The sequence below is a fragment of the Salvia miltiorrhiza genome, unplaced genomic scaffold (assembly GCF_028751815.1).
Source record: "Salvia miltiorrhiza cultivar Shanhuang (shh) unplaced genomic scaffold, IMPLAD_Smil_shh original_scaffold_188, whole genome shotgun sequence".
In the NCBI taxonomy this organism is placed as follows: domain Eukaryota; kingdom Viridiplantae; phylum Streptophyta; class Magnoliopsida; order Lamiales; family Lamiaceae; genus Salvia; species Salvia miltiorrhiza.
In genome coordinates this window covers 59,073-130,780 of record NW_026651497.1, presented here as the reverse complement: position 1 = coordinate 130,780, position 71,708 = coordinate 59,073, and the positions used below count along the sequence as shown (strand labels likewise).

At 38.4% G+C, this 71,708-nt stretch overlaps 6 protein-coding genes and 2 long non-coding RNA genes across 10 annotated transcripts; 4 read left to right on the top strand and 4 right to left on the bottom strand.

Moving 5' to 3' along the window:
- Positions 1–11,064: 11,064 nt before the first annotated feature.
- LOC131003299 (uncharacterized) lies at positions 11,065–14,364 on the bottom strand. The gene is made up of 4 exons (XR_009094601.1): positions 13,614–14,364; positions 13,265–13,338; positions 13,007–13,107; positions 11,065–11,620 (listed from the first exon to the last, which is right to left on the bottom strand). It is a non-coding gene; the product is annotated as an uncharacterized LOC131003299 (long non-coding RNA).
- An 8,133-nt stretch (positions 14,365–22,497) lies between these two features.
- Positions 22,498–23,652, top strand: LOC131003295 (uncharacterized). The gene has a single exon (XM_057929800.1). The coding sequence runs from the start codon at positions 22,498–22,500 to the stop codon at positions 23,650–23,652; it is 1,155 nt and encodes a 384-aa protein (XP_057785783.1).
- On the top strand, positions 23,649–24,419 carry LOC131003294 (uncharacterized). Its single transcript, XM_057929799.1, has one exon. The coding sequence runs from the start codon at positions 23,649–23,651 to the stop codon at positions 24,417–24,419; it is 771 nt and encodes a 256-aa protein (XP_057785782.1).
- Positions 24,420–28,617: 4,198 nt separating this feature from the next.
- LOC131003288 (transcription factor bHLH68-like) lies at positions 28,618–32,720 on the top strand. Its single transcript, XM_057929793.1, has 10 exons — positions 28,618–28,707; positions 28,930–29,496; positions 29,698–29,962; positions 30,111–30,188; positions 30,461–30,526; positions 31,220–31,285; positions 31,373–31,429; positions 32,051–32,098; positions 32,193–32,237; positions 32,316–32,720. The coding sequence occupies exons 2-10, from the start codon at positions 29,306–29,308 to the stop codon at positions 32,448–32,450; spliced, it is 951 nt and encodes a 316-aa protein (XP_057785776.1). The 5' UTR covers positions 28,618–28,707; positions 28,930–29,305; the 3' UTR covers positions 32,451–32,720.
- A 1,518-nt stretch (positions 32,721–34,238) lies between these two features.
- LOC131003287 (polyprotein of EF-Ts, chloroplastic) lies at positions 34,239–39,618 on the bottom strand. 3 transcript variants are annotated; one of them, XM_057929792.1, is made up of 5 exons: positions 39,325–39,618; positions 36,909–38,740; positions 36,662–36,814; positions 35,561–36,275; positions 34,239–35,169 (listed from the first exon to the last, which is right to left on the bottom strand). In XM_057929792.1, the coding sequence occupies exons 2-5, from the start codon at positions 38,695–38,697 to the stop codon at positions 34,536–34,538; spliced, it is 3,291 nt and encodes a 1,096-aa protein (XP_057785775.1). In that variant the 5' UTR covers positions 38,698–38,740; positions 39,325–39,618; the 3' UTR covers positions 34,239–34,535. The 3 variants fall into 3 exon arrangements, with proteins under 3 accessions (XP_057785775.1, XP_057785774.1, XP_057785773.1); XM_057929791.1 differs by having other exon boundaries at positions 36,909–38,713; positions 39,325–39,586; XM_057929790.1 differs by having other exon boundaries at positions 36,909–38,735; positions 39,325–39,544.
- Positions 39,619–43,364: 3,746 nt separating this feature from the next.
- Positions 43,365–46,930, bottom strand: LOC131003300 (uncharacterized). Its single transcript, XR_009094602.1, has 4 exons — positions 46,633–46,930; positions 46,508–46,543; positions 44,184–44,248; positions 43,365–43,598 (listed from the first exon to the last, which is right to left on the bottom strand). It is a non-coding gene; the product is annotated as an uncharacterized LOC131003300 (long non-coding RNA).
- A 3,451-nt stretch (positions 46,931–50,381) lies between these two features.
- On the bottom strand, positions 50,382–56,752 carry LOC131003293 (uncharacterized). Its single transcript, XM_057929797.1, has 4 exons — positions 56,525–56,752; positions 56,399–56,434; positions 50,796–51,886; positions 50,382–50,428 (listed from the first exon to the last, which is right to left on the bottom strand). The coding sequence occupies exons 3-4, from the start codon at positions 51,883–51,885 to the stop codon at positions 50,382–50,384; spliced, it is 1,137 nt and encodes a 378-aa protein (XP_057785780.1). The 5' UTR covers position 51,886; positions 56,399–56,434; positions 56,525–56,752.
- Positions 56,753–70,936: 14,184 nt separating this feature from the next.
- On the top strand, positions 70,937–71,467 carry LOC131003292 (uncharacterized). The gene has a single exon (XM_057929796.1). It carries the CDS (start codon positions 70,937–70,939, stop codon positions 71,465–71,467), a length of 531 nt encoding a protein of 176 aa, XP_057785779.1.
- The last annotated feature ends 241 nt before the right edge of the window (positions 71,468–71,708 follow it).

Below are 71,708 nucleotides of genomic sequence, written 5' to 3'. Positions count from 1 at the left end.
CAATGCTGTGATAATTGGATCCATTAATCCTGCTAGTCAAGACAAATTTGACCGAATCCAACTCTATCTATAAACTATATATGATTTTAATTTCTAATGATGTGATCGATATAGTAATATATTTCTACAAGATGTTTAAGTATTGGTGGTTTTCCTAATAGAAGACAAATCTCGAAATAATGAACGAACATTCTTTTAATGGAATAACTTAAACGTAGAGTCGGAAAAATTGTGATCAGAATTAAGAAAATTAGTATTTGGAGATGTGTTAGAAAATTAGAAGCCCGAAATGGAATTAAGAAAAGCACACCTAGATGCAGTTGGGCTTTCAAGCCGAATAGAAAATTGTCCAAATCTATTTTTTGGTCCACAAAATTGTGATGCGGCTTACCATATAATTATGGGAGATTCTATTCATAGCCCTCTTTTTGCTCTTTATAGCCTCCTATATAACAAAGAATAAAAAATATTTATATATGTACTCTTTTACCCTAAAATTAAAATACCAATTTCTACATAGCCTCCGAAAAAAAAACTGAAGAGAGAAGAACAAATACAACTCCATTAATTTGCCGTCATTGTTTTTGCAGCAGGTGATAATTCTAAGAGTGTCGTTGCACTATAGATTGGGAAACGACGTCGTCGCCGTTCCTAGAATCGCGCCCTTCTTGCTCTTGGCCTTCCTAAAAACGGAGAGAAACGAAGCCTTGTGACGTGGGTGTAACTGGAGCGGAGGAAGAAGGGGATGGAGAGGGAGCGGGAGCGAGAGCGAGAGCGGGCGGAAGGAGGGCTCAACGGCGGTGTAAGAGGAGGAGGCGGAGGAGAGCGCGGAGGAGGCGTTGAAGGGCAGGGGTAGGGGCGGACGTTTCCGCAATTGGGGCAGAGGCTGGTGAGGCGGTCGCAGAGGCAGGTGGGGTAGACGCCACGATGCCGCTACTTGCATTTCCAGAGCTGTTTTTCCTCCACGCTATACGCAGCAGTCACCGCCATTGATGATATCTGTAAAGGAAATGAATTATTGTTTGTTTTTTTGATTTTTTATTTGTTTATTTAAGGTGAATGTGGTGTTGTATTTTGATCTATTGAGAGGGGAGGTGGGGGTGTTAACTGTTAAGGTCACGAAGGCAAGTGAAAAAAAAAATCTGCTGAAGAAGGAGGGTTATGAAATCTATTGAAGAAGGGGGTTAAGTCACGTCAGAAAATAAAAAAGAGTTGGGGGCTAAGGGGGTAAAATAGTCTCTTTATAAATATTGTAAATATTTTATTAAATAAATGGCTACAAAGAGTAAAATGGGGGCTATACATAGAATTACCCTATAATTATTGTATAATTTTGTTTTAAATGACATGTCACAAAACAACTTCATTTATGCATTTATGCATCAAATTTGAGGAAGGACAATGAATGTCGCTTGTGCTAACATTGGATCCGAAAATAATGTTATTTTGTAACATATCGTTTAAAAAAATAAAATAAAGTTATATCAAGATTTCGGGTGCTGAAAAATAGACGTTATACATTTTTATTAGAAACTTCATAGGTTGGGGTTTTAAGAAATATTTTTTATAATTTGAATTTTTTTCAATAAAATGAATATAATTTATGGTTTAATGTAATATTTACTTTTATTTAAACGTTTAAATTAGAGATGCATTGAACAAGGCAGGCAAAGTTCATTTTTTATTGTTAGAATACTTATCATATTCATATCGGCCTCAATTTTTCGCTCGTATTGGGCTGACTTTAACCTAACCGCTAATGCCCTAATTCTACCCACCTAGAGGTGGCCAAAAAAATCGGAACCGGGAATCGAATCGGAAAACCAGGCCGTCCGGGACGGTTCTGGAACCGAAACCGTGATACACGGTTCCGAACCGGAACCGAAACCGTGCTCGGCCGGTTCGGTTACGGTTCCGATTTCTCAAACCGTCGGTTCCCGGTTCCGAACCGGAACCGGAACCGAGAACCGAGAACCGGGATGGAACCGTGCCAGAACCGCCATGGAACCGTGAACCGAAGGTTCCACGGTTAGAACCGTGGAACCGTGGACCCGTGCCTAGAACCGCCTTTTAATTTTAGTTATTTGGTCAAATAATTATTGTTGTAAGAAAAAAATAACAATTGATATGAATAAATGTAATATTTTTAGAAAAGATGAAATAATTGAAAAAAAAGAAAAAAATATAAAAAATGTGAAAATAAAAAATTAACGAAAAAATAAAGAAAATAAAGAAAATCCTTTACTAAAATAAAATAAAGAAAATATTTGGTCAAATAATTATTGTCGTAAGAAAATCCTTTACTATTAATATGATGAAAGGTAATCTATAAAAAATATTACTACAATTTTTCATATTGATATTATTTTTTATCATAATAATAATTGCTTTGAAATAAATAAAATAAAATAAATATTGTAAAAAAAGGAGAACAGAAATAAATAAAAAATGAAATAGAAAAAAATGAAAAAGACTTCATGATTATGCGGTGTCACCAAAGGTAAGACGAAGGTAAGAGAACTACGTGGACTTTGATTCCTTCGGGATACGTATGCAACTCAATTATAACTTAAATGTTATAATTAAGCTCAAGTTCTATTTCCTTTATTTCTTTTTTTCCCCAATTAAAAGTTGTAAACTAAATTGCCTTAATTTTATTTTAGCATTCAAATGTTGTAATTTGTAAATTTTATTTACAAGAGAGTTGTAAGGTATAACTTTGAATTATAAGTTCAATTTAGAAAATAATGTATATGAACTTTATATTTTCTTGTGTCATTTATTTTATTAAAGCAAATTTCATTAAATTTTACACAACAATACATAAAATAATAAAAATTACATTAAAAAAAAAAAAAGCGGACGGTTCTAACGTTTCGAACCGGAACCGCCGGTTCACGGTTCGGAACCGAAACCGTGAGGATTATTTTTCGGTTCGGTTCCGGTTCCAGTTTTTGGAACCGGGAACCGGCGGTTCAGGTTCCGGTTCGAACCGGGAACCGAACCGTGGCCACCTCTATACCCACCTGTTTTTGGGCAATTTTTTCATTTTTTTTTCTTTCTATTTTTAATCCCATTTATTTAATTTAATATTTCTTGGATACTCTCCTTTGTCCTTACATATAATCGCCCGTATTAGTAAATTCCTGAATAAATAAATAAAACTCAACCCGCTCCCTTTTCATTCACTATGTATAAGAAAATATAATTCTAGGTTGCCAATTGAAAATTGCCAACGGGTAATTCTAGTAGGAATATCCCATTCCAATTTTTATGAACGTTTCCTTTTAACTTTTTTGTTTTTTTCAATTCCAGCAGGCTTCACGACCCATTCAAGCAGATAAAAAAACCCGCTGAATTTCTTAAAATTCCAAAGGAATTTGCAATTTTTTATTTCTTCAATTTTCTACCTTTTTTTTATGTAAGTTAGAAATATTTTGTTGGAAATAATTTTTAGCACTATTTTATATTAAGTATTAATACTCATGTCACATAAAAAATTTTAAAAAAGAAAAAAAAGAATTGCCTCCCGTTTCCTTTGCGAGGCGGATTAGCGCGTGATGGGCTTTTAGCCCATTTTGAGACCGTTAACAATTAGTGGACATTTGCTTCAAGTGGAGGAATGAAAATGGAATGAAATCGAATAAAGGAGTGGAATGGTAATAATAATTATTACTTTTATTGAGTGTTTGGTTTAACAATAGAAATGAATAATTAGTAAGAGATTTCCTTTCTTTTGTTTCCCCTCTATTTTGAGGGGTAACAAATTGGATGATTAGATTACCCTCAAGTAAGGGTAATGGTTATCTCATTATCCAAACCAAACAACAAGTAATGGATTCGAATCCCTTTTCAACCTCTAAAAATACCCAATCAAACGTGGGCTTAGTATAACATGAAAAAATCTATAGAGATTTGGTCACAGAGAGAGTTGCTCTTGGACGGAGAGAGTTGCTCTTGGTCTTGTAATATGTAGGAATGTAATCGAATCAACTCGAATCGAATATCGTTATGCTTAAATTTAGTTTGTTTAATATCGAATTGAATTTTGAATTTTGTTTATCGAATATTTTGAAACTCATGAACTTTTCTAAATTTCTATTTATATTCAAAATATTAATTATTTTCTTTTGAAAATAAATTATTTCATTCAAATATTAATATAATAATTATTTTCTTATAACAAACAAAGTTAATTAGAGATTTAATAAAATGGTTAGTAATTTTAGTAGATAAATATAAGTTGTACCTGCTAGTAATGTATATTTTTTCAAATTGAATCACTTAACGAATTTGTTCACGAGCTAAAGAACTAAATACTAGCAAGTTCAAGTTTAATTTATTTATTTATCAAACTTTACTAAACGAACTTGTTCACTTTATGTCTCGAAATTAAATCCCATGGTTCCAGATCTAGTCTGACGGAGTGGGTTCAAGTGGGGGCACTTTACGCGATGAATATTGTTTGTTTTAGTTTCTCTTTTACGATATATTTTAATTATTATTCGATTTTTATTTATGTGTATTGTTAAATATTATTGTTAATATAATCTGAGTAAATTTACCTAGTTCCTATTAGTTACTAGTTATTAGCTCAAACCACTATAGTGGAATAGATTCATTTCTTTGTTTTAATTAATACTGTATTAATGGTCCACGGTTCTAATAATAACTAGAAATATTCCCGTTATGTTTAGCACAGCGCTGGTGAGCAAACCCGAACCGGACCCGCCGAACCCGCCCGAACCGACGGGTTCGGTCCGGACCGGATCGACCCATTGTATATGTATGGTCCGGGTCGGGTCTAATTCTTAGGACCGATTTTTTTTCGGGTCGGTCCGGGTCGAGACCCGGTCGAACCCGCCGAACCCGGACCGACCCATATCATTAAAAATTAATTATTTCTTTTATATATTTAATATTTATAATAATATTAATAATATTAAATTTCAAAAATTTCTAAAACCTAAAGGAGGAATGATTTTGATTTATATTTTTTGTTGTGATTGTGGATTGCGAATGGCGAAACTATGATATTGATATGTGTTTGTATCGTATTTATTATGTTTTATGTATGAAAATTAATTAAGTGCGAAAACAGGAAAAAAAAAATTGGCCTCGGCGGGTCGGACTCGGACCGAACCGGACCCGTTGCTCGGGTTCGGTCCGGGTTCGGGTCGGCCCGCACACATTTTTCGGTCCTGGTCGGTCCTTCATTTTAAAATTTTCGGTCCAACAAACCCGGCGGGTCGGTCCGGGTCCGACCCGCTGCACACCCCTAATGTTGACTTAAAAAGTTAAAATCTTTAAGTAAATTTCTAATCAATTTAATATGCAATTAAATCTATGAATTATAATAAATATATTATTAATCGAGTATATATGTATACCCATTAGTTAATTTTTGGGTATACATGACACCCAATTATTACAAAACGCATTATCGTTAATCGACTCGTTAATCATAATTATCGATTAGCGGATAACTGAATAACCGATACTATTTAATTACCCCTAAATGCACATGATTGCATGTGATTGAGTAATGGAGAGTAACAACAAATATAAGGACAACAAATTATGTGTATTGGTCTATAGTAGAAATACTTAAGGTCAAAAGTCTCAAGTTCGAATATAATTTACAAATACTATGGGTGTATATCTATAGTCCACAATTTACAAATTTAAAATTGCTGCTTAGCAAGTCAAGGGAAAACAAAGGCAAAATTGCTTCTTAGCAAGTCAAAGGAAAAGCAAACATGAAGGGCAGATCAGAGGGTTACACTTAACCGTAAGCCACGAAAGTTGGTTGCACCCCCCGGGTCTTCCATGCTCCGTGCAGGGTATAATTTCGTTCAACCGTAAGCCACGAAAGTTGGTTGCACCCCTCGGGTCTTCCATGCTCCGTGCAGGGTATAATTTCTGTTCAACCGTAAGCCACGAAAGTTGGTTGCACCCCCCGGGTCTTCCATGCTCCGTGCAGGGTATAATTTCTGTTCAACCGTAAGCCACGAAAGTTGGTTGCACCCCTCGGGTCTTCCATGCTCCGTGCAGGGTATAATTTCTGTTCAACCGTAAGCCACGAAAGTTGGTTGCACCCCCCGGGTCTTCCATGCTCCGTGCAGGGTATAATTTCATTCAACCGTAAGCCACGAAAGTTGGTTGCACCCCTCGGGTCTTCCATGCTCCGTGCAGGGTATAATTTCTGTTCAACCGTAAGCCACGAAAGTTGGTTGCACCCCCCGGGTCTTCCATGCTCCGTGCAGGGTATAATTTCTGTTCAACCGTAAGCCACGAAAGTTGGTTGCACCCCCCGGGTCTTCCATGCTCCGTGCAGGGTATAATTTCTGTTCAACCGTAAGCCACGAAAGTTGGTTGCACCCCCCGGGTCTTCCATGCTCCGTGCAGGGTATAATTTCTGTTCAACCGTAAGCCACGAAAGTTGGTTGCACCCCCGGGTATTCCATGCTCCGTGCAGGGTATTATTTCTGTTTAATCGTAAGCCGCGAAAGTTGGTTGCACCCCCCGGGTCCTCCATGCTCCGCGCACAGGTCACTACTTAATCGTAAGCCGCGAAAGTTGGTCGCACTCCCCGGGTCCTCCATGCTCCGCGCAGAGTGTTCAAGCTTGGATGGGAAGCAGCAAAGGAATGCTTGGATGGGAAGCAGCAAAGGAATGCACACAAAGGAGGGAAGCAGCAGAGGAATGCTCTACCACCGTCCGTGATCCCAATGCTCTACCACCGTTCGTGACCCCAATGCTCTGCCACCGTCCGTGATTCCTATGCTCTGCCACCGTCCGTGATCCCAATGCTCTTCCGCCGTCCGTGATTTCAATCCCCTGCCGGGATTTCAATGCTCTGCCGAGATTTCAATCCCCTGTCGGGATTTCAATGCTCTGCCGGGATTTCAATCCCCTGTCGGGATTTCAATGCTCTGCCGAGATTTCAATGCGCTGCCGGGATTTCAATCCCTTGCCGGGATTTCAATGCTCTGCCGCGATTTCAATCCCCTGTCGGGATTTCAATCCCCTGTCGGGATTTCAATCCCCTGCCGGGATTTCAAAGCTCTGCCGGGATTTCAGTCCCCTGTCGGGATTTCAATGCTCTGCCGAGATTTCAATGCGCAGCCGGGATTTCAATCCCCTGCCAGGATTTCAATGCTCTACCGGGATTTCAATCCCCTGTCGGGATTTCAATGCGTTGACGGGATTTCAATCCCCTGCCGGGATTTCAATCCCCTGCCGGGATTTCAATCCCCTGTCGGGATTTCAATGCCCTGCCGGGATTTTAATCCCCTGCCGGGATTTCAATCCCCTGTCGGGATTTCAATCCTCTGCCGGGATTTCAATCCTCTGCCGCTGGTTTTCTTACACGCGGATTATCTATTGGTATTCTCACGCGCTGGATTTCTTACGCGCTCAACAACAGGGTATATTGTTCAGACTCGACAAATATTTATGATGGGTTTCCTCACATGATCAGAGTATCATATCTCTCAACTTCGACATGGGTCCTCTTATGTTATTCGGGTATTCTTGCAACGGTCTTCTGATTCATCCAACACAAAGCATTTATATCGCTTATCTATGCAAAGTATTCAATATGGGGTATTCTCAGCGCTGGTCTTCTTATGCGCCTAAAGAAATGGAAATTATTTATCTTTGTCAACATTCAACAAACAAGAAGGAAATCTAACTTGGAACTACAATTCCAAAGTCAAGGGGAAAATGCTTATCTTTGCTTTCTTACAGTACTAAAACTCTTATGTCTTCATGATTTGCAGGGATTAAGGAAAACAGCACAGCGCTGGCTTTAACAATACTTCGCTGGCTGAACACGAAGAATACCCGGTTCAACCAGACCCGGGGGGGAGTAGCTGATGAGGACTGAAATATGCACCAGCGCTGTGCTAAACATAACGGGAATATTTCTAGTTATTATTATTATTGTGGCTATTTCTAATATTTGATACAGGATTGCCCTGACTCTCGGCTTGGCTCAGCTCGGCTCCGCTTTCCAGCTTTGATGGTTCAATTTCAAGATGTAGATTAGAATAACGGGGTTTGGGCTTGATTCATTGGGCTAATGGGCTTTAGGGGTCTGGTGGGCCCAATGGCCTTAGGTTTATGTTCATGCTTATAAATAGGGCTTTGATGCATAGATTAGGGGATAGTCATTTTTCTAGCCTTAACTTGTAAACTGTAAAACACTCTCTCGATTATAGTGGAAAACCCCAAAACCCCCGTGGACGTAGGTCTTCTCGACCGAACCACGTAAATCCGGTGTCGTTTACTGCTTTCTAGTTTAGGTGTTGGTTTCTCGTTTCACCAGGTTCAAAGTTCAAACCCCACCGCTCTCCCTTCCCCAAAAGTAAAAAAAAATTAAGACTGTATTAACTCATTAATGAGTACTATTTACTATTTTTTTGTATGTGAAAAAAACTAGTGTGTGTTAGGGAATAATAAAGTTATTATCAATTACTATTTTGTACTCACTACATATATCTCCTAAAAATATGCATCACCAAAAGTTATTGTCAATTATTTAGTAATCACTACATATATATCCTAAAAATATGCATCATGGTGGCATGAGTTTTGAGAAATGTTAAGTGAGTATTTTGTAAGTAAAGAAGAATCCATTTATTGTGAGTGGAATGCACTCCAAAAAAAAGAAAGTAAATATGTTTTAGAAATGTACTAAAATAACAAATTGTGCATAGTTTTAGGGGACAAGAGAATATGTTATTATTTAAATTATTAGGATATGAGTGTGATTAATCTTAGTATCTCGTGTTGAAAGAGATTTATTTGTAATTGTTACCAATGAGTTATTATGCAACAATTTTAGAATATGAAAAAAAATACATAGAGAAATGTTTAACTAGTCATTATTTTTTTAATGATACTCTATATATAAAATATTTTTTTCACTTTTTTATTAGAAATTTATTTTTACATAATATTAGGGTCGGGAGGGTAGAGTGAAACTCCACTTTATCTTAAAAAATAAAATGACTTATATACCATAAAATTGTTATATCTAGGACCCAGATCTAACAATTACTAAATCTACAAAAAAAAAAGAGAAGCAATGTAATGAACAAAGTTAATAAAATATATGAACAAGTCAATAAAAATTTACGAACAAATCAATATAACGCACAAACAACTACATTAAATTGATATGGGTAAAATTTCGCTCTTTGAACTCAGGTGAGAATGTTGTTCAGCATTACATTGTTTTGTTCGTAGATCTTATTAACTTGTTAGTTAATCTCATTTCACATGATGTCACTTATAGATCTTATATATCATGGAGATTATTTGAGTGAGTTTCTAGCACACTACCGATGCCACTTGACTCCTGCTCATGCCCATGGAATTTTTTATGATGAGGGGGTGAAACATTTGATTGATTTGCTACCAATGGAAGGGTAAGGCTAAGCGACGAAGATCACGACAGGATATGTATGGGGGGATATGTCATTACATGATATAAAGACAGATCTACCAAAGTTTGTGGATGCTATTGGGCACCATTTTGTTGTGTTTGGTCATGTGCCACATGTATTTATAAATGTGCAGGTTAAGCAGGATGATAATGATGCTGTGTCGAGCGATTTTTTTTAGAATATTGTAAATACCGAGATGCATGTGCTGGACATGCCTCTCAAGTCAGTTCTTCCACTGCGATCACTTGTTTAATTTGTTTAGAAGTCACAATATCTTTCTCATTGAGATCTTCATATGTAAATTAGACCTTGTAGTTCGTCTTGATCCTTTCAAGTTTATTAAGAGTGACTCTTTTATATGTGTTTAAGTTTTCTTTTGGTTCAGAGCAAACATTCGAACCACTTTTATATATTGATCTCCTTTCTTTATTCCCGCTTCTTAATCCCTCACTTGATCATGGTTTCTCGGATTAGCTATTCTTAGTTAAGCCTAATCATAATACATAATTAATTTGAATAAATATAAATCACATGATTTGAATATCTAACATTCCAAATTCATTCTCATTTGAATAACGTTAACACCTCCTGAAGCAATATCATAGCTAGTCATTGACTATACTTTTGATCGATCTATGTAATCGACAACAACAATTGCTATTGTAATATTTTTAGGCTCATCATGAGCAGCATCACACTTTGTACTTTTTTTTAGGAACCAAAAAGAGCATCACATTTTGTACAAGACCCATTAACACACAAAGTTCTCCATGTAATTTAGTACTTATTCAATCTTTAAATTGATCATATGTACATATGATAAAATTAAGGGTTAAATGCATGTAATATCACAAACTTTGTCCGAAATACATTTTATCTATGATTTTTTTTAAAAAAATTACTTTTATCACAAACTTTGGCATTTGTTCAATTTTTCCTCCGATGACCATAAAATTGACGTGACATTAATGTGGATTTTAATTTTACACGTAACACTGACATGGATTTAATATAATTTAGGGTTAAATACATGTAAAATTACAAACTTTGGTCAAAATACGTGACTCAACCCAATACACCTAAGGGATTGACTCGCAATCGTACGAGGTCATCCTAGTGTAGTAAGCTAACCCAAGTCATCTCTCAAGGAAGGCTAAACATGGCTCTAATCATGCTACGCACAGAAAAATAGGAAATAAACCTAAACACTCTAATCAAAAGTTTGGAGCTGACACTCTCTCTCCGATTAACTAATGCGTAATTAAAATAAAGCATATAAATTTATCTAGGCAAAAGATAGGAAGCATGCAAAGAAACAATAAGAAAGCATATAGAACTAGGGTTCTAATCTAGCTAGCACTCTAGAAAGCAGTAATTAAATCAACAATAATAAAGCAACGATTATCTAGGCAAGATAGAAGAACAAGCATCCAAATTCATAAGAACACCAATCACCATTAATCCTAAAGAACGTGTTGATGAAATCTAATAACTACCAACGGAGAATTCAAGAATGGATTAAACAACGATCTAACTACGTTAACTAAGCGATGGAATTGTCAATAGCATAAATAAACATCAAATATCATTATCTAATATGCTCATTTATCTAGGAAAATAAACAACCAAGAAATCTTGTAGAAACTAGTAAATCAAAAGAGAGTACTTATAACCAATTCAAGAAAACGACGATCGAGCGTAATCCAATAGTTCCTAATGTGTTTCTCTCTATCAAAAATCTAAGTAAACATAGTAAAAATAACCGCAGCTGGGGGCTGGCTGGGTCCAGAATGGGAAGAAAACCCTAGAAAAAGGGTTTTAAACCCCAAAAAACGTAACTGCCAGAAATACGCGGGCGGCGCGAGGCGGCGCCGCCGCCTATGCCCTTCGCCAAAAAGGACACGGCGGGTGACGTGGGTAGCGAGCGCCGGAGGCGACGGTGGGCGCGGAGGCGATGGTGGCTGCAGCTTTCGTTCAAAAAACGTCCAAAACGCTGGGTAGGGGGCGGCTCCGCCCCCCCGGACCCCCAGGCAAGGGAGACTTCGCCGCCCTCGACCCCCCGACTCGCTGACCTGGCAACGAGACCCCCGTACAACTCTGCGAAGCGGGAGATCCAAGACGTATCAACAAAAAACTTCGCGAAACGCCAAAAACACCACAATACCCTACAAAACAACATGAACACACACAAAGCCATTGAGCAAGTATAAAATAACACAAATATGCGCAGAGCATGCTCAAACTTGCGTCCCAAGAACCGCAAATCTCAACCAAAAATGAGGTAAACAATACGTTTTGCTCACGAACTCTTAAAAATTTTCATATTTTATCCACTACAAGAATTTAGCACATAGACAACATATATTTAGTGTTGTCTATGTGGGAAATGTCTGTTGTAGAGGCCAGTGTTGTCTATTTTGGGGTGCTCAGAGACAACAAATATTATATGTTGTCTATTTAAAGATAGACAACAGATGGAAGGTAATAGACAACAAATAATTAATAGACAACATATATTATTTGTTGTCTATTTAAACATAGACAACAAATGGAAGCTAATAGACAACAAAGATGATATGTTGTCTAAAATAATATAGACAACAAACCTAGTGGTTATAGACAAGAGATATTAACCGTTGTCTATATAATGATAGACAACGTGAAATATTTGTTGTCTATTATATGGTAAAATTTTAAAAAAATATATCTAATATATTTGCATCCTTGATTTATAATACCAATATATATAACAAAATTAAAATACTTAAACATCAAATAATCAAACAATACTCATAAACCAGTAACAAATAATAAAAAAATACTTATAAACCACTAAAATTCATAATTGTATCGTCTCTAGTTACGCCTTTATTTATCTACTAAAAAATTTCTAATAAAATCTCCAACTAATTACATCTTCATTCACGAACAATCATCCAACAATCAACCATCTAACTAGCTTGAACCTACATGAACAAAATCAAATAGGATAATTTTGTAATCAAAACACGATTTCTGAGAACACATTAGAAACAAAAGTTAAACAATACTTAGTAATCTTGTGGCCTGTGACTTGAAAATTTTTTGTTCATAGCTCGAACACGATTTCAAGCTCGAGCTTAGTAATCGTGTGGCAAACTGAGCTCGGCCACAAAATAGAAGCTCAAGATGAGATTGAACAGCTGAATATATAAATAGCCAAGCTCGAATCGGCTAGTATTCAGCTTGTTGTTTACTAGCCACTTCTACACGTGAAGTAATCGAAGGAGACAAGGATGGAAGATGGCCGTGGCACATTTTAATCTTCACTAAGTATATGTTCTAACCTGAAACCGAAGAGAGAAACAGAACGCAAGAATTTCTATAGAAGAAGAAGAAAAATCAGATAATTAGCTAGTTTCCCCCATTTAACTTCTTGTATAACTTGTTAGTTGCAATAACTGATATGACTATTCCTCGACCCTATTTAAAAAACTTTAGCCAATTATAGAATTCAAAATAGAGTTAATCAGCACTCAATGATCTCAAGCAATTGATGATTAACTACTCACCTTTTCTTGTTTGTGAGCAAAACAAAGTAGATAGGATCTAAGAGTGATTCTTGAGGAGTCAGTTATAAGAACCGCATAACGATGTAGGCACAATGGTGATGCTGCAAAGGCAAAAACTAAACCTTAGCACTGTCGGCTAACATTTGAGGCGAAGGAAAACAGGATGTGCAAGTGATCAGAATACCAACACCTTCCAAAACATATAAGCAAATAGAGCAAGAAAAATATGGAACCGGAACGAGCAAGATCAAACCATACCTTCCAAAACATATGATCAAAACTATCCAGATTACTGACAAAATCCAGTTAGATTCCTTGTAGATTATCCACACCTGACATCATAAGGCAGCATATACATAATATGAGAGGCTGCACAAACATCTGATTTTCTATATACCCTGATTTTTGCGAAGTTTTCGAAAAAACAGAATGATATGCAGTCTTAAGAAAGTCGAGAGCAGAAACAACATACATAAATATATTTAACAAACACTAATTATAAGCATCGCAATATTATTTGTGTTCTTCAACTGCTATAATTAAAAATAGTATTTTGGGATGTATTCAAATAATCACAAAATTTTATCAACAGAAAAATCAAATTTACCTTGAAGTTCATTAATTAATCCATGGTGCTATATTTTGACCAAATCCTTGTAAATGAAATCATGAGCCCCCGGAACTCCGACCCTGAGCTGAGTATTTTCTTCATCAGGCTGGGATGAGCAAGCGTGTTCAGATCATGTTTCCAATCTGTATATAGTTGAGTGGCTTTCGAAGTAGAAACATAAAGGGTTATTTCTTAAAAATCTCATCAAAAGATTCAGACAAATAACCCCATAGTTAAGAAACGAAAATCATCATAAATAAGAGCAGTATAATATTCTCAAGCCAGACTACAACAAAGCCGGAAACACACACAAACACAGACATCTACTTCTCAAGCGAAATTGAAATGAAGAACTTCATTCTTCCAATCATCCATACTCTCAAATCTAACAGAGAAAGAGGTAATAAAATAAATTGCAAAGGCTGAGGGATGAGTGGCACCGGGGAAGAATTGGCGACAGCATGACGACCACCTACAGACTGAGGGACGACCGGCTCCGGGAAAAAAACGGCAACAGCGTGAGGGACGGAGCAGCACCGCGGTGAGGAACTATAGCAACAACGCCGTGGTGAGGAATTGTAGCAGTAGCGCCGGGGAAGGATTGGCGATGACGTGGACGAGCGAGGCCTCACGCCGCCGTGGTGAAGGCTGTAGCAGCAGCGATATTTCACTGTAGCATTAGGGCTTTTTATTTTTTGTTTCACTCTACCGTATAATCTTAGTGTTAGGGGCATTGTTTTGTTTCACTGTAGCATTAGGGCTTTTTATTATTATTATTTTTTTCCGCTGTATAATCTCAATTTTCATTGTTTATATAAAAAAATTACACTATTGTTTTAAGAATATATTCTCTTGTGATATAATAGACAACATATTCTTAAAACACTTGTTTATCAGCGTGAATAAAGACAACGAAGTAGAAATACCTATTGTCTATTATATTAATAGACAACATAAATTAATATATGTTGTCTAAGAGAGGTCATAGACAACAAATTTAACAAATGTGTTGTCTATATAATATTGACAACATATTCATTAAATATGATGAGACATAAGAGGGTGGATATCTAACTAATCGGTGAATTATGAATGGATCGTGAGTTATACCTAGTTGCGATTGACCGGAGAAGATAAAGGGAGTAAACGGAATGCTAGAACGAGAGAAAAGCTGTTGTTGTATTGAGTGTAGAAGATAGCGTAAGTTACATATGAGCACGTATGCTAATATTTATATATTACATATGGAGGGTAAAAAAGTAAAATCGGCACCGGAGCATGCATCTGGCGTGGTCGGGGGCATAATGGTAAAATCGCCTTTACGCCGGGAGATTTCCCTGCGTCTCGGTGATTCCGCTGGTGAAAACCATTCCTCTGGCGAGAACGATTCCTCTGGCGGGTGTAATTTCTCTGGCGAATACGATTCCTCTGCTAAGTGTGATTCCTCTGGCGAGAGTGATTCCTCTGGCGAGTGTGATTCCTCTGGCGAGGGTGATTCCTCTGGCGAGGGTGATTCCTCTGCCGAGTGCGATTCCTCTGGCGAGGATGATTCCCCTGACGAAAGCTACCTTGCTGCTCCCTGTGATCCTACTGGTAAAGACATTCCTCTATTCCGCATATATTACTCCTCATCAAAATATGTTGTCTATGTGTCCGATTCTTGTAATGATCACAAACTTTTTGTTCAATTTTTCCACCGTTTCCATCTCCGCATTCTTTCTCCCACCGACGTCTTTTTGCATTGGAATAGGTGGTTGACTCTCGCCCATCGCTTAATATGGTTGACAAGCACTTGGCTTAATATTGGTTTCAATATTTTGTACCAATTTGCATAAACTCAGCCTCTATACCATTTTTCTTTTTCTTTTTTTCAAATAAACACTAGGACAAAATACAACAAATGTCATCATATGCATTCTGAAGTTGATTGTAGTTTGAACCCTGGACCTTTTTACACCCACAAACAATAAACTCTGGATTCGAACTTAAAGAGAAGAAAGAGAAAGAATAAGACATCTTGTTATCTTCTCGCTTGGACAAAGAAAGAGAAAGAAGAAGGCGAAAAACATTGCAAGACGCGAGGAGAAAATGAGAAAGAAGGAGAAGAACCATTTATGGTAACAAATGCAACAATGAAATATATAATTTATGGTTTTGATTTTCAATTCTAGAGATTTAACCACAAATGAGTACAAAACGACGCAGTTTCGTACAAGAATGATACGCTGCGTTTAAAGTATCGGACGATAATAAATATGGCGCGTGTCGGCGAGCCACATCACCGCCACTTCGATTTCGAATTGGGGAAAAATGAAAGCGGTTGAAAATTTGAACAAATTAACATCAAAGTTTGTGATAAAAAAATAGAAAATTTTAAGATAGTGAGCAAAACATATTTCAGGTAAAGTTTGTAATATTACAACCATTTAACCCTAAAACTAACATCAATCTGTTATAAAACTATTATAACAATTAGTTTACTCAGTTGATTAGTTATGAACCGGCGAAATGGTCCAACCAACGCCTAATCGGTATTAATTAAATACAAACCAAAATAACGCATAGAAACCAAATGAACTTAAAAGCAAAACCTAAATAGCAACAACACAAATCACAATAATACAAACAAGGTTACTAAAAAACAGAAATATGATTAACATGTGGGGAATATAGGGAGAGAAAAATGACAAGCAACAAAACGTTGGATACATGGCATGGGATTAACTGAAGATGAGATATAATTATTCTTTTTCTCTTAAATATTACGAGTTTAAAGAAAGGGAGAGAGGGAATAAAAAAGATGTGGTTAGTAAAAAGACAAGAAGCCCCCGACAAAGATTTTGGCAGTACGGACCAGACATCCCATTCCTTATTATTCTCCAAATCAGCTCCACACATTTTTTTTTCGTATTAATTAATTAATTAATAAGTTCTCCCTAGTTTTAAGGGCTATTTCGTTTGCTTGCTGTTAGTAATTAAAAATTGGTTGTCAGAGAATGTTGGGAATAATTAATTCAAAGGAAAATTCATACGTTAAAAGTGTGAACAAAGATCTCGAAATCTTGATTGCATTTTCATTTTATGTAGTCATTTCATAATACTGTGGTGCGTGTGGGGGTGTGTTTATTATATGGAGTATATGAAAAAAAAGGCTTCTTACAAATCATAGTCTTATAACGTTTGGATTAATTAAAAGAATAACTGAGGTTCGTTTACAATTAAAAAAATTAAACAAATGATTCAAATAGGGGTTGACAACGTTATGTTAAAGTTTCTTGATTTTCAGTTATTTAAGACAAGTAAAAAATATTTTAAATGCGAAGGTAACAGAAATTTCGTCGTTAGTAAATTAAGGTGAGTTTGGTTGGATTTAGATACCAAAATAATGCTAGTATTAAATTAAGGCGAAGGCAGGCGTAGTTATCATAAATTAATGGTGAAAACATTCTTGTGATGTTCGACTTATATATGAAATATTCTTGGCGCGTGAATATCGATAGGCATCTAGAAAGACCAAATTTACTGTCATTACATGAAGAGAGAGGTTAATTTTTGTGGATGAAATGAAAATGATCTAAAATTAATAGTGATCACAAGCAAACAAAAAGCTTTGATGCTTGTGATCATTTCATTCCCTAGCTTGGATATGTGGGTTTTGGGATTCCCAATTAAGCCCCAAGTTTTGACCACTTTAAAACTTGTGTGGCGCCGTCCTAGTTTGTCTATTGTTGCTACTTCTTTTTTTAAGTCATTTGGCTAAATTAGTATCTTCACATGATCACTGCCTCACTATTTCTAATACCATGCATGTATATATACATACAAATTAATATGGGTATGAAGGAATGTCTTGAATTCTCATCAGATTATAGTCTAGCTATATATATATATAGGTCTGTCAGCTAATTGTTAAAATATAATATAACCCTAATTTTTAGTATTTTTAAAAAAAAGACTATATGTTATAGAATTTAAAAATAGAGACTATAAATTACGAAATTTGAAACTGAGGACTATAACTTCCATTTTTTATATTTACACTTCTATTTCGGGCCATAATGGAAGCTATAGTCCTCATTTTGATATGTTAAATAGGAGTGTAAATGCAAAAAATGGAAGTTGTAGTCCTCATTTTCAAATTTCGTAACATATAGTCTCCACTTTCAAATTCCGTAACATATAATCCTCTTTTTCAAAAATACTAAAATTAAAGTTAAGGTCCTGTTTTAACAATATTAGCTCGTCTGTTTTGGAATAGTACGTACTTCTGAACTCCCTAATAAGATTCATAATCTTGATAATAACTTTAACTTCCCACAAATTTCGAAAATAAAATTGGTGTTAATTTTAAAAGGGATTGAGAGCTAGACAACACAAATGTTATTAGGAATTATTGGGTATCAAAATTGGTAAGAAGGTACTAAAATCACATACAATATTCCCCGATTTTTTAAAGATCAATTATGTACTAAATTGATATATCTAAAATTAAAGGTGGGTATAGTTATGAGGGCATAAAGAAATTAAAATTTTCAATCTGATGAATTTATTAAACAAACAACAAACTCAAACATACGATTTTGGACTTAAAGCTGTAGACAAACAACAAACTCAAACATTAAGTTTAAACTGCTGTTTAATCCCAATGCCAAACAACAAATATTCCTTTCGACAAGAGAACATCACCATTTTAAGTCACTTATGTATGCATGTATAAAGTCTCTCTAGCTGAACTATTCTTACCGCGCGATTTGCCTATATATATAATTAATATCTTTTGTGTGTATAGATAACTATAGATATTGCGTTACCCGATGAACCAATACAAACAATGCAGCTCTAACGATCACCTGATAGGATTCAGCGGAGACAGAGATGTAGAATCCATGTTAATTTCAAATCATATTTTGGATGTTTTACAAAAATATTCTGTATTAGGGTAGTTATCACTTTTTAATTCAAAATATTCACGTATCTATATATATATGAAACATCAGTTTCTAACGGCTCTTTTTTTGCGCCAATTTTTCTCTCTCATCTATCACCTATTTTATCACACTTTCTCTCTCCTATCACACATTCTCACTCATCTATACGTTCTCTCACCCATTTTAACATCCATATTAGTATTTGATTAAATATGATTTCCATGAATTTTTCTCTCACTTCTCCTTTTTTTGTTCTTTTCTAAAAATCGTCAAATTCGATTAATAAAAAATATTCAATATGGATCTTAAACTAAAGATCATGACAAGATCTTTAATTTGATGTAAAATTTATATATATAAAAAATTAACTCGAAAAAGTAAAATCGTTTGAAATCATAAAAATTACTCCCTCCGTCCCATTATTTATGGGACAACACTGTTGGGCACGGAGATTAAGAAGAGTAGAATGAAGGGAATTGTTATTGTTAATTAACACACACACATACACTTACACACTCTCACGCACACTCACTCTCTCTCGGCCTCTCTCTCGCCGGACCGGTACACGGCGGCGGGGCCGCCGGCGAGCGCCGCCTCGTCGGCCCCTCTCCATCCCCCTCGTCGGCCCCTCTCCGGCCACTGTCCAAATCGACAAGCAAAATTCCAACAACCAAATTTTCAGAATTTTAGAGAACCAAATTAACAACCAAATTTCAGAGAACCAAATTTCCAGAAATTCCAAGAACCAAATCGACAAGCAAGATTCCAAATCAACAATTAAAATCAACAACCAAGATCGAAATTAAAATTTCAAACAAGATCGAAATTAAAAATTTCTAGAATCAAATCAACACAATAATTTTGAAGAGAGAAGGCATGGTGCGCAGATCGACGCGGGTGGACGGCGGACGTGGACGACGCGAGTAAATCCCCCAAATCGTTGGAAGCACGACGGCGGTGGAAGGACGATGGCAGTGGGAGATGGTGGAGCCCCAAATCGGAGCCCTAAATCCCCAAACTCACCGTCGACTTCCCTTCGTCCCTAAATCCACGAGGCTTCTTCTCCGCGAGGCCGACCATGTCGACGACGATGGAGGCGGCGCTGGAGGAAAGCGGCGTGTTAGAGGAGGGCGGCGCGCTGGAGGAAGGAGTGAGGCCAAAGGTGTCGGCTACTGGTAGCAGCGAGCAAGCTTCTTCTTGTCGGCGACGCCCCCTCCTTCGCAAGCTTGAAGCTTTCTCGGCCGCCGGTCATTTCTTCGCCGCGGGCTTCTTCTCCGGAGGCGGCGGCGTGAAGCTGGCGAAAGATGAGAGACGAAGAGAGAGAGCGTAAGATGAGAGACGAAGAGAGAGAGCGTAAGATGAGAGACGAAGAGAGAGAGAGAGAGCTAAAATTGAAATGAGTATAATTAGAGAGAAATGTAATTAGGTAGTAATTAGCAAATATTTTAATACTTAAATGACCCCTGATTTTTTCCAAAAAAGGAAATGTGTCATGTAGGTTGGGACAACCCAAAAAGGAATACGTGTCATGAATAATGGGACGGAGGGTGTATTTTTTTTTCTCTCATCTCTCCTCTCTACTCTCTCCACTCTTCTTTTTTCTTTCTTTCAATAAAATGTTACGACTTTTTATCTTTATTCTTTTTTTATAGTAATTTTGTTTTATTTTCTTTTTTATAGTAATTTTGTTTTATTTTTATTATATTAGCTCAATTTAAAGTTCTTTAATTTACGTAATTAATTGGCAATTGTTATTTATGAAAATAAATCCTATCTCTTTTTGAAAAATCAATTTTTTGGAAACTTTATTTATAAAATTTGTATTTAAACGGATAAATTTACATATTTGTACTCATTATTAATTAAAATTAAATATTTCAAATATTGAAAATTAAAAATTCATATGCTTTCATATTCATATTTTTTATTAAGTAATTGATGTGAATTATTTCACTTTTAAACAAATGATTTACATTTACTTATATTTTAATTATATTTATTTATTTTAAATATCATTTAATTTTGATGTTAACCATGCATCGCACGGGCGCGCATACTAGTATTATTAATGTTCGACATATTAGAACCAATTAATTAAATTCGTTTTTAAACATAGGATGCATCCACTTAATAAAAGCACAAGAAAATTTACTTGAGAAGTGACAACCCAAAGCTTGTGTGTAATTTGTATGCCAAATAAGTCAAGACGTTGCCCAAGCCGAGCTGCAACATTGTTCGTGGGCACATTCAATATTTGAAAACAAACTCAATTTAAATGTGTTAATATGTCATTATTAGAAGTGTAAGACATCTATATATATTAAAAGAGAAATAAATGTCAATAAAATCAATTTTAAGGGTATAATTGGAATTAGAAAAAATCTTAATAATTAACTACTTATTAATTAGTGGTTAATATTGTTAATTTATCAAAAAAGAAGGTGCAACTTTAAAAATGTCCATTTTTTAAGTTGTATGTAAAAAATATCCATTTTAATAAAAATGTTATGTTTATGCTCAAATTGACTAAATTACTTCTAATGTATCACAATTATACTTATAAGAGAGAAGTCTTACACATACGTTTTTTAAATTTTTTCAGCAGATAATTTGAAAAAAAATTGATATTGATTGAGAATCATAAAGATTTTTGAATTTAATGCCTACAATATGCGACAAATATGTGCAGCACACACTTGAAGGTAACGGGCAACTCACATTTCAATGGGCGTCACCTCACAATTCATGGATAAATGATTAAATTAAATTAGTTTCGAAGTATTATTGAAACTAAAATAATCCACCAGTAATAGCCTTAAATTCAATTAATTAACTGCTGATTAGCATGTTTGTATATTTTTTGAATAAATTAACTTGAAAGTTCCTATGTAAAAATTGTAAAATAAATAGTCACACATAGGTAGTCGGTTGGGGCTGGGGCAACTAGTTATTTGAGGGCGAGAAAACCGATCGATTACCTATATTTTTTGGTGAAAAATTAAATTTCATTCTAAAAAAATGGTTTTAAATATTTTATTTATTTAGGGATTAATTCACATTTTAATAGAGGGCATAATACATTATTTTATAATTAAATTAAAATGAATCTCACTTTTTTAAATAACCATTGACCGTAAAATATAATAGTTCTGCCATGATTATATTTTTTTTTTTTACATTTTTCTTACACAATTACTATTCAATAAGAAAAGTGCACGATTTTTTGCAAACAACAAATCGATCCATAAACATCAAGGATATATTAATTCATTCACTTTAGTTTGAGTATAAACACAATTAATGTTTTTTTATTTAAAAATACACATTTTTCATATACCACTTTAGCTTTTTTTTAAAGACTATTAACACTATATTAAAATATATAATTTCTACCCATTATGATTAAAGGCCATTTTATGATTAATTAAAGGGACAAAACTATCCTTAATAACATCTCCGCCACACAGCCTCGCGGCGGCCCTCCACCTCCGCCCGCTCTCGACCCCTCCCGTCGCTGTCACAATGAAATAACGACATTCTTTCGAATCTTTTTCTTGCTGTACGTTATATATATATTTATATATATATATATATATATATATATATATATATATATATATATATATATATATATAGGAAGAGGTTCAAATAAGAACCACTAAATAAAATTAGAACGGAGAACCATTTTAAGCCATTCGATCATCAAGATCTACGGTGGATGCATCATCTTGGTGGATGAATGCAGATCCTGGGTTCGAATCCTGAAGGGAGCAAAATTTTTATTATTTTCGGATGCATTAAATTTAATAGCGAATGCATTAAATTAATATGTCACACCTATGACCAACTTTAATAACATTCTCTCCCTCGTTGAGAGCCGTCGTCCCTCTCTCCTTCGTTGAGAGCCTTCGTTTTTCATTCAAGTTTCTACCAGTTTATCAACCCTTCCACTCATGGAGGAGCGCATGGCCGGACTAAAACTATCTGCTGAAGAGGACGAACTCCTCATTGATGATGATATCGTTGACGACACCACGGTAGCGGTTGAACTATGCTTGGTGGGCCGGTTTCTCACTGAGCAGCCGATAAACTTCAATCTCATGCGAAGCAGACTGGCAAGCATCTGGCGACCCGGGAAAGGAGTCTTCATGAAAGATATTGGGGACAGCAGATTCATATTCCAATTCTTTCATGAACTGGATCTTCAGCGTATCTTGGATAATGGCCCTTGGTCTTATGGAAATTTCCCTCTCATTCTTCACAAACTAAAGAAGGGAGACTTACCATCGAAAGTCCCCCTTGACACCTTACCTTTCTGGATACAAATCCATGATCTTTCGGCAGGCTTCCTAACTGAGAAAGTAGGGAGACTCCTTGGGAACTTCATCGGAAACTTTCTTGAATATGACAGTACCAACTCTTTTGGAGTCTGGAGGCAATACATGCGAATCAGAGTTGGCATAAATGTCGCAGAACCCCTCAAAAGATTCAAGAGATTGAAGAACACAGACGGAACCTCCTTCCAGGTTTCTTTCAAGTATGAACGACTCAACATCTTCTGTTTTCTCTGCGGAAGACTTGGACATTCTGAAAACTTTTGCAATCTCCGCTTCACGCTCGAGGTCAAAGAGGTCGAGAGGGAATGGGGTGCTTGGCTTAAAGCAGCTGATCGGCGGAGTGTGTCTCTGGCCGGTGACAAATGGCTCCGAACTGACGATGGAGGCTCCAACCCTAGCGGGGCGGCGGCGGAAGCTAGGGTTTCAAGCGAGCCGTTACAATCCGACCCGAAACGGAAAGCACGTGATTTCGGGAGCAAATCTCTCCCCATAATGGGATCACGTCATACCAGCGATCCAATCCCTCAAATCACGCACAGCCTGGTGCTGCGGGATATCAGTAACGTTCCAACTGATCGGGAGTTAATGCAATTAGATGACTCATCAATTATCAATTTTGAAGAAAGGAAAAGACGACGTGGCACTAACACTCATGCCATGATTACCTCCACATCATCTGAGATTTTCCCTGCTGGAATCCACGTGGATGTCTCTGATGAATCAGACCTTGTATCGGCGGGCTCCAATGGTGGAGTCGGCCGGGCCCAATGAATTGCATCAGCTGGAATTGCAAGGGATTGGGCCATCCCCTTGCGATTCCGACGCTCATCGAACTCGTTCGAGTTCACAAGCCCAATTTTATCTTTCTCTGCGAAACATTATCCCAACGTCAACGAATCGAGGAGATCAGAATTCGACTCAACTTTGAAGGCTGTTTCTCTGTGGACTGTGCAGGCAGGAGCGGGGGTCTATGCATGCTTTGGAAAACCACTTCTTCTTGCAAACTCACTGGCTACTCTCGGAATCACATCGATATGCAGATCAATGATGCTATTGGAAACTGGAGACTTACCGGCTACTACGACTTCCCCGATAGGCAAAACCGTCGAGACTCCTGGAATTTATTGCGAAGGCTCTCAGGCTTGAACACTCTCCCTTGGATCATCATAGGAGATTTTAACGACCTCCTCGATCCCGGAGATAAACGTGGACGAGTCGACCATCCAAATTGGCTCATGCAAGGCTTTCGAGCTGCTATTATGGAGTGCGAACTTTCAGACATACCTCTCAGCGGATACCAGTTCACCTGGTCTCGTGGATTGGGGACAAACCATTTTGTTGAGGAACGGCTTGATAGGGGTATGGCTACGAACAATTGGAAAAATCTCTTTCCAGAGGCGGTGCTGCTCCCGGTCTCGGCCACTATCTCAGATCATGTTCCACTCCTGCTAAAGTGCAAAGGCTCTGCTCATCCTAGGCATACTCGCAGGTTTCACTTCGAGAACAAATGGTGCTATGAACTTGACTCCCCGTTGTGATCCGCGACTGTTGGACCAACCTCTATGATATCAATATACTTGAACGGTTGATGGCGGTCTCTGAATCTATTTCTGTATGGGCGAAGCATCTGGACAGCAACCAAAGAATGCAAAAGAAGAATCTTGAGCGACAGATCTCCTTCTACCAAGGGAAATTTGATGCGCATTCCATTGAGAAGCTCAAGAAGGCGAGAAAAGAGATGGCTGAACTCCTCCTCAGAGAGGAAACACACTGGAAACAACGGGCAAAACAACACTGGTTGAGGGAGGGAGATTCAAACACAAAATTCTTCCATAATATGGCTTCGGCGAGACGCAAGGTTAACACCATTACCAGGCTTCAAAGAGACGATGGTAGCTGGGCGACAAACACCAGTGATATAGGCCAAGAGGCTAAGAAGTATTTTGAAAACCTTTTCGATGATTCCACCAGCCATATCAACTTCGCCCAGGTCCTTGATCAGCTTAGCCCGACCATTGATGACTCCATGAATGATGAGCTTACTGCCCCTTTTCGGATGGAGGAGTTCAAAAAGGCAGTGACCCAGATGCACCCCGATAAATCGCCCGGCCCCGACGGCTTCAACCCGAAGTTTTTTCAAAAGTTTTGGAATGTGATTGGAAACGAGGTGTTCCGCAGCTGCTGCGACTGGCTTACAACAGATGAGTTCCCTCCCACCCTCAATAACACTCTGATTACTCTCATTCCAAAAGTCGAGACCCCAACTAACATGAAAGAGCTTAGACCAATAGCTCTTTGTAATGTAGTTTACAAGATTGTCTCGAAGGTTTTATGCAACAGGTTAAAGAAAGTCCTCCCCTACCTCATTGATCGCTCTCAATCGGCCTTCGTGGAAGGGAGAGTCATCCAAGACAACATTCTCATTGCCTTTGAAGCCATCCACACGATGAAGAGGAGAACTAGAGGGAAGAATGGCAATCTAGCTCTCAAGATTGACATTAGCAAAGCATACGATCGCGTCGATTGGAACTACTTGGACGCTGTCCTACAGAGGTTGGGCTTCGGTGAGAAATGAAGAAGATGGATGAAACTGTGTGTTCGCACCGTTTCGTATGAGATCCTTGTGAATGGCGCTTCTGTCGGCCCTGTCATTCCGGGTAGGGGTCTTCGTCAAGGGGACCCCCTATCCCCTTACTTGTTTATCTTGTGCACCGAGGGACTTTCGGCCATGATCAACCATGAGATAGCAAGAGGGGATATTCATGGCATTCAACTTGGGCGTCGCGGTCCCGCTGTCTCCCACCTCATGTTTGCAGATGACTGCATTTTCTTTTGCCGCGCCTCGAAGATGGAATGTACGAACCTGAAGAGAGTGTTGGGAATCTATGAACTAGCTTCTGGCCAGGCCATCAACTTCCAAAAATCTGGAGTGTTCTACAGCTCCAATGTTAGTGAAGCTGGGAAAGCTGCGATCTCCTCTATCCTAGGCGTCACTTCGCCACTTGACACCGAAAGATACTTGGGCTTACCATCGCTTATTGGGAGGAAGAAAAATGAGATATTTCAGTACCTCCGGGATAGATTATGGCAGCGTATACAAGGGTGGAACGGCAAGAAATTATCGAAAGCTGGAAAAGAGATTCTGCTCAAGGGTATCGCCCAAGCAATACCCTCGTACTGCATGGGTATTTTCCTTCTCCCCACCAGCCTTACGAGTGAGATGGAAAGGCTTATGAACAGCTTTTGGTGGAGTAACAAGGGCGGGTCGGATCGGAGCATCAACTGGATGTCGTGGGAACGAATGTCTGTTGACAAGAAACTCGGTGGCATGGGTTTTCGTAGTATGCAGCTGTACAATCTTGCTATGCTGGAAAAACCGGATGGAGATTAATCGAGGAACCAAACGCACTTGTCTGCCAGATTCTCAAAGCCAAATACTTTCCCAACGACAACTTCTTAAACGCAAAAGTGGGGAACAGCCCTAGCTTTACTTGGCGTAGCATCTGCGCTGCCCAAGATCTGGTGAGGAGCGGAGTAAGATGGAGAGTTGGCGATGGCGCCAGCATTAGAGTTTATAAGGATCCTTGGCTCCGCCGACAAGGAAGTTTCCATGTCTCCTCGAGCTGCCCGCCGGAACTCTCTGATCTCACCGTGCAAGACATCATCATTCCTGGACTTAGAGATTGGGATGTGGAGTTCATTGAATCCATTATGGATGAAGCTGAAGCTCGTGAGATTATTAACATTCCGCTGCTGTCGATGCCCAACCAAGACAAGCTCATTTGGCACTACTCAACCACCGGGCGCTTCACCGTGAAGTCAGCCTACCGGCTGGCCAGTTCACTCACGCTTGACTCTACTTATGCTGCGGAGGGCCAATGGGACCGTCTTTGGAAGATCAGAATCCCACCGAAAGTGAAAAACTTCCTCTGGCGAGCTGCTAGAAACAACCTTCCCACAAAGGAGAGACTTTTATCTAGAGGAATCGCAGTTGGGGGCGAGTGCGGCACTTGTAGGACGGGCTACGAAAACCTCTGGCATGTGTTCTTCCATTGCATTTTTGCGGAGGACTGCTGGAGATCAAGCGATATGGCGCCTTACATTGAAGCCGTCATGAATCGATGCGACTCCTTTCTGCAGGCTCTCTTTGAGATCATTAATGACAAAGATGAAGTTCGCAAGGTCAGAATCTGCATGCTTCTCTGGCAGATGTGGAAAGATCGCAATGCAGCGGTTTGGAGAGGCGTGAATCCATCCCCCGCAAGCTCTATTCTCCTGGCTGTGAGCGCCTATGAGGACTGGTCCACGGCTCAGTCGACAGTCAACAACCACTGCGCCGCGCCTCCTCCCGACGCTGACTGCAAAGGATGGCACCATCTCCCTACCGAGAGGTTCTGCTGCAACGTCGATGCAGCGTTCTTTCGTGAGTCCAATTCCATGGGATTGGGGCTGGTGATTCGGGACCACGAGGGGAACTTCATGGCCGGCAAATCCATCAATGTTCCAGGCTTGCGCGCTGTTGAGGAGGGTGAACTGATGGGAATCAAGGAGGCACTCTCTTGGATTAAAGAGAAGGGACTAACTCAAGGAAGGGTGGAATCCGACAGCAAACGGGCTTGCGACGCGATCAGCTCTCAAGAGGAGAACATTTCTGAAATTGGGGCTCTGGCGTCCCATTGTAGAGAAGAGTTGCTGCAGTTACCAAATGTCCGGGTCCATCATATCAGGAGAAATAGAAACGCTATAGCTCATTGCTTAGCGAAGGAGGCGAGAGATATCACTGCACCTCATGTTTGGAATGAACCCCCGTCTCTTGTGGTGGGTCATCTCCACGTCCCATGTTCGTGTGCTCAATAAAATCCTCGTTTTTATCTAAAAAAAAAAAAAAGTTAAGTGAAGAGAGATGTTTCCGATATAAATTGATTAAGGAAGACTGAGTGAAAATGGTGCCATCTACAGTGTGATCAACAAATTGGGAGATTGACCCCACCCCGCCACGTGTCCAAAATTTCCTCATTTTTTTCCTAGAAAAAGTTGTGGGGATCAAGAAGATGATAAGGGTAATTGGGTCAATATTTCAGTAGTTTTTAGTTTAAAGTTTTTGTCTTTTAAAACTGAAAGTGGGTAAAAAAAAAATTTGCCTTTTCTTATATTACACTGTTGAATAAAAAATTTAAAAAATTATGCGACAATAAACTCGAACTTAAACATTGAAAATTAAACTTTAATTACACTACACTAAAATAATACACGCATATAATTAATTTTTTTATATAAACAAAAAAATTACATGCACACAAATACACAATAATTTAACCTCTTCTTACCATCGCGGCCTATCTTTAAGCAGGGTACACCAATAATATGAGAATACTATATACTTACTACCGCATTTATTGATATGTGAAAATAATTGTTTGTAAACATAAAAATAGCATGAATTTAATTACGTGGTAGTGTAAGACACTACAACATCTAGATGTACACGTACACGTACACATCAATATTCCACAAGTGAGTGCATAATCGTGACCCTTGATCCCATACATGCAATATATAAAGTCATGTATGTAAATATTAATTAAGATATATACTTTTTACCAAAATAGGTCTCACAATCTCCACAGCTTTAACTCGGTGTTGAAAAGGCTAAAGTAAAAGAGAAAGGGACATAAAAGGAAGAAAGAATACATAAAAGGATACCTATAATAAAGGAGGGGCCGAAAAGCTAAGTTACAAAGATAAAGTTTCTCAAAACATTTTACATCTTTTTATAGTATTATTTTATTATTCGTCCTAATATTCTTATTATAAATACTGCTAAGGGTATCAAACTTTTTTTTTTTTGATCGGGCAAAGTCATGTTAGATGTTAGTAATTAGTTCTCCATCCACTCCAAGAACCACCTTATCTCTCCATTCACCAAAATCCACGCTTCCACCTTATATCTCCAATCTCCAATTCGCTCCCAAGAGGGATCGAACCCGGGTCACTTCACTTAAGTGAAGAGGACCCGGTGGCCAGTGGGCTAAGCCCCCTGGTTCTAAGGGTATCAAACTAACAAGCTAGTATATATCCTATACTATTATTTTATAAATTATTATACATTAATATAAGTTGTAACAACTTTTGCAGTAGGAGATCAAAATTTCCCCAGAAGCTCCCCCTCTCTCTCTCTCTCTTGATTTGGCTTATACTTAATCAAGTAGAGAGTAGAACCTCAAAAAGTTTGTATGTCAAGGTCATTCTCAAGAGCTTGAAAGAAGAAGGAAAAAAAGTAAAGCGAAAGTGAAAAGACAAAAGAAAAGGTCGAGAGAGAAAGTAAAATAAACGAATTAGAGGAGAGAGCGAAGTCGATCATTTAAATCTTTTGTATCAGGAAAAGATATTATTTTCTTTTATTCTTTTGTTTTGTGAAAGAGATATGAATGAAGGGATTGTGCAGAGCTCTTCGGTGCAGCAAATGGTGGGCGCCGGCAGCAACAACTGGTTTACCACCAACTCTTTGTTAGCTGCGACGTCGCCGCCGCCCAATCACACCCCTCACCACTCAGCGCCACCGCTCTCATGGGCTGTCTCTCAGGAACTTCCACACTCATGGAGCCAACTAGTCTTGTATCTCCCTCTCTCTCTCTCTCTCTCTCTTGATGCATGGAGCTAGCTAGGCCTAGGCTTCCTTGGTGTCATGCAGATTGATCCAATATTTCATATTCATTTCTTGTTGATTTATACACAGCTATAAACATTAGTAGTATTATTTGTGACAACCCTTGTAAAAATTAATTAGGTTATTCATCATGTTGATTGAATGTGCAGAGGGTTTGGTGGAGAAGAGGATAAGGGTGGGCTTAACCATATGCAGCTGAAAAATGTGGAGAATTGGGAGCAACAACTTGTCAGTAATAGCTCAATCAGCTCCGCCGACGCCAAGAGAGAAAACTCCGCGGCCAGCTACGCTTACGGCGCCGGAAATCTTGAATTCACGGCGACATCAACCAACTGCTTGTCTCCTCCCAAATCTTGTGTAACTACTTCCAGCATGTGCACCGACATGTTTGGTTTCTCTAGCAAATCATCCGAGGTAATTAGATAACATATATTTGAGTTTTGGATCAATTAAAGCCTTCATCGTTGGGATCACATAAGCAATAATTTTTGAGATGTAATTATAGATCTAAAATAAAACTTAACATATTAACCGAAGTGGGGTTAATTTTGATGATATTCAGATTTTGATGAAGTGCAACGGTGGGGCTGCTAAGAAATCGAAGATGAATCCAACAACTTCAGCCCAATCTGGCATCAAGGTAAGCTCAAATTAAGTCTCAATTGAGTCACCAACTTTTTTTTTTGTTGGTAGCTTTTGTTTTCTGATCAACTTTTTCATTTTATGGAATAATAAAGTTGTCCTTTTTTGTTTGTCGTTTCTCCATATTATTGCATATTCCATTGCTTGCATCAAGCATATAGTCCCACACAGAAAGAGAAATATTTTTGGATGTGATGGTGAAATAATAATTCCGTTACTTAATTTTGATGATTTCTCTAAATGGAGATGTTAATTCAACTTTGAAAGCAGGTGAGAAAAGAAAAATTGGGGGACAGGATTACAGCCCTTCACCAGCTAGTGTCCCCATTCGGCAAGGTAAATATATAATTAAACTCAAGAAACTAATTAAATCATTCTTGGCCCCACATTTAGGGTTAATTTTTTTGTATTTTGTAAAAGATGTATAGTATAATTGATTAATCTGAGAGTGATCTTGAGAAAATAGATTGTTTCTAATGATGGAAACTTATGTGAAGACCATTCAATTAATCTTTGAGTCCTCTAAAATTAGGTGCCAAGTCGCCATCGCTCGTATAAAAGTAGTATATGACGTCAAGCTTGTGTATTTTCTATAGATAATTTCTTCCATCTTTATTTTCTATAGATAATTTCTTTCAATACAACCCCCGTATTTTTGGTGAGACCTAAACACACAATCTCGTGCATTTATTTCATCAATTCTATTCTAGAGGCAGAATTTTTTTTTTCGGGTTCGAATCCTAGAGGGAGTGAAATATTTTAAATTTCGTTATTCGTCAGTATATACTGCATTGTTCATTAGTATATATTGTCTTGTTCATCAGTTTATATGTTTTATTCATTACCAATTTATTTTAATTTCGTTATTTATCAGTATATACTGCATTGTGGCATTTGTTCATTAGTATATAGTATCTCTTATTCATTGTACTCAGTGTCTCACAAAAAATATGGGATTTCATTAATATATATATATATTTGGTAAATTGAGGGAATTCATTCTATAAATAATAAATATTCTTGTTGCAGACTGACACAGCTTCTGTGTTGCTGGAAGCAATTGGATACATTAGATTCCTTCAACGTCAAATTGAGGTGACGTTTCTATGCACTTAATTTCATGAAATTTGCAAACGAAATTATTGGTATGAATCTGTGTTTTGAACGTGGATTCCATTGCAGGCCCTAAGCCTACCGTACTTGGCCACTGGATCAGGGAACATCACCCACCAACAACCTGTAACTCTCTCTCTCTCAACAATTTATGGGCAATTAATGAGCAAGCAATTATATGAACTCATGCATGTTCAAAATAATCTAAACCCTAACCCTATTTGGGTGGGTTTTTTCTAGCTACCCATTCTTTTTTTATATGAAACATGTTAAAATACTCATTTGTATAATAAGACATTGAATTGACTAAAATAGCCCCGATCATGGTAATGCAAAAATGTTAGAATTCGGATGTATAGTTGATCAATCGTCAGATCAAAAATTTGAATTTTGTCCAACAGTTCAACAATTTTTCCATACTTCGATTTGGAATTCAATCGAAAAATCCGAAAGGATAGTTGAATTGTCTTGATTGGAAAATTCAAATTTCTGATACAAAAATCAATATTCAAGGGCTTTTTAGTCCTTTCACCTATAGATTCTACATGTTCTTATTAAAGTGGATTTATCAAATTATCACATTTTGATACAAATAATTAATACCCATAATTTATCTAAAAAATAAAACCTTTTATAGAAAGGTAGAATCGAATCTGTGTGTGTTGCACGTGGGGTGAGTTCTGAGAGAGCAGTACAGATGTGCATATAATTGCAAAATTATTAAGCAATGGCTAATTAATCTTTCAGGTTAAAAGGGAGAGTGGGAGCTGTCTATTCCCAGAGCACCCTGGCCAGGTACATTCATTTTTCACTTCAACTTATTTTTTCTCAATATGTTAAAACCATTATTTTCTTACCATTCAATTCACCCTTTTCACAATATCTATAGCTTCTCAATGAGAGCCAGAGAAAAAGGAAAGCTATTTCTGAAGAGGTACATTACATACCCATATAAATTATATAAGTCTCTCGATTCACTAATTAAGTAACTTAATTTATTGGTGTTAATTAGGAATGTGATGAAGAGGCAAAGAAGGATTTAAAGAGTAGAGGGCTGTGCTTGGTTCCATTATCATGCACAGTTGATTTTGGGAGTGAAAATGGAGCTGATTATTGGGCTCCATCTTTTGCTGGGAATTTTCAATAATTTAAGTATTATTGTAATAGCGAGAGGGAACTACAATGAACTTAGTAATTAAATGACGTGACATCATAAGCAGTCAGTCCTTAAATTTCATGAGATTGACTGCTTATGATGATATGCATTTTTTTAAAAGTTCAGATTAGGTGGAATATAATGTGTCATGTTGCACGTGCTTCAATTAACCATATAGTATAATTTAGAATTCGTGGTGGGAATATCTTATGTATAATTGTGTTTCCCACATCTTAATGCAGTGAAAAGGCTCTTGTAATACATGCATGGTAGTATTAGTTTTGCGTTGATTGATCTCTTTTGAGATACCCAGCCTCAAGCAGTAGATTTCTCTCTGTTAAAAAGAAATACCTCAAAACAAAATTATAAAGAAGAGAAAAAAAAAAATGATTTTAGGTGCGTACGTTAAAGATATGAATTAGTATTTGATTTATTACTATATAGGCTTACATAAACAAAGCATTGTAACCATGAAAGGTTGAAAGTGTTTGTGTGTTATGTGTTGTTTTGGTGATTCATTGATTATTGCCTAAGCGAAAAGTCTCAAATTTGAGTCTATTATCATATGATCTTTAAAATTTACTCTCTCCGTCCCATGAAGCATGACACAGTTCTTTTCGGCACGAGAATTAAGAAATTGGTATTTTGTGTGTTAAGTGTGGTAGATGAGAAAGTGAAAATATGAATAAAGGGTAAATTTTTTGCTATTTTTAGAAACGTGTCATGTTTCGTGGGACAGACCAAAAAGGAAATTATGTCATGCTTCGTGGGACGGAGGGAGTATTTGTTTTGTTTTTTTTTAAGTGCTTCAAATAAAAAATTTAAAACTAGGGACTACTATGTTTCTTTATGTTCAATTGATTGATTTGACACCTCATGCAGCAAGAGCAAGATTAAATTAAGGAAAAGTGGTCGACAACTTCTTCAAATAATGCATTCAGCATTTGTGGGGAAAAGTATAAAGAAATAAATTATCATTTGTGCTTTTAAATTAAATAATTAATCTAATGACAATAACAAAATAATCCAATCAAATTATTTTCTTAACAAATCTATCTTCCAACCAAAATTTTGATGATAAAATCTGATTAAACTGGTCAGAGACAGAGTCCAACACGGAATAATTTTTTCAAAGATAAAGAGGGTGACGCAGCTGCCATGCCACAAATTGCATGACCAAACGACTTAGTTTTATTTGCTTTTTAAACGTCTCTCTCTCTCTCCTCCTTGGCAGAAGAGTGATCGTTTATTTCTCATTTGCTTTGTACTCGGTTCTACACTATTCTTGACATTTTAGTATGTAGCAGTGTAAAATATATTATTACACACTTTTTTGCAATTATAAATTTTTACGTTATTACACATTTTTGTGAAAAAGTGTGTAACTGTATAAAATACACTATTACACGAGTGTATTTTATACTGTTACACACTTTTTCGCAATTACACACGTTTAGGTTATTACACACTTTTATGAAAAAGTGTGTAACAGTATTAAGGGTATAATTGTATATTTACATCAAAAAATGCTAATCTTTTTATATTTTTATTTGGGTGAACATTTTTTCCTATTCTTATACAAGAAGGGCTAGCCCATTAACTCTATTTATTTAATAAGAGATGGAAAAGAAAAAGGTGAGCGTAATGATAATAAGATGTTAAGGTCTGATATTAATTTTTATTTTCTTAGAAGAATCCAACGAACTCCTAAAGTAACAATGACTGAAGCAGTAGAGGAGTGAGTTTCTGGCACGTAGGACATGAGTTCACCAATCGCCATTTTCTTGTTAAACAATTACACAAATATGTATTTCATAATATAAATCTCTACAAAATTTTGTTTATTTTAACAACGAAAATTCGAGCTAAAGCCCCTTCTCCCTCCCAAATTGAGACATTTAAAGTAGCTTTTTGTTCTAACAAAAAGAATAAAGTAAATATCTGCAGTGTAGAGATAGCTCTACTGAGAAAATTGAACCACTCCTACCATCTCCATATCGAAATTTGTTGGTCTCACTCTCTGTTAATCCGGTGGTAAGGAGCATCAATTCCAGAGTGGCATTCGTCCACCGCGTCTCAGGCCTGCTCTTGGCCTTCTGCATCACGCGTCTCCCCAAGAGTGAAGCGGGCAAACCGCCTGACTTTGATGTTCTCCCCGAGTGTAGCAACAGTTTGCTTCACCAAGTCCTTCACGAGCATGGTGTCATTTTTAATGTAGGGTTGCTCCAGAAGAGCCAGCTCTCCGAGCCTCTTTGCGATTCTTCCTTCAACAATCTTCTCTCTTATGTTCTCGGGCTTCGACTGAAGATCCTCTCTCTGCATCTCCAGCTCCTTCTCTTTGGTAACAACACTTTCTGGGACATCTTCGATTGATACGTACTGCACCTGCGGGGAGGCCACCACTTGCATCGCCAGATCATCAACCAGTTCTTTGAAGTTTTCACTCCTACCCACAAAGTCCGTCTCACAGTTAACTTCAATTAGAACTCCAATGCGGGAATCATGAATATAGGTTCCGATTCTGCCTTCAGCAGCAATTCGGCTTGATTTTTTGTCAGCTGCTGCAAGCCCCTTCTTCCTCAGGTACTCGTGTGCCTTTTCAAGGTCTCCCCCAGTTTCTGAGAGAGCTTTCTTGCAGTCCATCATTCCAGCTCCAGTTTCCTCTCGTAATTGTTTAACCAGCGCAGCTGAAACTACAGCTTTCGGAGGCCTAAAAGTAACCATCAAACATGTTAGCTTATTTCATAAGAGAAAATAGATACCTATAGAAGATGACGACAGAAGATAAACACGTTGCAAGATTTTCTTTGGAACTGAAATAAAGGAGAATGTAATACGATTTAGAACTGATTAGTGAGATTAGAGTAAAACTCGAATATGCTCTTCACTTCTTCACAGAAAACTATTCATTTTTTTTTTTGAAAGGACGCAGAAAACTATTCTTAATGTCATATACCCTTGCCACAGACGCAACCGATTGAGGAATCCTAGCCATCGTGCAGAAACTAATTAACGTGTCCAGTGATCTTAATCATCAATTTTTGTTATCAATAAATATGCAGCAAGTTGCGATTCTATGGGATGCAAGAACATATACTTACTCCTTTACGGTTTCTTTGGTCTCAGTAGCAGCAGCAGGCTCCTGGTTTGTGGATGTTGAAACTGGTTTAGCTGCAGTCTGGGCAGCAACCTCTGCAGCAAAGTCTTGGCTCTTCTTTTCTAAACCTTCTCCAAGGTTGTAGCGGACAAACCTCTTGACTTTTATATTCTCTCCAATCGTTGCAATGGTCTGCTTCACCCAGTCCTTCACCACTACCTTATCATTCTTGATAAATGGCTGCTCCAGTAAGGCAAGCTCTTCCAACCTCTTCTTTATGCGCCCCTCAACAATCCTGGACCTAATCTGCTCCGGCTTTGACAGTAGATCTTCCTTCTGCATTTCTATTTCTTTCTCCTTATCAACAAACTCTTGTGAAACATCTTCGGGGCTAAGATACTGTACTTGAGGGCATGCGGCCACTTGCATGGCCAAGTCTTCAACCAGTTCTTTGAAAATGTCACCTCGAGCAACAAAATCTGTCTCACAGTTCACCTCAATCAGGACACCGATCCTGCTATCATGGATATATGAAGCAATTCTTCCTTCAGCTGTGGCCCTACTGGCTTTCTTATCAGCACTAGCTAAACCTTTCTTGCGGAGGTACTCGTAAGCTTTTTCAATGTCTCCTCCAGCCTCGGAAAGAGCTCTTTTACAGTCCATCATTCCTGCCCCTGTTTCCTCCCGCAACTGCTTCACAAGAGCTGGTGATATAGCAGCTGCATTCCAGCATAAGAAGATAAATTATTAATGAACGAGTAAGAAATATTTTATCTATATCCTCATAATTAAAATTTTATGTGCACATATCATAGTTCTACAGAAAAGTACAAATAATTATAAGCAAGAAGGCCACGCATCTCCGTCATTCTCCAAATACCACTTATTTATTAATCTGACCAGGATGATCCTGACATCCAAATTAGTTCAGTTTTATCACCTCAGAAAACTAAAAAGAGCTAATGAGGCCGTTGCTTCATTCATTGCTTTAGCATTAACATAGACCAAAATAAAACGGCAGTTGATATTGACGAAAAAAAAAAAATTGATTTGGCAACACATCTTATATATACAAGAATAATTTAGAAAAGGAAGAAACCCCAACCTTTTACTACGGTTTCTTTAGGCGAATCATTACTACTTTGTTCATTTGAATTTGAGGCATCTCCATTTGGCTTAGGATCAACAGAAGTTTGGGTTTCTACACCATTCACAGCCATATCGACTCCAAGATTGTCACTGATGGTGACAGGACTTTCTGCATGAAGAAAATAATAAATTTAAAATTATTACTGAGATGGAAAAGGTTTCCAGTCCATTGATCTGAACGATGCAGGGAGTTGACCACAAACCTGCAGGTTTGGCTTCAAGATCCCCAGAGTCAGTTTCTGCACTTGAGCTATCACTTTCCACAGGATTGTTGGCTGCGGTAACTTCATTATCTTGTGTGATGGAGAAGCTGTCGGTTTCTTCACTTCTCTCTTCAAATTCTGCTATTACGTCATCAGCTGCTTTTGGTTTTTCTTCGTCAGTAACATCAGGTGTGGTCTGATTAATTAATTCTCCAGATAATTGCTGTTCCGTATCCTTTTCAGTTGCATCAACAGATACAGGATCCCCAGCTAACTCATCTTTTATAGTTGCATCATCAACCACACTCTCTTTAGTGTCTTCAATAATCTCGGAAGAAATATCAGCTACTTCTCCAGATACCTCACCATCATTGTTCTCTGTAACTTCACTTAGAGAATGTTCATCGGTTACTTGGTCTTCAGTATGTGGGCTTCCATCATCGCCAACTAAAACAGAGCTGGCCTGAACTTCTTCAATAACTTTAACCTCGTCATCTTTAGTTTCAGTGTCCAAAGAAATTTTTTCTAGGTCATCTTCTTTGTCCAAGGCTATGGCTGAACTATCATCTGTTGTGCTGACTATCGCATCATCTGTATCCTTTGCAGTTTCCTCCGCTTCCTCAACTTGTTGCTTCTCATTTTCCCTTTCATCTAAAAAGGCAGCAATAGCTTCATTGCTACGGAAAGCTAGGACAAAAGGGTTAGTTGCTGTATGTACCATACCCTGGGTTAGCTTAGAATCCAACTGTTTAACATCTTCATCCTTTTTCATGGTTAATGTTACCTGTCCTCTAGAAATACGCAAAACTCGGACATTGACCTCTTGCCCTACTTCCAATGAAGTGACACCCATTATGCTCCCAAACCCCTCATCGTTTTCCTCAGACTGAGGCAGAAATCCTTCCTCATCCTCAGGAAGAGAAATAAAAGCACCAGCTCTAGTAAGATTTTTGACAGTTCCCTGCAGATCTTGGCCTTTGACGAACTTTGAGAACTTCTTTGGTTCATCTCTCCTCTGATTGGAATTTTGGCCCGTCCGTCTAGGAGGTCTAGATTTATCGTTGCCACCTGGAGATTCTCTTTGTTGTTGAGCCCTGCTGGAGTCGTCTGCACGCATGCTCAAGGATATTCGGCCAGTTTCCATGTTCGCTTCTACTAATCTTACTGCCACCTCTTGCCCAACAGAAACTACGTTAGCAACATCCTTCACATAGCTATCACTCAACTGAGAAACATGAACAAGCCCATCAGTAAAAGCGCCAAAATCAACAAAAGCACCAAACGGCTGGATTGATTTAACTTTTCCAGTAAAAGTTGCTCCTGCAATAAGTTCCTCATTCTTCACAGGCGGCATGTCACTCCTTCTTGCAGGTCTTGAACGTTGAGACTTAACAGGACTGGTTTCAGGTGCAACAGATGATTCTCCACTGGTTTCTGGAGCATTTGGGGCACTTACTGAAGCTTCACTATCTGCTGAAGGTAAATCCGCCTCCTCCACAGCAACATCTGTACTGGAAGCATATGCCACAAGAGTCCTCTGTTTGGGCTTAAGAACACACCCAATATGAAATTGGGGAAACAATCTGATCGATGTTGAGAAAGGTAGCGTATGTCTCTGCGCTGGCAATGTATGTTTGTTAACATTCCGCAAGATGCTACGTCTGGATAAGATGTTGCTCTTCTTTGTTGTGAGGGCAACAGCTTGAGTAAGTGAAATGTTGGTGGAGCTCGGGGTTAAAGAAGCCATGTTGCAGTGCACGAGGGAATGATCACCAGTGAAAACACTCATTCTCCAATTTCATTACCTAGCACACCAGAAGTAAAGACCTGAACTATAAACCAGCAAACAAATGAATTTCCAGAACATATATTAAGCCCAGTGCAATCATATACACACACATATCAGTAGCAATTAACAGTCATAAGCAAGCAAGAGTATTAGCAAAACGAAGCCTCTCTTTTCCTGCATTCAGACTTGAAATAACTTTGAGAAGCTAATAGAAGTTGGAATATTGCTACTCTATATTCAACATTGAACCGCATACTACAAGAATCTATCAGCCCCACCTATAATCATTTCCCCTTTTCTCCTATCAAAATAAACCTTGGACACAATAATAACTCTCGCCTCTTCCATCAAATTCAAAGTACTCCAACAAGAACACAAAGTCATAGCGCTTAAAAGTGCCACAAAGTAGGCAAAATAGATATATAAACTGAAACTCAAGTTAATGAAAACAAACATGAATAGAAATCCCCAAAATCTCGAACTCATATGCAGAAGAAAAAGCTGAAAATCGAGCAAGAAAAGCGAAAATTGTATCTAAACAATGATAATCATTTAATCAGGAACGCATAATCAAGGAAGTGAAACGACAATTGGCGACATAGTTGAGTAATAGTAAAGAGGAATTACCCAAAAGCAAAAGGGCTTTCACGAATTAAGCCCCTGAAACTGAAGGCAATATCAGTGGCTCCACACTATTATTAAGCTGTGAGTGTGGATGGGTAACGGAAGCTGGAAACGAACGGTGAAGCTTTAAATCCTTATCTTTATTTTTTTTTATCATCTCATCAAAATAATAATAATAATAATCCATTCATTTTGCACCTCTCTTGCTTCATTCTTGTTTCTATTTTCATTTTTACTTTTTTCTTTTCCTTCTTATATAAATAGAGTTTCGTATTTTAGTATATTTTTCATCTAAAAACACGACGTGAAAAGAAAACGAAAGTGATGAGTTGGTATATACTTATAATTTTTTTTTGAAGGGACAAGTTGGTACATTTTCACTACAATTATCTCTTAAATTAATATTGCTAGAGTAGAAATACTCTATTTATTTATGTTGACCTTTAGTACGTAGACATGTAATGGCCGCCTTTGATACATTAAATGTTACATTTCTTGGACGAATAGATTAGCACAAGAGATAAATTTGCATATTAAGATATTAGCTTGTAAATATGAGGTGAACGAGTTATACATGAAGAAGAAGTTCATCAAGCTATATCTATAAGGAGAAGAGAAGAACAAAGATCGGTTCGACTCTTTTTATCCTCTTGAGTCATAGCTTTATTATTTTCGCCAGCTTTTATAACTGTTAGCTATTACTTTGCCTGGGTGATTTCCGTATATTCACTCGTGTTCGTGAGCTCTCCATCTTTACTTTTCCATGTTGGCTTGAGCAAGGTGCGTTTATTGATCGTATTTTTTACATTATTCGTTGAGTTATCGAGTTGCAAAAGTGATTAGGTGGTGTTCACCGGTGTTCACGCTTAGAAGGTTAGTCGTTGTTTAACTTTTTATATTTTATCGTTGTTGGGGTTTTGGGAAGTTATAGAGACGTAGAATAGTTGAGTTTTTTGTAAAAAACTGTTGTAACTTAATCTTACATAGTGGAATGTTTTCCATGGGCGAGACTCTCCAGACGTAAGTGTTCTATCATCGAAATGAGTTATCAATTCTGGTGTCTTTCGGTTGTTGCATTATTTGTTACACTTGATATTTCTATACTCCTATAAGTACTATAGCACGGTCTGTGGCATATGTATATTTAGACTGGTAGCACTTTCAAACATAATAATAATTATTTACTTGGATAGTTTTATTTTGAGCTTAATAATCTAGGCAATAGCATATTTCTAATATATGAACTTGACCTCATTAATTATATAATTATGTTAACTCAAATAAAACAATTATAATAATTGTATGAAGGAAGTTTATATTAAACATCTAAAACAAAAATAGAAATAGAAACAAATTAGTTCAGCTTGAGTTCATGTTGACAAACTAGAAAGTATGTAAACAAAGTCAAGTTCTAGCTAGAGTTTGGTAATTAACTTGAAAGATGTAAATGAGCAACTCGTGGAGCAATGAGGCAAAATGGGATATACCCATTTTGAAAGATGAAACATAAAATATACTCATTTTTTTCAAAATAATAAATTCTACCCATTTGAGACAATTTTACCATTTTCATTAAAATAATAAAAATACAAAATAAAAAAAAAGGTGGGGAAAGCAACAGTCGACATTTCACTTTTCACCTATTAGGGCTTTACCTTTTACAGCCCCTTCTTCACCCTTGTGTCTCGGATCTCTTCTCTCTGTATTTTCCGACGCCATCAGTACCCTCCCGCCGTCACTCTGTCACCGTAATTGCTGGAGTTATTCGCGTGGTGCTTCTCGTTCACTTCACCACCCTCCCGCCATCACCGCGAGAAACTACCAAGTTCACTCCTTGCCGTTCATCTTCTCCGGCTGAAATGTCTTCAAAAGAGCATTACTCGGATAACAACGATCCCGACAATCCAATTCAAGAGGCATGCTTGATTCCGAATTTCAGATTTTGTGTGCTTGATATGCTCGATTTTGGGGAACAACATTTGTGTTTATTTTTTGTTTAAGATCGATATTTTTGATTTTGATTTCAGATTTTTTAGGATTTTGATCTAAGATTTTGTGTGGTTGAATGCTCGATTTTTGTTTTAATGCTCAGATTTTGATCTCTAATTTATGTTTCGAATATTTGTGTGGTTGAATGTTTATATTTTTTGAAATTGCTCGACATGCTCGAAGCGCAACAAACGAGCATTTGTACATTTTCCACTAATGCTCGACTACTCTGTTTCGAGCATGTCGAGCAATTCTAGCATTTCAAAACTAGGGTCGATCAAACATGTTGTCATTGTTGTTTTCATAGGTTGCCTTTTTTTTCATTTCATCAGATAACATGCACACTCTTGTTCAACACACTCTTTCCAAATATAGTTGGGATTCATTTCCTTTGTCAATGTCTTTGGCCGATAGAAGATAACTTTAGTGCGTATTTTCTTGGCCTTCTTTTTAAAGGTTTTTGCACCTGCTTTTATAGCCTTGGCAGCCTTTAAGGCTTGAGCCTTGGCGTCTGATTTCTTACCTGCATAGGAGTATCCTAAACAACAGAAGGTTCTAGATTTCTATAACAATTATACAACAACCTTTTATCCTAAACATTCAAGTATAGGAGTATCAAGTAAATCAGTAGTTCTTATTGGCTAAAAACCATTGGGAATATAATGATTAGTGGCCCAAATTATTAATATCAAGATACTCTTTAGTTATTGTCCAGAATATTGTAAATACATGATATTATATTATCTACCAGTCACTTATTAGTTATTGTCCATAATATTTTGAGTAAGTTGCTACAAAATTCACTCCAATTCTAATTTATTTTTGTTGGTGTGGACAGGGAGGATGGAAGTGGAAGAGACCTCTAATGAGAGGTGTTTCTTGTACAATAGTGACATACACGAAGGACTCAACCATTATAAATGGTATCCGTAGAGTTCTATCTGGTATGGGGGGGAAGTCGCACTAAAGCAATTTGAGAAAAGCTGTTTTGGAAGATATTTAAAACTGTCAGATTCAATTAACAAATGCAATCAAGTCATTCATTATGTCATATCACATCAAATAATATTTGGTAAGGAGGCTGATAAAATGATGTTGTGGTTTAGGATAAACGACCAAAACTTGAGGTTTAGTCATTTGAGTATGCTTTAGTTACGGGACTCTAATTTGGAGAAAGTGTTTTTAATCCCTATGTTGAGCATGAAATACCTGAACACTCATTATATCATAGGGAATTAGATGGGAACCCAACTACTCCTATAGAGTTACTTAAGAAATTCTTAGAAGGTGGTCTGGGTGAATATGCTGAAGATTATGTGACGAAAGCAGCACATATATTGTTTGCTTACTACATAATACTTGGCGATGATGGTAGAAGATCAATAAAAGATTGGGTATGGGCTTTGATAGAGGATAGAGAAGCTTGGAATTCATTTCCATGGGGAAGTTTCTCATTTCAAAGGCTAATTGTCTACATAGACGATGTGCAAGAGACACTCATTAAAGATTGTGTGCGCGAGCAATATCACCTACACGGAGTAACGTCATCATTTTTAGTATTATATCAAATCACATATATAATATTTGAATGCAGTTTTTATTTAATGTGTTATGGCTTCTTATAATTAAATACTCCCTCCGTCCCTGAAATAAGTTCCTCTTTTTCCTTTTTGGGACGTCCCCAATAAGTTCCTCTTTCTTTCTTTCCATTTTTGGACTACTACCTCACCACTAATAATACTTTATTTATTCTTACTTTTCACTTTTTCACCACTCCAAATACTAATTATAACACTTTTTCACCTTTTCACCACTCCCAATACTTATTATAACACATTTTTCTTCACTATCAATACACTTTACCACTTATCTTAAAACTCGTGCCGTCCCGAAAGAGGAACTTATTTCAGGGACGGAGGGAGTATTACTGTCACAGCCCACTATCCCAATGACGGGTTAACCGGGGTTATGACTTGGGTGAACAATAAGAAATGGAAATTTAAAAGGGATTTACTAAATAACCAACATTAATAACAACAAACTAGTGGTATATATATATATAACCACTTGGGTAATTAACAAATGAGCCAGCCATAACGACTAAACCCCAAATGAAAGTTAAACAAAATGAAGGAGTAATAAGTTCCACAATACGATAACAAATTCAGAGTATTTGCAGCGGAAAAACGTGTGAGTTATGCATATGGAGATGCATACTCAAGGTTTCATTACATAAACATCAAAAGGAAAATCCGCTCAACACCAATCCATTCCATCGCCTGCTCAACCTGCACATTTAGAAATACATGCAGGGCTGAGTATAAAAATACTCAGTGACATAAGCCGAAATACAACATGCATACATATATAAATTGAACTGCCATAACAGTAACACACAGGGGTTTTCATAAATGACCTGCGCTTACTAAAACATTTCGTTCATTTTCATAAAGGTGGATGCATCCCATTTTCAGTCTATATGATCCATATCTGTCCTTTCTGTCACGCGCCGGGAAGGAGGCCTCCTTACCACGGACGCCAAGACCGGTCGCAAGCGACTCGCGGTCTCCATGAGTGTACACGTTAACCCTAGCTAGCGACCTTTGTCTAGCATAGGATCCCAATTGGATTTCCTTTAAAGTTGGCGAACCAACACAGATAGGATACATATAAAAACATAAACATTTTGGCAGTCAATCATTTCATAAACATTTCATTTTCATAACATTTTCATTTTCATAAAGGGCATTAAACATATAAGCATTTCATAAGAACTGAATAAATAGTCAAAACATATCATGCATATATATTCGCATATGAGGCCTACGTCACGCAGGGGATCTCTATATACGTAATAATAAAATAATGCCCACCTCAATTGTTCTTAAAGCTGGCGTGGAGTCGTTTCTTCTTCTGCTTCACTTTCTGTCGCCCGGACCTTCATTGATGAAGAGTCGATAAGTTCGTGAAGAAATTGTCATAAGACAAAGTCTAATTCTACGTGCCTAAGGTATCTTTTAATGTTTTAGGGTTCTAGCATCCATATTAATCTCGTTTCATTCAATCAATAAAATGTAACCAATTATCATGTAACTATCATATAGGTTCGAACCCATTTGTTCGAACATCAACATGTACATAATCCATAACCTTCCTTCTACTACCCGTCATTTAGTCAAGTACTCCATCAATTAAGAACAAGCTATATATTATTACCCTGAAAATTTAATCATTATAAATCATGCTTTCTCAATACTTCGCACATTTTCATCACTTAAATAAATAAATCATTTATAAACATATGCTTAGCAATTTAATATCTCAATTAAATCCCAAGCTCATTTGATAAAGTAATTCATATACTTAATCATTCTATAACACAATTCTACATAAATAGTTCTAAATATTTTTTTTTAAAACATGAAGCCATTCTAATAGGACATTTTAATTCCATTATAATGGAGTTACTCATAAAATAATTTAATCCTTTTTCTTTTAAAAGAAACCATATTTATAATATTCTATACATTTCATTTTTTTTTTTTATGTAAATAAATAAGAATTTCCATTATTCATTTATAAATAATAAAACATTTTAAAATCCATTGAGATGAAATAAAACATTTTAACCATTTAAAAAAAAGAAATCCATACTCGTAAGCTTTGAAAATAATTTTATCATATAATAAATGGGGCTTAATCCCAAAATATTTGCTTTAAAGTCCATTAATAATTTAAATAATAGAATGGACTTCATTTAGAATAAATAATCCCAACTTTAAATATTAAAATTTAAATCAAGAGATTTAAATTCATTAAATAATTTAGTGTAAATTCAAACATTTTTTTTTTTTAAAAAAAAATAAGGCCAAGATTCGTAGGCCTATATTTAAAACAATAGCCCAAGCATTTAAATAAAATTAGTCCACACAACTAAAATAAAAACCCATCAATTAAGAACAAAAAGGGCCCAGCAGAATTAAAATAAAATCGGCCCACATAGAAATAAAAATCGGCCCACTCTCTTTCTTTTTTTATAAAAATTTTCGGCCCACACAAATTAAATAATAAATCCTAAAATTTAAACCCTAATTCTATAACACACATATAAATATACAAAACACACACATCAGCACACAAGCATCATCAGCCGCTCTCTCACTCTTACGCCTCTCTCTCCCTCTCGGCTTCCTGCCTGCCGCCGCCACCGGACGGTCGCGCCGTCGCCGGAGGCCGGCGGCTCTACCTCCCTCTCTCCCTCTCACTTCTCGCCCTCTTCCCTCAACTCTATCTCACTCGATCGTCTCTCTCTCACTGTTTTCCTCGCGAGCTCCGCCGTGAGCTGCTCCGGCGACCACAGGACAGCCATGGCCGCCGCCCTTCTCTCCATCTCACTCTCCATCGTTGGCCGGACAGCAGCAGCAAAGCCGCCGTTGCCGGCGCCTCCCTCTGCTCACTCATCTTCTCCCTTCCTCCCTCGGCGGAATCGATGCATGCGCCTCGCCGTGAAGGAGCTCGGCCGCCGTCCGTCGCCTCCTCCGTCGTTCGTCTGGCTGGAATCGCGGTGGAGGCCGAGCCTTGCGTCGCCGGGAAGGTAGGCTCCAGATCTGAGCTCCCCCTCTTTTCCTCTTTTCCGGCCGACCAGGAACAGCTCGGTGCTTCCGCCGCCGCGTCGCCGCTGCCGATGCCGCCGCGTCGTCGTCACCGGAGAAGATAAGTCCTCCCTCCTATCTCTCTCTCTCCCTCCCCTGTTCTACCTTCTCTTCTCTCTCTTTTTTTTTTTTTTTACAGCAGCCCTAACCATCTTTCTCTCGTTTCAGACAGACAAAGGAAAAAGGCGGCGACTGCCGCCGCGCCGCCTCCGGCCGCGAGCAGCCGCCGGCTGCTCTCACCCCCCCAAATTCCAGTCACACGCACAAAACACACATAGAGCACTTAGGGTTTCAATTCTGTTCATTTTCATTCATTTCTATTTACAAAAACTGATTGTACATGTAATAGATTAGAGAATATAGTAAAATGTGTGCGTGTGTATTATTCTGTTGGTGGTTCTCTGATGGTGATAAGCTGATGTAATTGAAACAATAATAGTCTAAAAGAAGTGGTAATTGATGCGTGTGTTCGATCTGTTTTCATTTGAATCATAGTTTTGTAATTTAACAAATGAATATATGGAGAAAGTAAAGTAGGAGGTAACCTTGATATGAGGGGTGGTGTTGGCAATAGTTCGATTCTGCAATTTGTTGATCACAAAGTAAGAATGAATTTTTTTTGAAATTGAAACTGGAAGATTAATGAAGAGTAAGACATTTAATTACCTACCTTCTTGATTTGGAACTTGAAACAAACTTGATAATTTCTTTGAAGGACCCGTGAGGAGTAGGAGGAAAGAAAATGGTAATTTAGAAGATTAGAGAGAGAGGATTTCTTAATGAGGAATCTGCAAGATGTAGTGCTGAATATGTAATGTAGTGGTGGAGAAATAAAAAAAAATGAAGTGTGGAGAGTTAGGTGTATTGGTGGGGAGCAAAGGGTGGTGGTTGAAGAGGTGGAAAGCATGGCTTTAGCAAAGTTAAAGAAAAGGAGTTGATAATATAATTAGATAGTGGAAGACACTATCTTAATCATAATCTTCCTCTTAAAGCCAGCAAATTAGATAGTGAGCTTATATGCAAAGATTTCTTCCTGTACTTAGAAAAAAAATCAATTACTGCATTGATTGATAGTGGTGGTGGAAGTTCTAATTGTAAATAATAATAAATCTTTAGGTCTTGGTTACTCAGTGCATCTACTATTTAATCGCGTGTTTGCAATCAAATACTGGCTTCTGCTTATTATTCGTGTATAAATTAAATACGTAGATTTAATTCACTTTACAAGCCGCTCAAACCACTAATTAAACTTGTGCACCATATTTATAAAGATCCTTTAAATCTCAAATGGATTTAAATAACAATAAGAATTAAGCACATCAGATAAATCAAATCAGTTTTATTATTAATGGATGCCGAACCCTAATTATTAAATTTTAAATCAGTGATTAAAAACTGGGATATGACATACTATCCCCCTTAAAATAAATTTCGTCCCGAAATTTGTACCTCAGGAAATAATTCTGGGTATTTCTCCTTCATGCTAGACTCGAGTTCCCATGTCGCCTCTTCTTGATCATGGTGCTTCCAAAGGACTTTTACTAAGGGTATCGATTTATTCCTTAGTACTTGAATCTTCCGATCTAAAATAGATTCGGGTCTCTCTTCATAGCTCATATCTGGGCTAAGGATAACGTCGTCTCTTTGGATCACGTGTTTTGGATCATAAACATATTTTCTCAACTGCGACACATGAAACACATTATGCACATTCCCAAGGCTTTGGCGGCAACGCCAGCCTGTAAGCTACCGGGCCCACCCTTTCTAGGATCTCATAGGGTCCTATAAAACGGGGTCTAAGCTTACCCTTTACGCCAAATCTTGTAATCCCTTTAGAAGGAGAAATCTTCAAAAAGACTTTATCCCCACACTCAAACTGCAAGTCGGTTCGACGTTTGTCGGCATAAGACTTCTGTCTATCTTGGGCCTCTTTAATACGCTGTCGAATCTGACGGACGATCTCAATCATCTCGCCTACTGTATCTGGCCCCAAGATTCTTCTTTCGCCGACTTCATCCCAGTAAAGCGGCGATCTACATTTCTTCCCGTATAACGCCTCATAAGGTGCCATGGCGATAGTTGCTTGATAGCTGTTGTTGTAAGCAAATTCGATTAGTGGCAACACACGCTCCCAATCTTCTCCTCTATCTAGCACGACAGTCCTTAACATATCTTCTAGCGTTTGAATTGTCCTTTCGGACTGACCGTCGGTCTGCGGGTGGAAAGCTGTGCTGAAATTCAACCTTGTTCCCAATTCCTTCTGCAAGCTTATCCAGAATCTGGAGGTAAACTTAGAATCTCTGTCGGACGTGATTGTCTTCGGCACCCCATGTAAACGCACGATCTCCTTGATGTAGAGTTGGGCTAACTTATCTGATCTATACGTGATAGGGATAGGCAGAAAGTGTGCACTCTTTGTGAGTCTGTCTACAATGACCCATATTACCGTGTTACCTCGTCTTGTTTTTGGCAATCCTGTAACAAAGTCCATTGCAATATCGTCCCATTTCCATTCTGGAATCTCCAAAGGCTGTAGCTCGCCGTAAGGTCGTTGGTGTAAAGCCTTTACTTGCTGGCAAACTAGACACTTTTCGACGAATAAAGCCACGTCTCGTTTCATTCCTTCCCACCAGAAATTTTCTTTTAGATCTTGATACATCTTAGTGCTTCCCGGGTGGGCGACATAAGGAGTGTCATGGGCTTCGCTCATGATCTTGTTCTTGAGTTCATCGTCATGAGGGATGCATATTCTCTTCTCAAAGAAAATAGCATTGTCGGCTTCTTCGTGATAGTTCTTGAGATTTCCTTCTCTTATCTTAGCTCGTAATTTCTCCAATTTATCATCCTTCCTTTGAGCTTCTACCACCAATTTCCTCAAATTCGGTATAATCGCGACCACCCCCGCTATTGTAGCAGGTGGGTTTATCACCTCTAATTTCATCCTATCAAAATCTCGTATGAGCTCTTCTTCCTTTGTAAGGATGTATCCCAGTTTCAATGGGACCTTGCGGCTCAATGCGTCGGCTACTACATTGGCCTTCCCCGGGTGATAATTTATACCACAGTCATAATCTTTTACTAATTCGAGCCACCTTCGCTGTCTCATGTTGAGATCCTTTTGCTCGAAAAGTATTTTAGACTTTTGTGATCGGTGTAAATCTCACACCTGACACCATATAGATGATGTCTCCAGATTTTTAGTGCGTGCACTACCGCCGCTAGTTCAAGATCATGGGTCGGATAATTCAATTCGTGTGGCCTAAGTTGCCGCGATGCATATGCAATCACTTTGCCTTCCTGCATCAAAACGCATCCTAGTCCGTTCTTTGATGCATCCGTGTAGACCACATACTCCTTGTCTGGTTCCGGAATTGTTAGCACTGGCGCTGTAGTTAGCTTTTCCTTGAGCAGCTGAAAACTTTCTTCACACTCGTTAGTCCATGTGTATTTAATTCCCTTTCGGAGCAATTGCGTCATCGGCCTTGCTATCTTGGAAAATCCCTCAATGAATCTTCGATAGTAGCCAGCCAATCCCAAGAAACTTCTGATCTCGTTTGGGGTAGTTGGCGACTTCCATCCTTGTACTGCTTCCACTTTGGCGGGGTCCACCTTAATACCTTCTGAAGATACAATATGTCCCAGAAATGTAACTTCTTTGAGCCAAAACTCACATTTGTTGAATTTGGCAAAAAGGCGTTCATCCCTAAGAGTTTGCAAAACAGTTCTCAGATGTTCCCTGTGTTCTTCTTCATTCTTGGAGTAAATGAGGATATCATCAATAAACACCAAGACGAATTTATCCAAATAAGGATGAAATACTCTGTTCATGAGGTCCATGAACACAGCTGGTGCATTTGTTAGTCCGAACGGTACAACTACGAACTCGTAGTGACCATATCTTGTTCGGAAAGCCGTTTTGGGTATATCTTCATGTCTAACCTTTAACTGATGATACCCAGACTTCAAATCGATTTTGGAGAAAACACCCGCGCCCTTGAGTTGGTCGAATAAATCATCAATTCTGGGCAATGGATACTTGTTCTTAAGCGTTAGCTTGTTCAGCTCTCGATAATCGATGCACAATCTCAAGGTTCCATCTTTCTTCTTGACAAACAGCACCGGCGCTCCCCATGGGGACACACTAGGCCTGATGAAGCCTAGGTCCAGCAACTCTTGTAACTGGATTTTCAACTCTTCCAATTCCTTCGGGCCCATTCTGTACTGGTGCTTTTGATACCGGCGCCGCTCCTGGCTCTAGATCGATGGTGAATTCTACTTGTCTGTCAGGTGGTAATCCTGGCAAATTTTCTGGGAAAACATCTTGAAAATCCCGCACGATCTCTACATCTTCCATTGTCTTTTCGGTCTCAATTCCCCCGTTCAGGTATACGAGGAAGGCTTGGCAGTCTTTCTTGTTCATCATCTTCCTTGCCTGTAAAGCTGAAATAGTCGGCACTCTGTTCCTCCTGCATATTCCGTGGAAACTCAAAGCGTCCCTTCCTGGAAAGTTGAAACCGATTTTCCGCTCTTGGCACAATATCGTGGCATAGTTCTCCGCTAGCCAGTCCATTCCCAGGATTATATCAACGTCCTCCATCGATATAACATGCAAGTTGTTTGCTATAACCTTAAACGATCCTATGGTCAGTTCTAGGTTCGAGCAAGCATGTGTTACTACTGCTATTCCTCCTATTGGTGAAGAAATTCTCAAGTCCTGATTAGTCTTTTCAGGTTGGAGCTTTAAAGTTTTTACACATACACTTGCAATAAAAGAATGCGAGGCACCCGTGTCGAACAGAAGTATAACAGGTGTGTCAAGTAATGTGCCCATACCTGCCAAATTCCCTTGGTTGTTTCCTTGTTTATTCTTGTGCAAGGCATAGGCTCTTGCCTGTGGAATTTGCGGTGGACGTGCCGCAGGTCGATACTGCTGCTGTGGTGGTGGGTAGAGTAACTGTTGGCCTTGGATAGCCCTGAGTGGTTGTACTTGGCCCGGCTGATTCGGCCCTCTCATTCCTCCTTGTGGTTTTCCTTGGCAGTCTCTGGCAAAATGGCCCTTCTGGCCACACTTAAAGCAGGTATTGCTGCCAGCTAAGCATATGCCGTGATGTGACTTGGAGCATTTGGGACACAAAGGTGCCCTGAGCTGGCCCTGATTGTTTCCAGCTGATCCTGGATTGACTGGTCGTCCTTGCCATTGCCCTTGTTGCATCATGTTTCCTTGCCATGGCCTCTTGTTATCTTGGTTGTTGTAGTAACCCCTATTATTGTTGTTGTTGCCATCCCATTTTCTCTTCCCACGATCGTTGTTTCCCGAAGCTTGAGTCTGGGTTGGGCGGTCTTCAGGCATGGCTGCTTCAACATCCAGGGCTCTGCTAAGTGCCTCAGAGTGGGTGAGATTACCATGACCAGCAAGCGCCATCTTGATCTCATGCCTAAGGCCTGAACGAAACTTCTCGGCCATCTTTTCATCAGTGTCGATCAGATGAGGGGCATAGCGAGACATGTCGCAGAAAGCGCGATCGTATTCCGTCACGGACATCTTGTTTTGTTTCAGATTGAAAAACTCCGTCTCTTTCTTCTTTCTGTAGCTCTTGGGAATGTATTTATCGTAGATCTCCGTCTTGAAGTCTTCCCAAGTCAGGTTTTCCAATTGTTCGAGGGTCATTGCCCTCTTCTTGGTTTCCCACCAAAAATCTGCCGACCCAGTTAGTTGGAATGCAACACAAGAGAGTCTCTCTTGGTCAGAACAGTAAAGAAAGTCGAAAATCCTTTCCATTGCTCTAATCCAGATTTCGGCATCAGTCGGGTTGCCGGTCCCGTTGAATGTTGGCGGGCTCTGTTTAAGAAAAAGTTCCTCAACCCTTCGTGGGGGTTCGTTTGCGGTTCCCACATTGTTTCTTGGGGCTCTTCTGGGAGGCATTCTGTGCTTCAAAAATAAAAGATCCTTCAGTATATTCCCTTACCTCAATTCATAACATATTCCTCTTGATTTAATCATGAAAGCATCATAACAAAACATCTAAATCCTTATTGATCACAAGAGGGTACTAGGACAACTCAACAATTGTAAGGCTCAATTCTTGAACGATATCAAAACAAAGTGGTGCAGAAAAATTTGTTGAGAAACTCAAACGAATAACCAGATGGTAGAAAGGAGTAACTACTAGGTCGAACAAAATGATCTAGAGTAAAAACTCATCTGGCTTTTCAACCGAAAGTTGAAACACATGGGTCTTCAACCCAAAAGACGTCGACTGATATTTGGATCATGTGGACTGGCTAGGTCCAATCATCATCACCTCCCAATCACACGGAAAACATCATCCCAAACTTAAAAAGTCGTGGACAACTATTCATAATAAAACTCAAGTTCGTACTGACAACCAAAAGCTTAACTTAAAGTTCTATGTCCTATTGGACCCAAACCCCCGCGTATAACATGTACACAAATATATACATATACATTAGGCAAAGCATACTGTTCTTAAAATCTATCGTGTACTAAAAGTCGATTCGGTGTTCCATCGCATGTGAACATTTGAACGTAGAGACTATGCTCAAACCCTTGATGCAGCGTTTGCCTTGAATTCGTCTTGTATCATCATCCCGTGTTTTTCCTTCAACGCGTACATGTCTTTTCATTCCTCTTTGTAGTTCACAAGAACTATTGTCTTCTTGTGGGAGCTGAAATGCTCTAAGTTCTCTTTCATTCTTCTACATCATCACTTTCAAGAATCTAGATTGTAGAGATATCCTACTAATCCAGTAGTCTATGTTCTTTTAGAATAGTGATCATGCAACTTATAGCAATCTATGTTTTCTGGGGAAAGCATGTGTCAATTCTCTATCATTCTTCTCTTATCATAACATCATAACTGCAATGATATGCCATGAAAGGCAAAACATTCAACATTTCAATGAAAGGCAAAACATTCAACATTTCATCATAGCATGCTCTTTACATAAACATTTTCATGAAACAGTTTAGAATAATAACATCTTTAAAACATTGTAACTGCAGTTACCTTTTTCCTTGATTGAGCACGATGCAATGGAGTGTTGAGCGGTGTCGTATGAACCCACGTATGTCTAGTGAATCAAACTAGACATGACTTTTTAGAAAATGGTTTCTAGGGCCAGAGCAAACGAACTGCTCTGATACCACTCTGTCACAGCCCACTATCCCAATGACGGGTTAACCGGGGTTATGACTTGGGTGAACAATAAGAAATGGAAATTTAAAAGGGATTTACTAAATAACCAACATTAATAACAACAAACTAGTGGTATATATATATATAACCACTTGGGTAATTAACAAATGAGCCAGCCATAACGACTAAACCCCAAATGAAAGTTAAACAAAATGAAGGAGTAATAAGTTCCACAATACGATAACAAATTCAGAGTAGTTTGCAGCGGAAAAACGTGTGAGTTATGCATATGGAGATGCATACTCAAGGTTTCATTACATAAACATCAAAAGGGAAATCCGCTCAACACCAATCCATTCCATCGCCTGCTCAACCTGCACATTTAGAAATACATGCAGGGCTGAGTATAAAAATACTCAGTGACATAAGCCGAAATACAACATGCATACATATATAAATTGAACTGCCATAACAGTAACACACAGGGGTTTTCATAAATGACCTGCGCTTACTAAAACATTTCGTTCATTTTCATAAAGGTGGATGCATCCCATTTTCAGTCTATATGATCCATATCTGTCCTTTCTGTCACGCGCCGGGAAGGAGGCCTCCTTACCACGGACGCCAAGACCGGTCGCAAGCGACTCGCGGTCTCCATGAGTGTACACGTTAACCCTAGCTAGCGACCTTTGTCTAGCATAGGATCCCAATTGGATTTCCTTTAAAGTTGGCGAACCAACACAGATAGGATACATATAAAAACATAAACATTTTGGCAGTCAATCATTTCATAAACATTTCATTTTCATAACATTTTCATTTTCATAAAGGGCATTAAACATATAAACATTTCATAAGAACTGAATAAATAGTCAAAACATATCATGCATATATATTCGCATATGAGGCCTACGTCACGCAGGGGATCTCTATATACGTAATAATAAAATAATGCCCACCTCAATTGTTCTTAAAGCTGGCGTGGAGTCGTTTCTTCTTCTGCTTCACTTTCTGTCGCCCGGACCTTCATTGATGAAGAGTCGATAAGTTCGTGAAGAAATTGTCATAAGACAAAGTCTAATTCTACGTGCCTAAGGTATCTTTTAATGTTTTAGGGTTCTAGCATCCATATTAATCTCGTTTCATTCAATCAATAAAATGTAACCAATTATCATGTAACTATCATATAGGTTCGAACCCATTTGTTCGAACATCAACATGTACATAATCCATAACTTCCTTCTACACCCGTCATTTAGTCAAGTACTCCATCAATTAAGAACAAGCTATATATTATTACCCTGAAAATTTAATCATTATAAATCATGCTTTCTCATACTTCGCACATTTTCATCACTTAAATAAATAAATCATTTATAAACATATGCTTAGCAATTTAATATCTCAATTAAATCCCAAGCTCATTTGATAAAGTAATTCATATACTTAATCATTCTATAACACAATTCTACATAAATAGTCTAAATATTTTTTTTTAAAACATGAAGCCATTCTAATAGGACATTTTAATTCCATTATAATGGAGTTACTCATAAAATAATTTAATCCTTTTTCTTTTAAAAGAAACCATATTTATAATATTCTATACATTTCATTTTTTTTTTTATGTAAATAAATAAGAATTTCCATTATTCATTTATAAATAATAAAACATTTTAAAATCCATTGAGATGAAATAAAACATTTTAACCATTTAAAAAAAAGAAATCCATACTCGTAAGCTTTGAAAATAATTTTATCATATAATAAATGGGGCTTAATCCCAAAATATTTGCTTTAAAGTCCATTAATAATTTAAATAATAGAATGGACTTCATTTAGAATAAATAATCCCAACTTTAAATATTAAAATTTAAATCAAGAGATTTAAATTCATTAAATAATTTAGTGTAAATTCAAACATTTTTTTTTTTTAAAAAAAAATAAGGCCAAGATTCGTAGGCCTATATTTAAAACAATAGCCCAAGCATTTAAATAAAATTAGTCCACACAACTAAAATAAAAACCCATCAATTAAGAACAAAAAGGGCCCAGCAGAATTAAAATAAAATCGGCCCACATAGAAATAAAAATCGGCCCACTCTCTTTCTTTTTTTATAAAAATTTTCGGCCCACACAAATTAAATAATAAATCCTAAAATTTAAACCCTAATTCTATAACACACATATAAATATACAAAACACACACATCAGCACACAAGCATCATCAGCCGCTCTCTCACTCTTACGCCTCTCTCTCCCTCTCGGCTTCCTGCCTGCCGCCGCCACCGGACGGTCGCGCCGTCGCCGGAGGCCGGCGGCTCTACCTCCCTCTCTCCCTCTCACTTCTCGCCCTCTTCCCTCAACTCTATCTCACTCGATCGTCTCTCTCTCACTGTTTTCCTCGCGAGCTCCGCCGTGAGCTGCTCCGGCGACCACAGGACAGCCATGGCCGCCGCCCTTCTCTCCATCTCACTCTCCATCGTTGGCCGGACAGCAGCAGCAAAGCCGCCGTTGCCGGCGCCTCCCTCTGCTCACTCATCTTCTCCCTTCCTCCCTCGGCGGAATCGATGCATGCGCCTCGCCGTGAAGGAGCTCGGCCGCCGTCCGTCGCCTCCTCCGTCGTTCGTCTGGCTGGAATCGCGGTGGAGGCCGAGCCTTGCGTCGCCGGGAAGGTAGGCTCCAGATCTGAGCTCCCCCTCTTTTCCTCTTTTCCGGCCGACCAGGAACAGCTCGGTGCTTCCGCCGCCGCGTCGCCGCTGCCGATGCCGCCGCGTCGTCGTCACCGGAGAAGATAAGTCCTCCCTCCTATCTCTCTCTCTCCCTCCCCTGTTCTACCTTCTCTTCTCTCTCTTTTTTTTTTTTTTTTACAGCAGCCCTAACCATCTTTCTCTCGTTTCAGACAGACAAAGGAAAAAGGCGGCGACTGCCGCCGCGCCGCCTCCGGCCGCGAGCAGCCGCCGGCTGCTCTCACCCCCCCAAATTCCAGTCACACGCACAAAACACACATAGAGCACTTAGGGTTTCAATTCTGTTCATTTTCATTCATTTCTATTTACAAAAACTGATTGTACATGTAATAGATTAGAGAATATAGTAAAATGTGTGCGTGTGTATTATTCTGTTGGTGGTTCTCTGATGGTGATAAGCTGATGTAATTGAAACAATAATAGTCTAAAAGAAGTGGTAATTGATGCGTGTGTTCGATCTGTTTTCATTTGAATCATAGTTTTGTAATTTAACAAATGAATATATGGAGAAAGTAAAGTAGGAGGTAACCTTGATATGAGGGGTGGTGTTGGCAATAGTTCGATTCTGCAATTTGTTGATCACAAAGTAAGAATGAATTTTTTTTTGAAATTGAAACTGGAAGATTAATGAAGAGTAAGACATTTAATTACCTACCTTCTTGATTTGGAACTTGAAACAAACTTGATAATTTCTTTGAAGGACCCGTGAGGAGTAGGAGGAAAGAAAATGGTAATTTAGAAGATTAGAGAGAGAGGATTTCTTAATGAGGAATCTGCAAGATGTAGTGCTGAATATGTAATGTAGTGGTGGAGAAATAAAAAAAAAATGAAGTGTGGAGAGTTAGGTGTATTGGTGGGGAGCAAAGGGTGGTGGTTGAAGAGGTGGAAAACATGGCTTTAGCAAAGTTAAAGAAAAGGAGTTGATAATATAATTAGATAGTGGAAGACACTATCTTAATCATAATCTTCCTCTTAAAGCCAGCAAATTAGATAGTGAGCTTATATGCAAAGATTTCTTCCTGTACTTAGAAAAAAAATCAATTACTGCATTGATTGATAGTGGTGGTGGAAGTTCTAATTGTAAATAATAATAAATCTTTAGGTCTTGGTTACTCAGTGCATCTACTATTTAATCGCGTGTTTGCAATCAAATACTGGCTTCTGCTTATTATTCGTGTATAAATTAAATACGTAGATTTAATTCACTTTACAAGCCGCTCAAACCACTAATTAAACTTGTGCACCATATTTATAAAGATCCTTTAAATCTCAAATGGATTTAAATAACAATAAGAATTAAGCACATCAGATAAATCAAATCAGTTTTATTATTAATGGATGCCGAACCCTAATTATTAAATTTTAAATCAGTGATTAAAAACTGGGATATGACAATTACTAGGCATAGATCTATTGTGCAATCCCGGAACTGGGGAAGACATGTGGAGGTATAGCTTCCACATCACCAATTCCTCGTATCTTGCGGTTTCTATTTTCGAGGACACTGCGAGATGCTGAAAGCATCACAAGCATTATAAGTTGTTAATGTTTATTATGTTTGTGAATCTTTATTGTTATCATGTTTAAGCTTAATATTTTTTTAAAATGAAATAGGTATATCCCATTTAGAACCCCACGGATGAGAAAAAAACAAGGGAGTTGGAAATCAATCGAACCAGAAGGAACCCTTCAAGTTGAAGTATATGGAATCTAGGGGGATGCCGAAGAAATCCAAAAAGGAAGTTGGATCAAAGAAGCAAGTAAAATCCCAGAAGACAACTGCAGCTAGTCATCCTGGGAGTTCAAATGGGTTAGTGAATCTTCACGTGGATGAAACTAGTCGACCAGCTGGTCCAGAAGACCCTGTATACAGTTTTACATATTCCCAACGTCAATCATTTGTTCAAGAGATAGGGGAATATGTAGTACAAAAGCTGATGGGTCAACAATTGTTCAACAAATGGGGGATTACAATGTGCGACAAGTTATGAGTCAGCTTCCTCAGTATATGAATTTCATGAGGCATAATGCTTCCATTGACAATCCAGAGGTCCAGGTTAATGCATCCATTGGCAGTGTTACTTTGTATAGTTGCATTTTATCTCATTTTGATCTAAAGGGGCTCATTATAGTGATTATATTAGACAAATTACATAATGTTCGCTTATTACTTGCAGCCTGATAGCGCTAGGATAATGGGTGACAAGTCAAATGCCAGAGAAGTAATGAAAAATGTTGGAGTATCTACGGGCCCTGGTAGTGATGGATTGGTACATGTATTGCTTTATGTGATGATTATTGCTTCAAAAACAAATTTATTTTTTGGTAATTCATGTCTTTCCAGCATGTGTGCGTCGAGCAAGTCGAGATTTAGTGCAAAATACTCTAATGCTCGACATTATATTCTTGAGTGAGTTTTTGTCGAGCATGAGTACATTGAGCATGTCGAGCATAAGTGCATTTTGCACTAATGCTCGACAATATATTGTCGACTAAATATGTGTCGAGCATGTGTTTGGTGAGCTTGTCGAGCATGTGAGCAAGTCATAATGAATGTTGGAATATCAGATTTTTGTTATAATATTATTGTTTGATTGATATTTGGATTGATATTTGGTAGAGTGTGAATGAAAAGGTTGCAGGTCACAAAGAAGATCAAAACTTCACTCCAACAGGGAATTCTTGCATTTCTCATTTTCCAATGCCTTCACAGATTTCGTCATGGGATAGATCAAGATGGGGTACTCAGTATGAAAGTTACCCTTACTTTGCTCCTACTCAGTTCACACAAGGTGAGGCTAGCCAGAGTTCAATTCATTCCAAATTAGACTACAAGGAGGTTAGAAGGAGGGAGCCTTCGGCCGCTTTGCATAGTCCATTCCACATTGATGACAAACGAGGGAATGACTTTGGAAAGTATTTGAAAACAGGTGGCAAGTAAGTATATAAACAAATTTACACTTTAATTTAGATATATAATGTACATATATATTAATGATGAATGTTAATGTGTAGAAAAAATGTTGGTTTACAAAATGACGTGGATTCAAGCTTTTTTAAGTGTATAAAAAACAAGTCCACTTTGTTGGAAGACGTCCACATCGATGCATATCTTGTTGTTCTTCATGCACAACCGGGACTAGCGAAGCTTAATAAAGTGGATGAAGGGTCACTATCACTAGCACTGGTTTCATGGTAAGTGTAATTGATATTGTTTAATGCATTATATACAATATTTTATTCTAACAACATTGTGCATATTCAGTTCAAATATGGGTTCTCACCAAAGCTTTATTACGTCGCTCAACAAACCACTGTGCAATCAATGTCCGTACACATTCTAAAAAAGTGCAAACTGGCAATCTACGAGCCCATCTAAGGCGACCATTCAACCATTCTGCACAATTGGAAGTAAGAAACTCATACCGCTAAACTGGACATTTACTACGAGACCACCGTATTGGATCAACATCCATCAATTTCTTAAATGCATTTTGCTCAGAAGTCCTTGCAATATTAGATATTTGCTTATCAAAGTCCTGACTTCTGTAACATTTGGATGCTTTTTGATACATAGCAACCACATGAGCACCCTATCTTGATATATTTTGCTGCAAATGATATGTACAAACACCATGAGGAATCCCGGGATACACAGTATCAATAGCATTCTTAATACTTCATTGTTGGTCAGACACAAATAATAAATCATCAGGACAACCAAAAGTTCTTTTCAATTGGTTGAAAAACCAAATCCATGAACGTCATTCTCCTTATCACCAATTCCTACAATTATTGGAAACACATGTTCATTTTCATTTTTTGTAGCAGCAACAAACATAATACCTCTTTATTTCTCTTTCAAATGTGTACCATCCACAACTATAACAGGACGACAAGAAGACATAAATCCATTTACACAAGCACCAATAGCCATAAAAGCATATTGAAAACGATCAACAGAGTCAGTTTGTAATGCAACAATAGAACCGAGGTTAGATTATTGCAACATGTACAAATATGAAGGTAATAATTGAAAAGACTTATCTGTATCTCTATATATCATACTGATAGCATGATTCGTCCCAGTCAATGCCATTTGATAATCAACTACAAACCCATATTGTCTTCTCAATTGTACTTGCATCTCCTTAGGCTTTAAAACAGCACCTTCATTCATCAAGGTTGGAGTGAAAAATGCTCCTATCGTCCTCGCTGACACTGTTCTAGGACTGTGATTTCTCAAGTCAATCTGACAACTGTGCGGAGCAACCCATTTGATAACCCTCCAAACAGTTCCGTGCACTATAGCACGTAGTAAGAATGGGCATTGTTCACTATACTTGCAAACAACTGAGAATATAGACTTGTCAGATCGCTCAGCAACAAATTCTACACGATTTACCAAATGATATAGCCCTAATGCAGTTTTCATGCTTTCTTTATCCATATATGTAGATCATTTTGATAATGTATCACGATTGAACCTATTGGTTATTCCTAATTCATCACAAGGAAGTGACGCTTGATATAGAGCACCGGGAATGATCCATTATTGACCATGCCCATTTTGTCTGTCCTAAATGTCATCTTCTACATTCTCATCCACAAATGAGCTGCTTAAGGAAGGTACATTATGCATATTTCTACCAGAATGTTGATCAACATCATTACAATCACCATCAGCATTAACATCAGCATCAGCATCACCATCATCTAAATTATCTAAACTATCAACATCCTCATTATAGCCCCAATCAACACCATGTCCATCATCAAATACATTATTGGTAATGCTATCAACATGATTGGCAGCAACATTTTCAGTTTCAACGTCATGTCTAGGCGCAATAAGTTGATCCATGTTTCTTTGAGGATTTTGTAGTGTTTCAAACATTTGTTGTTTCATATTCACATTTGTGGCTTGAGAGTTCAACGAATTCACAAAACTAGAAGAAGGAACATTTGGCTTTTGAACAACTGATACAAATATCTTCGGCACTTGAAAAGAATCAATCACTAATTTTAAATCCTCATCGTCTAGTATCTTGATTCTCAAAGTTTCATCTTCGGAAGTTTTCATATATGAATATATCCAATAATCATAAATAATTGTGTCTAAACAAACAATCCATTGAATCCAACTTACTAATGTGTTGAATGTCATGCCCAAATCCCAATGATGGAAAACAGAGATATTCGCGACCCCCTCATACTTGTCGTTATTCCATGAACTACCATATGATACAACCATACACAATTGACTCATCTGAAAATAACAACGAAATATCAAAATGACATTTGAATAAAAAAAATTACAAAATATCTATTGTTGCTCGACATGCTCTACTCGAACTGAGTCGAGCATGTCTAGTAATTGTTCAATATTGCTCGACTTGCAAACTTTGCTCGACATGTATGACTTGTCGAGCATGTCGAGCAATTGTCGTTATTTTACATCACTCGACTTAAAAACGTTGCTCGACATGCTCGATAAGTCAAGCACGTCGAGCAACAGTTCTAAATGCTTAATGCTCGACATGCTCGACTCCACGTGGTCAAGCATGTCGAGTATTTGTTCATATACCACATATGCTCGACATGCTTGACTTGTCGAGCATGCCGAGCGAAGTTTGCTAGTCGAACACTGTATAACAAACACGCGAATCTTCGAAATCTATCAACTGCAATTCAAAAATGTTGTTCATAAACCATAGAAATAGTTTTAATAATAGTAACTCATGTATAGAAGACCTCAATATACCTTTCAAACCACCGGATTATGTTCGAATCGAAGAATTAACCCCAAAACTAAAGAAGTTTTCTAAGTTTTGCAGATGAATATTTCAAAAGGGTTTCGTTTTGTGTTTGATGTTCAAGTTGCAGAGATATATTCACTACCAACTATAATTTTTACTCAGCTTAAAAAATTAATAAAAGGTGAAAAACGAAAATAAAAGAAAAAGAAAAATAAGGGCATCATAGTCATTTCAACCCCAAAATGGGTACTTTTTATACATTTGTTTTATAATGGGTATATTTTTGTTTTTGTCTTTTAAATAGGGTAAAAACTACAATCAACCCAATATTGGATATTTCTATGCTTAATAACAACTTGTGAAAATAACATCAAAATTGAGTAATCCATCACACGATAGACCTTTTAATAATTTTTTTCCTAATTAAAAATTCACATCATGGGTAACTCGATTAATTTAATTGATAACCTGACAATATGGTAAGGTAATAATGCTTTGAACTATTTTCATGTTGGTGGAATTTTTGTGTTATACACAAGTTTAGTAATGTGGACACCTGACAAGTACCACATATATATACAAGGATTTTTCTATTTCTATTTTGTAAAATTTGATTTCTTATGTATTGGGAGTAGAATGAGAATTAGAACTACTCAGTACTCAGTCCCTCCCTCGACAACATCCCAACAATAATAAGGAATTTATAATGGATTGGTTAATGGATATAATGAAAAACTTAAATTCCAAGAATTGAAGTCAATCAAATTCACCAATCTAATGCTCAATTGTCAATGCAACTTGACAAATGATGAAATTCCTACCACCTTATTAAATCCAAGCAAACTACACTATAATTCTCAGATAATTTAGCCACCAAATAAATAATATGCCCTTCTTGAAAACAGTGTGGGGAATTATTTGGGCCTTTATTACCACTAAAACGGGCCGCAAAACTGTGTTTGGCCCATAAGCGTCAAAAGACTTAGAACTCGTGATTACATAATTTGCATCTATATGTGAATTTTGAAAAAGGATAAAATAGTATATTTCATAATATTTTTATTATTTATTTAAATAAGATACTATAATGAGAAAAAAAAATCAATGAAATATGCTACGAAATCTAGGGAAATTGAATTGTGTCACCAGTGTGCAATTTAGACAGAGTTATGCCATCCCTCAAATCTAATATGAAAACGTTTTGGCTTTCAAACTAGTCTCTTTATAAAAAGTCTAGAATTGATATTTAGTTATACGTATTGAGAATCATGCAGCAATAAAAATTGATTTGGTCCACGTTCGTGTTGGGGAGCATTATTCTGCTTTGCGCTCTAGAAATTTTTATGAGAACGAATAGAATGAGTATTTGTTTTGAGTGAAGATAATTTTTTTTATATTAAAATAATTAACATTTACATTTTACGTATCGTTCTTACTTGAGCCTCTTGTACGACAATATTTCCGTATCTGTCACATTTGATTTCTTTTTCTCAGGCTAAATTAGATAACAAAAAGAAGGGGCCGGGGAAATAAAAATCATGCCTTACCCGAGTGTAATGAAAAAAAATGTGAGCAATTTAATTAAGAATATAGTAATTGGCATAATTAACATCTAATTAAGAAATTGATTTGCATTTACAATACACGAGGAATGACGTCTGAATATGCATAAAATTAACACTCCCTTAATTTGAACCTAGCTCATTATCTTTTTATCAAGTACTAATAGTCATTAGAATTGGAAAAAGTTGAGCAATAAAAACATCAATAATTTCACATGCTTCAACAGAATTGATCATATATACATAGACTTTGAGCTAATTAATCCACACTTGATGTATTTCTTTATATTAATTTGTAACGCCCCGCTTTTTCCTAGCTAAATTTAGAGTAAATTTTGAACTTAGAAGTATGAGACGATTCACGCTGGAGAAATGAAACGATTTATTTTTAATTCCAACAAATGATTTACAAAAAAACTTTTGTAAAATTTTATTTACTTAAATGTTTGTGCATTGCATATTTATTTAAATTGAGCATTTATATGAGCTATTTATTTAGCGAACCTTGAAGAATTATTACAATTTGATAATCCAACACAGATGTTTTAATTGTCATATCATGTCGTTTCGTTACTTTTAGCAACCCTTACCATCAAGCCCATCCCCTATTATCCTACAAAGTCTATCCCTAACCCATTCCCTATTATCCCACAAAGTCTATCCCTAACTAACCTATCATTCAAACTTAAATATCACACCTCTACACATTGACGTAGCTAGAGGGGGGCAGTGGGGGCACTGGGCCCCCCTGGAAATTTCAAAAACACTAGGGGTATTTTAGTAATTTTATATTTAATATTAAATAAATACATAAATATTCTTATTTTAGTAATAATCTCATTTTTTCTCTACATAAAGGAGATAAGCTATTGAACGATTGTAAAACTAGTGTTTTAAGGGTGCGTTTACTTCAGTTGAAAAAAAAATTATTGGAAAATGATAGATAAGAAAAGGTGAGAAAATATTTTTCTCATTTTTTTTATCATATGTTTTGCTAGAGATGAAAAGATGATAAAATGTTGAAAAATATTTTCACACCCATACTTAGGATAATATTATCCAATATTGGAGAGAAAATGAGTGAAAAGGGGATGCCCGATAAAATATTTCACACTGGCCAGAGAAAATTTTCCATCATAGTAAATATGTGAAAATGATGGAAAATGGATGAAAATGTATTTTTTCTCTGTTTTTCCATCAAAATAAGTGTAATTGATAATAAAAATGAATAAGTGATTAAATGTTTTTTACTTATATTTATTCCATATTAGAAAATTAAAATAAATTTAGCTGGTTACGAAGAGAGTATTTGGCCCCCCTAACTAAAAAGTCTGGCTACGTCACTGCCTCTACACGTTAATATCTCCACATCAGTATGATACCTCTCAATTATATTAGCTAAGGGAAGCTTTCTCTTGTACTCTGTTTCAAACAAACACATCTAAGAAGATTTTTCGACCCACTGGACTTCAAGAAATTCCATCTCCTTGACTCACAGAAACTACCGAGCTCAACCACCACCTTAAGGTTTCAATTCTTTCAAACGTATTATCATTTCATTCAATTTCACAGCATGCTTTATTTGTGTGCTTATTGTGCAAACTGAATCAGAAAACAAGAAATAGAATTTATATTAAGCTTCAATTCATGATATGTATGAGATACATGTTTCCATATTCACTAAAATGAAAGGCTTAACTGAAAACAAAGATAGAACAAATATTGATTTAAAGCGAAAGCTAGAATTTGGCTAGAGGTTTTTCTGAACTGATGAGGTATGTACGAGCCGAGTCAGATGAGGGGGAAGGGTGTTGGTGTTGTTGGGGTTGCAGAGGGCTGGACTGGAGGTCAGGGGGCGGCGGTCCTCCCTACTGTCGCCGGGAATCGGAGCAAGGAAGTGTGAAGTCGGTGGTGTTGAGGCTAGGGCTCCGACGACGGCTTTGTTGCTGTCAATCGGAGCGAGAGAGGGGTGGGTCTTCGGATCTGAGAACGAGGGAGGCGGCGGCACCTCGCCGTCGCCAAGGAAGAAGGCGGAGGCGGTGTGGAGGCTGTTTCCTCCGAGTTCGGAAACATATGGGAGGCGCGGTCGGTGGCATCCTACGCCTGCTGCAGTCACAGAAAACGAACAGAGAAGAAGAGAGAGAAGTGGTGGCGGTCGGAGTTCAGTGAGGTGAACAGAGGGAGCCGGGCGGAGTTCGGAGGGAGGCGGCAGCGGCGGCGTGGTATCGCCGGCAGTCGCTGCTGCAGCGTGTGTGTGTGTGTGTGTGCACGTGGGAGTGACTGTGAGTGTGAGAGAGACGAAATGGGGGGGTGGCGCAGCTGTGAAATAAGGAGAGAGAAGGGAAATAGGGTTGGAGTTGGGCCTATGATGGGCCGATTTTTAATTAAATTGGCAGGGTTCTTGATTTAATTCACTTGGGCTCATGCTTATTTAATTATGTTGGGCCTCTGATTTTATTAACAGATGGGCTGCCTTCTTATATTAATTAGACTTTATAATTAATTTAATTAATTAATTTAAAGAATGATAGGTATTATGTGCATATATGATTAAGCATGAAATGATTTACATCAAGTATTTTTGTGAGTGAAAGCATTCATGATTTAATTGATTTATTTATAAATCCAATTATTTAAGAAAATCGAGTAAGGATATTGTTGGTGCCCTTAACTCAAGAATTTAGTTTTCAATTATTTATTTACTAAATTTTGGAAACCCGGCGTGATGAATCAAGTATGTTTAGTATATTCACTAAGACATTAAGATTAGTTTCATGAGACCTATTAAGGATAGAATTTCTTGTAGGCTTTGTGGACCAAGGGGATTAGTACTGCTTTCCCAAGAAAAGTTTATGTGATTATGATCTTCAGGCTTTGCCTATCCAGGTGGGCTTACTTTCCAAATGTATAAAGTATGATTGAATTATTAAGCTCTAAATGTTTCAATGAAATGAAAATTGTTTATTTAATGAAATGCAAACTGTTTATCCAATAAAATATTTTGTGCACTCTGCTCCGTTTAAGGCTCGCAACAATGAATCGATCGAGGTTCTCTCTTGACCTAATACGTTATTTGAGAATTGTGTACACCTATTAGCTGACCTGGTGGGTTGATCTCCATCGGGCACTAATCATGTATGAGGCGTTATAAGGGTGCTCGACGGGATGTGTTCCGGAGCATTGGGTCCCAAATGGGAACTTGGCTGGGTTACGCCCTCAGTTCAAGCAAGCGGGAGTAATGGATCCGTCGGTGGCTAAAAGGTCCGGGATCACAGCGAGTAACGGAAAGGGAGTGTGACATGTGCGCACAAATGAAAGAAATTATTTTAACATGCTTAGAAGTCCTTTCAATTTTAAAACCTTCTAAGTTATGTCAATTATGATTGGATAAACTGTCTTTACGAAATATGAAATGTTTATGAAAATGCATGCCCACTGAGTACATTAGTACTTAGCCCAAAAATACTTTCAAATGTTTTCAGGTTGGCTGACCGGTGTTGACGGGATTGAGCTGAGGCTGAGGTTCAATTTCTATATAGACTTCCGCTGTTGTAATAACTCTTATACATATTTTGTTATCTCAACTTAAGATGACTTCATGTCGAGTTTCGATTTAAAATTTCTAGTTTCAAGTCAATGAACGTCGGTTGTCAGAAACATGAAACAAAACTTGTGATCCAAAGGGGCCTAGCCCGACTCGTTATCTTATTATTCGGGTTTTAACAAGGTTGTTCCTTGTTTATTTCTATGAATTATTCACACCTCGGTCATATTTATTCCTTTAGGAATTGGGGTGTGACATAATTTCATATATATTTTAAACGGATTGGATCTGAGCGATGGGAATATATAGCTAGTAGTAGTTAGTTTATAAGAAATTAAACAGTACAGTATATTAGTAAAACCAAAAGCAGCTGAATCCAAAGAAATTCAAGTTGTGTGGCGATGCCAAAAGTGCAATGTCTGCTCAACTACGAAACTTCTTCTCCCATAAATAACAACAACATGCCAACTAAAAATCTTAAAAACAAGTACATTGGTGAAACAAAGAACCAACACCTAAACTAAAAGCGATAAACGTGGACTATACCTAGTGTGAATGATCGGAGAAGGTAAAGTAAACAATCGGAAAGCTTAGAACGAGAGAAAAGTAGCTGCTGTATTATAAATTTGAGATAACGTGGTCTACAATGTGCGAGCTCAAGGCTTATTTATAGATTACATAAGAGGGCAAAATAGTAAAATCGACTTCGGAGCATGCGTCCTGCGTGGTCGAGGGCATAATGGTAAAATCGCCCTTACGCGGGAGGTTTCCCCGCGTCTCTGGTGATTCCTCTGTTGAAGGCCATTCCTCTGGCGAGAACGGCCCCTCTGACAAAGGTGATTCCTCTGGCAAATGTGATTCCGCTGGCGAGTATGATTCCTCTAGCGATAACGATTCCTCTGGCGAGTGTGATTCCTCTGAAGGGTACGATTCCTCTGGCGAGGATGATTCCTCTGAAGGGTACGATTCCTCTGGCGAGGATGATTCTTCTAAAGGGTACGATTCCTCTGGCGAGGATGATTCCTCTGAAGGGTACGATTCCTCTGGCGAGGATGATTCCTCTGAAGGGTACGATTCCTCTGGCGAAAGCTACCTCGCTGCTTCCCGTGATTCCATTGATGAAAGCATTCCTCTGCTCTACATATATTACTCCTCATCAACTACTCCCCCCTCTAGTCTGGTTGAACCGGGTCTTCTTCGTGTTCAACCAGCGAAGTATTGCTGAAGCCAGTGCTGTGCTATTTTTCTTTATCCCTGTAAATCATGAAGACATAAAAGTTCTAATATGGTAAGAAAGCAAAGGTAAGCCCTGTAAATTTCTCTTTGGAGTTTTTGCTACTCCCCCCTCTGGTCTGGCTAGTTTGCTCTAGAATGGTGCAACTAGTCAGAGGATTCGCCCGCGTGGATGACGTCACCAGCATTAAATGCCCGCCCCTTCTACAGTGCTTTTTCCGTATCCCAAGGTTACTTTTTCAGCCTTTGCGTCCTTTCGCCTCCCCGTAGAAATCCTCGACCGTCGATTGCTTTTTAGGGCCACGCGTCGTTCATCCCGTATGCCGATAGCTACCCGCGTACGTTACATAGTCAGTTTTGAATTTCTATTCCTTCATCTTCTTCATTCTGTTTCCGCCCTTCCTCATTTTCTTCTCTAAGTTTCGGTGATCTCCTTTTTACTGTTCCGGCGATTTTCTTGCGACCCTACCGTTCCAGCCCCATCCGTCGACTTTAAAGAACTCCCGACCTTAGGTAACTCGCGTGCTCCCTTTCCTGGTATCTGTGATTAGTTGTAGCGTGGTTGCATAATTGTTGGTGCTCTGATTGAGCGTGTTAGAAACCCTAGGTTTTTTTCTTTAAAAACTTCGATAATGGCTTCCACTTCCGTTCCCCAATCCTCGCGGTCGCCTTCTCATTCTCCCCGAGGTTCTTCGTCTTCCTCTCCCCAGCCCCAGGATCCCGTCGACTTTCCTTCCCCATCCGCTTCACACGATTCTGATGCTACCTCAAATCCTTCTAAGCCTGCAAAGAGAACTAAGAAAACACCCCAGCCCCCCAAGCCTATTCCTGACTCCCGCCTTAGCGTCGCGGAGATGGAGAAAATGAGGGACAAGTGTCGTTGTCCTGCAGACCTGAAATTTATAGCCTTCTCTAAAGCCTCAACGCCCCCCGAGAGATTGCGTGATCCTAAAATGGCGACCATTTGGAAAGCCCAGATAGATGCTGGCCTGAGGCTTCCTCCCCCTGCTCTTTTGGTTGAGGTTTGCAATCATTACCGCATCCCTTTTTACCAAATTACCCCCTCTGCCATTCGGAGACTATACGCCTTCCACATTCTATGCCGCGCCCACGGTGTTGGAGACACCGCCAAATTATTTTTCCAGACCCAATCTCTCCGCATGCAAGGCAGCCCTTTGTATAGTTTTGCTGGCCTTAAAAAATATCCCACCACTTTCCTTTCTTCATTGAATTCATATGATAAAGATTTTTTATTTCAATACTGTTATGTGCGCACCCTTATTGGCTCCTGGCGTGATCATGGCGCTCTAGAACTGGAATGGCACAGCCCTCGCACCACCTATAAACCAGCCTCTCCGGGTCCCCCCTCCACCTTTGACCTGGGGGTTATAACCCAACTCAATGCCATGAATGACGCCGAGCCCCTCCCCTGTAGATATCTTGCCGAGAACAATTCGGCTTTGGCATACAATGGCCTATTTCCCCTGTATCCAAAGGCATCCATAGGTAAAAATATGTGTTAGAAAGTATATTGACTATTGTTACCCTGGTTCTAATAAGTGTAGAACTTTTTTATTTGTAGGCATGTCTTGGAGGATCAAGTGTGGGCTTGATCTAGCTGTTGCTGCTTCTCCCATTCGCAGCGAAGGGCATGGCTCGGGAGGGTTTGCTTCCCATACAGGTCCTTCAGAACAACCAACCCTGCCCGAGGCAGATCCCTCTCACCCGGTGACAGCGACTTCTGGGATGATCACTCCCTCCCAGGGCTCTCGCCCTGATAAAGGGAAAGAGTGTGGAAGCCCTGCGCACATTCAGCTCAGAGGATCCGGAGGTTGACGTCGGTGGCCTTGTCCATAGGCGCAGACGTTCTAGCGCCGGTGGAGTATCTGGTGCTGGTGAAGAAGATGTCCTTGTGGTGGACATTACTGACGAAGTCCCCTCCCCAGACTCGGCCCGAGACACCACAAAGAAAAGGAAGAGGAGTCTGATCTCCTTGGGCGAAAAAGAGAAATAGGAGAGCCTGAAGAAGGCCGGCAAGTCTGTGGAGCCTTCGAAGAAATCTGCTAGTGGGGCAGGAGCCGCCAAAAAGGGTAAAGGCAAGGTTGTATCCCCTCCTGCTGAGGAGACAGAGGTGACTATCCCTGGTCCGATTGCACGTCTATCGGGGCAGCAATTTGTTGAAGCCCTATATGCCCGTGTCCATCCGAAGGACAAGGAGTTGGTGGAGAAATTGAAACGAGAGACTCTGACCAGCCACCTTGGTCAGTTGGCTCTTCAGGTATCCTGCACTTTGTATTTTTGTTTGAAGATTAAGTTACTAACCTCTTGATTTTTCTGGCAAAAAGCCATTTCTCTGGCACAAAACCATTTCTCTGGTCTGACAGTACTCGCTTTACTTCTTGCAGATGGAGTCCCGACTCTGGGGGGCCATCCAGTGCATCCAAGATTATGATGCATTGGAGAAAGAGAGGGAAAAGGAGCAAGCGGCGGTGGCCAAGCGTGATGATGACGTGGCCGGCGTGGTGAAGCGTCTCAGCAAAGCTGAGGCGGAGATTGCTGAGTTAAAAGCTCAGCTGGCCCAGGCAGATGTGGAGAAGGCCTCCTTGGCCTCTGAACTGGCGAGGGTGACGAAGGAGAGTCACGAGAGCCTTGCTAAATTCAAGGCGAGGTATGAAGATGACTATAAGGAGGCCAAGCGTGGCTGGAGGAAAACTTGTGTGGAGGTTCAGAACCGTGGCTACGTCCTGGGGGCACGGGATCAGCGTCTGGAGTATTTCTTGTCTCCACAAGGCCAGCACTTCCTGGGGATGATGCTGGAGGGCACCTTGGCGGCCTTTAAACAAACTCCAGAGTATCTAGAGGACTTCGGGCCCCTCTTCGCCTATGTGATAAAGCAGTCTGCCACAAAGGCGTTGGAGATGACGGGGGCGGCCCCGGAGCAAATTGATGCCCTGAACCTGCCGGCCTTGATGGAGAACATCAAGGATGAGGACGTAAACAAGCTGATGGGGATCACTGAGGTTTCCCCGCAGAAACCGGCGTGGTGGTATCCGGTGTTGGATAAGGCCCTTCCCTACTTTGCCTTTGGGATCGGGACTGACGCATTGCCTGTTGCTCCGCTGTATATGCCTGCTCTCACTGCTTCCCTGGTGGGCTTCGTGAACCGGCTGCGGGATCCAACTGGTAACAGCACCCGGACATTTTCCCAATATAGCATGGAGCCTCCCCTGCCCTCTGGTCTGGCGTCTTCCTCCTTCGATGATTCTGTTTTCTCTTTCTCCGCAGTGGATCAGCTTTTTACCCTGTACAGAGACGAAAAATCATATGTGCAAGAGGTTGTGAAGCTTTTGGACGTGGAAACCCGTCTCCCTAAGGTGAGGGATGCTGGTCCATTGCAGGTGTTTACAGAGGGAGCCTCTTCTGGCCAGGTCTCTGCAAGTGTTGTCCCTCCCCCGGTTTCCTCTGCCTCTGCCCCAAACTCCTCCGTCCCGCCCTCTTGATGTCATGATCTCCCTTCTGTCTTTACGAAATTTTTTGTAACTCTTTAGTTTGTAAAAACTCAATACTTATTTCTGGTTTTTAGTGTACAGCTCTGCCTCCTTGGCATGTTTAAATGAAGTTTCTTCCCTGCTTGTGCTTTTTTTTTCCTTCGTACTTTGTGTTGTTTTTGTTGCCCATTGATGTTGAGTTTGCATTCCCGGATCTCCACCTGTGGTGTATATTTTTGGTGTTGATGTTGAT

Coding starts and splice junctions, on each gene's coding strand:
- LOC131003287 (XM_057929792.1), bottom strand. CDS start 38,697: ATGAGTGTTTTCACTGGTGATCATTCCCTCGTGCACTGCAACATGGCT. Junction 36,815..36,908: donor TCTTGAAGCCAAACCTGCAG/GTTTGTGGTCAA, acceptor TTCTTCATGCAG/AAAGTCCTGTCACCATCAGT. Junction 35,170..35,560: donor ACCAAAGAAACCGTAAAGGA/GTAAGTATATGT, acceptor GGTTACTTTTAG/GCCTCCGAAAGCTGTAGTTT.
- LOC131003293 (XM_057929797.1), bottom strand. CDS start 51,885: ATGCCTCCCAGAAGAGCCCCAAGAAACAATGTGGGAACCGCAAACGAA. Junction 50,429..50,795: donor CAACCAAGGGAATTTGGCAG/GTATGGGCACAT, acceptor CGGAATATGCAG/GAGGAACAGAGTGCCGACTA.
- LOC131003294 (XM_057929799.1), top strand. CDS start 23,649: ATGAATTGCATCAGCTGGAATTGCAAGGGATTGGGCCATCCCCTTGCG.
- LOC131003295 (XM_057929800.1), top strand. CDS start 22,498: ATGGAGGAGCGCATGGCCGGACTAAAACTATCTGCTGAAGAGGACGAA.
- LOC131003288 (XM_057929793.1), top strand. CDS start 29,306: ATGAATGAAGGGATTGTGCAGAGCTCTTCGGTGCAGCAAATGGTGGGC. Junction 30,189..30,460: donor CAGCCCAATCTGGCATCAAG/GTAAGCTCAAAT, acceptor CTTTGAAAGCAG/GTGAGAAAAGAAAAATTGGG. Junction 31,286..31,372: donor TCCTTCAACGTCAAATTGAG/GTGACGTTTCTA, acceptor ATTCCATTGCAG/GCCCTAAGCCTACCGTACTT.
- LOC131003292 (XM_057929796.1), top strand. CDS start 70,937: ATGGAGAACATCAAGGATGAGGACGTAAACAAGCTGATGGGGATCACT.